This window comes from Ochotona curzoniae, unplaced genomic scaffold, assembly GCF_017591425.1.
Source record: "Ochotona curzoniae isolate NIBS_2020 unplaced genomic scaffold, NIBS_Ocur_1.0 patch175, whole genome shotgun sequence".
In the NCBI taxonomy this organism is placed as follows: domain Eukaryota; kingdom Metazoa; phylum Chordata; class Mammalia; order Lagomorpha; family Ochotonidae; genus Ochotona; species Ochotona curzoniae.
In genome coordinates, this window is record NW_024466723.1 from 31,026 (window position 1) to 98,474 (window position 67,449).

The window sequence follows — 67,449 nt, forward strand, 5'->3', positions numbered from 1 at the left end:
GCTCAAATTCTAACATCTAGAACCAGAAGGTGATAAATGTTTTGAGCACTGTGTCACGGCAGCTGTGGCACATTAACACACGGAGGGCGGGCAGGTTGTGTGATCACAGGTCCCCGGGAGGACTGAGGGTCCCCCACCTGTCATGCTTGATGGAGAAGCTAGGTTACAGTATCAGAAGTAGCCTGCAGGTGGCACAGCGAGCATCCAGTGGGAAGGGGGACCCAGCAGGGCACAGTCCACTTCTCCACGTAAGAGGCAGCTAGGCTGCTTCCACTTCTGAGCCATATCAGGGTTCTGGGGTGCAGCTCCTCACCCCAGAAGGAGATTACTGCAAGAAGGGCTTCTGGTGCCTCAGGGAGCTGCCCCCCAGTGTTCTGCACCCTCTCACCTCCTGCCTTTACAAGCCTCCCTGACATTCCCAGTAGGAAGGAGGTTCCAGGTGTAAATGTTGTGGGGGGGAGGGAGGGAGGAATGCCCAGTTACCCAGGCAGGAGCCTCAGTCAGGCATGAAGAAGTGCTGTCCCCAGCCATGCCAAGGAAAGCTGCCAGGCGTGCCAGCAAGGGGACAGGAGTATTTTGAAATCTCAGTGCCATCTCTGACAGATGGACTAGGGATGTGGCCTGAGAGAGGGGACAAAAATCTGTCAGGTGGACGATTAAACTTCCATGATATACAGCTGCTGGCCTCACGGGCCGCCTGGATGTCGAGGCTAATTGTGTCCCCTGAGCCAGGCTGCTGGGCCTGCCATGGCCTGTCCCGCCTGACCCAACCTCCCTCCCCAGCTGTCCCCTTAGGAGCTGCCTTGCTCTGGCTCAGCCAGGGCTCTTGGGCAGGGAATATGGAGGGCCAGACCCTGCCTAGAGCACACCCAGGCCTGTGGACCTCTTCGCAAACATCAGAACCAACACTCCCTTCCCAGCCCTGTGCTCTGGCTCTGGTCAGCCCTCCTCGGGCTGTGACTATCCTGGGACAGGGCCTGGCCTACACGGTCCCTTTAACAGACAATGAAACTGAGTTCCAGAACATTGGACTTGCTTCAGAGTCACTGGAAAGACAGTGTAAAGAGCTGATTATAGAAGCTTCCCTGCTCCTTGGTCTACTGTTCAGAGGCTTAAGTAAGCCGGCCTGCTCTTAAAACCACAGCTCCATTCATGGCAGGCAGATTGCGGGGTGGGGGTCGGGGGACATGCTTGAACCTGGTGGGGAAGCAGAGTGTGGTGGGGGCCACACTCCTGAAGGAAGGGCAAAGTGAAAGCCGAGAGCTGGCAGGTACCTGTTGTCTGTCTGGGACTGACACAGGAAGGGGGAGAAGCCTCCTCTGGGATCCCCCTTCCCCAAGGGATAGGAAACCGTGAACTTGAAGCAGTTTGCAGGAGTAAGCTGGAGTGAGCCGGTGGAGGCCAGGGTTCCTGTCTGCCCTGGCTGTGTGTTTGTCCCCGTGGAGCTCCTGGGGGTCCTCGGCTGCTGCAGGTGGAGAGAACTCCTGCGTACCCACCCAAGGGGGAGCAACAGGGAGGGGTCAGAGGGGTTGGTCGGGCAGGGGTGCCTAGAAAGAGCCACTTTCACCAAGGAGAGGGAGCAGTTTCCAGGCTCCTCCCCCAACCCTGAAAAACATGCTGGCATTTTCCTTCATGGCCACCCTCCTGCCACTTGCTGTCCAGGTCCTGGACCCTGCTTATGAAAAGAGCTGTGGCTGGCTAACTGGCAGAGGCCAGTCCCTGTCTTTTGGGGTTTCAGTTCCCATCCTTAACAACAGGACTGGGGCCCAGCTGACCTCTTGAGGTTCAGGGCAAGCAGAACTGCCTGCCATGACACACACAGCTTAGCTGACTGCAGGGAACAAAGTGGCAGAGGCTGAGTCACAGGGAAGCCGTGTTAGCATCAGGGAGGGGGCAGAGCACAGCTGTGAGAGCACCCAGCACCCTCTTGGCAGTGTGAAACACGGCCGCCTGCAAGCCTTGGAGGCGCCACGGACCAGGTCACTGAGCACGGGTGGGCCTGTCCCCATCAACCCCAGGTAACAAGCAGGAGTGTGGGGTGCCCTGCCCACACCGTGGCAGCCAAAGAAGCTGCCTTCTCTGTTCTTGTTCTAGCATAGAATGCAAGCCTGGATATCTCCAACCCCAGTGTGACACCTGCCCAGGGCAAGGAGAGGCAGAGAAGATCCATCGTCTCTGGTGCATGGCCACACAGAGGGGCCCCAGCTCCTGCTGGCCTGTAGGTGCAGGGAGCTCGGGTCCCCCAGGGTCACAGGTGCAACCCCTCCTCCACACCCAGGGCAGCACCGGAGCAGGACAGATGCAGCTGGCAGGGGCAGGTGCCAGTTCTACCAGGCAAACCCTAGGCCCCTGCTGTCTTCCTGCCCCAGTGCTGACAGAGGGAGCTTGTCACCTGGCCCTGGGGACTGCTGGCTGTGGGGATTTGGGGGAGGGAGCTGGCTGAGAGCTACTGAGAGTCAACACTGCTGCTCCAAGGAGCTGAAAGGAGAGGACAGTGGAGGTCTGGGTGCATGGGGTGGCCAGGAGGTGAGGTGACCACCCCAGGCTGCTCTGCTTTGTCTCCTGCTGTGGGGGTTCCCTTCTGATTCCCAAAGGCTGGGGCTGTCCCTTCAGGCCTCCCGAAGACCTCAGCACCCTCAGAAGGAAGTCTTTCCTGTGTCTCTCCTTCCAGGGTGCACAGTGGCAGGAAGAGGTGGGAGGTTGGGGGGGGAGTGTTGGTCTGTACACCCCCTTTCTTGCCTCTGCTGCCAGGTGAAGCCTAGAGAACCTCACCTGTCACCCTGCTAACTTCCAGCACACAGAGAGACCCCTGCCCAAGATCCCTGTTCCCCAGGCACAGCCCACCCATCACGGCCTGCTCTCTCAGCTTAACTCTCCATAGGTCCAAGAAGGGTTACTACCCTAAACCCTACGGTCCTGCCCAGGGGCCCCACTGCAGACGGGGTGGGGTGGGAGTACCCAGGCCAGCGAGCTAGAGCGAGAAGGGATATGGACCTCCCAAATGAGTTCAGAGTTCTCGGCATGTAACAGGATGCTGCCTCCCATGGCTGAAGATGCAGCATGGGAGTGGGGGAGCGCCTCCAAAGCCAGAGAGTAGAGGAGGGGAGAGGCGGGGGAGCGGGAGGTGTGCTCCCTGCCCCCTCATGGAGACCAGGTACCTGGCCCTGCGCTCTTGTGCTCTACCTCAACCCCAGGCTGTGTGGCGTGGACTGATCTGTGCAGTCTCCGAACTCCACAGGAAGCCAAGGAAGATTATTTAGCTTCTCCCACCCTGTCTCCAGAGGGTTCCCTTCCTTACGATGGGGAGCTTTTGCCCTCTCTACCAGGTGGTCCCAGCTTCCTTTCCCCTCAAGGGAGCTGGGGTCCTGCTATCCCCCATAGCTAGCTTTTCCCTTCCCGACTTTAGTTCCCATAAAGTTCTGGTTCTTGTCTCCAAACCTTCCCGTGCTGCATACAAGGCCAAGGCCACTTGTATCCCCAACATACTCTGAGCCCCTTGCTGCAGACTGGGCCTCTGTTATGGGTTCGTTGGTCTGGACTTGGGGGAGCCAGGAGTGAGGCCCTATGCCCAGTGCCCACACCTACCTGAAGGTTGTGGCAGGCCAGAGCTCCTGATAAGCAGGTGCGGGGCTGCATCTTACCTTGCAGGATCTGTGGTACTCAGTGAGTCCCTGGCCCCACTGTGCACCCTGGGGCAGCTGCCTTGGCTTTAGAGCCTGCCCCCTGGGGCAGTTCAGCACAAGGCAAATGCCAGGAGCCAAGCCACAGGGAACCAGTGGGGCAAGGCAACCAGCAAAGGGGCTGAGTGGTGGGACTCCCTGAGGTCTGCCCCAGAGCTGTGCCCTGCTGGCGAGTACCCTCCCCACCCAGGCTGGCCCACTGTACCTCCCCCCACCGCAGTGTCCCTGAGCTGCCGCAGGTCCCAGAGCCTCAGGAAGGGTACCCCAAGCTGGCTGCCTCCCAACAAATTGCCACACCTCTCTCCCACTCCCTGAGACCTGGGCTCTCTTTGGACACCACTTTTCAGACCAGAGTGGGAGCCTTCAGGACTTGGTCCAAAGCCCCCAAGAGAAAGAGCAAAGAATGGGATGCCCAGGAGAGGGAGCTGCTGGGCCTCTGTGGCCTGGGGGGCCAGGGTCACTGCAGCCAGGGGGTCCAGCACAGCACACAGGGGCAGAAGGCCAGCCAGGCAGTACAGGAGGCGGAGGGCCCTGCCATGTCTGATCCCGGAGGGAGGGGACAGACATGGCTTCTGCTCCCACAGACACTGTGGGAATTTGCTCAGTAGCCTGGCCACGCCTGGGGCAGGCAGAACTCAGAAAGCTGGCTATGCTCCCAGTGCCCCCACCCAGTTTCCCCAGACTCACTCATGCCTTGGGGAGGGGGGCTTTGCACCTGCTGAGCTGGCTGCTAGTCACTCGGTCCTCACTCGGGTGTCACCGCTTCAGAGCCTCTCCCCTCAGCCCCTTGGTCTGTGCCCAGTCCCATCTGTTGCCCTCTTCCCCGACATGGTCACTTACCTGTCTCCCTCATCGAGGCTGGTCCTCTACTTCCCAAGAATTCAAAACACCAACACAAGGCTTGCTGCATCCCTAACAGGTGCTTGTCAAACGCGTAAACTCATTTCCGTTTGAGATCCATGCTCAGCTGGACACCTTCCGAGGGGGGGGGGTGCTCCTTACCGCCAACAAAGCAGGTACCCCGGATTGTTCTCAAAAGTCAGTGCAAGTTGTGTGTGGGGGTGACCATCACGATACATCGTGAGGGCAAGGCCACTCCACAGCCCCCTTGGCCTCCCAGGTGACCCAGTCACGTTGCTCCCACGGCCGTCCACACCCCGTGTCTGTCAGTGGAACGGCACAGTTGCTTGGACTTGGAAGGGATCTTAGAGGTCATCTTGTTCCTTTGGTAGCAGCCCTGACAAGTCACTCTGCCACGACAGGCAGCTCACTACCTCCTAAGGTCCTTTCCCTCCTGCCTGGGCGTGGGGAGAGAGATACTGGAAAGAGACCTAAACACCATGTGCTGGTCCCAGATCTGCTCCCTGGATGTGCTGGCAGAGCACACTCCACCTCCCCCAGTCACCAGACAAGTTGGCAGCTTTTTCCCCAGATGGCTCTTCCTTCAATTCTTCATCCCCTAACACAGCCACCTCCTCCAGGAAGCCCTCCCAGCCTTCTGCTTGGTCCCAAGACACCTTGCATGGATCTCTAACCAGGTAACTGTCACGTCTCCCTCCCACCTGCCCTGGTTTCCCTACTCTCCCGAGCCTCAGCTCTCCAGATAGTTTTGGATTTCTATTTATTTCCTTCTACCCGGTACATGACGTTGATGACCAACTGACCGGAAATAGACATCTGAGTAACAATTTGCAGAACAGACCACGTCCATGTGCACTGCTGTCCCACCCACAGCTCTGCGAACCCTTTTAGGCTTCTGCTTCCTCCTTGAGGTGGAACATGGGATAGTGCTCCCTCTCTACCCCCGCTGCCATCTTTAACCCCGTCCTATAGCCTTGAGTCTGCTCAGTGCAACAAGGAGGGTCCGTGAGCCCCAGGGTCTCTTTCTAGCTGACACCTGCAAAGTGCAGCTTCACAGTCCCAGCCCCGACTTCCTGACTTACACGAGCAGCAGGGGCTTGCTGGTGTCCGGTGCTGGCTTAATGCCACCCACCTGGAAACCCAGCAATGACCAAGCCCTGCACTTTAGACCAAACCCCGCCCTTTTCCCTCCAGGCCTTTCTCAGCTCACAGCACTGTCACTATCTGCCCCCTCAACCACGCAGAGGACAGAGCCACCAGGCCAATAGAGCCTGGGCCCGGGCTTGCACGCCACCTGCGTGCCTCCATAGTCTGGGCTCCTCTATGCTTATCCCAAGTGGCCCAGTGGCTTTCATTCCTAAAACAGGGGGGTGAGGAGAAGGAAAGAAATCCAGAAACCACTTCTCTCTGGTAAGGCGAGCTGCAGGGCCTGGGGTGGCGGGGGGAGCGGCGCAGACCCACCCTGTGAGGGCTGCTCCTCACTGCCCACAACCTTGTCACTGCAGGAAACCCACCGAGCCTCCAGTGTGGCCGCCCCATTCTTCCACTGCCCCAGCTCACCCCAATACCCCAGCTCTCCGGCTCTGAGCTCCAGCATCCTTCTCTGGAAAGCAGGGCCACAAACCCCCCACACCACAGAGGGTGACATGAGTCACCCCTGCAGATGGCCCCAGCACCACCTGCATCCAGTCCACACCATGGGTCGCAGGAGTCAGATGTGACCGGTCCTCACCCGCAAGACAGAAGAAGATGCTGAAAGAACAAACGGCACCTCTGTCCGGAAGTGACCCTTGGGGAACAGAGTGGGGCCCAGCTGGCAAGCAGTGCCCTTCTTCCTGCCTCAGGTTCTTGTCCTGAGTGCTCAAAAGAAAAGCCAAGACGGTCCATGGTAGCAACAGCCACAGTCCCTGCTGCAGCAAGGCCTGCGGCAAAAGGGTTTAGGCCAGTGGCTCCTGCCCTTGAGGTCCCAGAAGTGGAGGTGGAAGCCCCCAGCAGTGGTGGGTCCACACCCACCCCAGCCAGCTCCCCTGCAAGGGCGGAGGCGCACATGGCCTACTCAAGTCCACCCTTCCCCTCCCCCACCTTTTGCCTCCTAAAATAGCCCGAGTCCCCATGTGCCCAGGGCGGCTCCCCATGGGCTGCAAATCTCCCTGAAATCAAATCCCCACCCGGCCCAAGCAGGGCGGCACCACCTCCTGCCACCCGCTGGCCAGGCTCCCCCTCCAGCCCTCCTTCCCCCACAGAAACCTGGACGATCGTCCTTCACGGTGACCTGGACATAAATCCCCAAATAACGAGACAGGCACTGGAAAGCCACAGCCAGACGCGGGGCTGATGGGCTTGTTTCTGGGGACCATGGGCCTCAGTTTCCCCATCTGTGCACTGGGGTGTGTGAGGTGGGGGAATAGGGTGACTTCCCAGGGCCTTCTACCTAGACTGGCCAGCTTTCCAGAACATTGAGCCCCAGATGGAAGAGGGAAGCCTTGGAGTCACCCATCCTGCCTCCTACTCCCTGTGGAGCTAGAAACATCTCCTTCACACCAAGGAAACAGTCCAGCAAACCAGACCTTGGGCTAAGATCCTGCACAGGGCACTTGAGGATAGAGTGAGAGCCTTGGGCACAGCCCCCCTAGTTCCCACGGGCCTGTGCTAGGTTCTCGGCCAAGCCCTGGGCCCTGGGCTGCAGTAATGAGGAAGAGATTATCACATTGAACTTTCTAAGTCTTTGTTTAAAAAGTAGCAGCAGCAGCTGATACCCCCAACTCCTCCGCCTCTTCCCTCCCCGACGTTCTCCTGGCTCAGGCCTGATGAGGCTACCAGGAGTCTGGGGGCAGTTGGTGCACAGGATGACCTGGCCTGCTGTTACCCAGCTGGGGAAGGTAGAGGAGGCAGAAAGAAGGTGAGCGGCTGTGTCTAGCGTCATTGCCTTCAGCTGAGATCTGTGGGATCTGCAATACACGGAATCAGGGAGGCCCTGCCACTTACTGACCAGGTGATGGTGAGTATACCTGCTTCCTTGCCTGTGAAACAGGTTGCCACCACCTGATAGCTCCCTTAACTGAAGGATGATGACTGAGATTAAATGAGAAAACATAGTGGAGACCATGCAAGTGGGAAAGGTCCCCACGTCGGGGAGGGGAGGAGGGACGAGGAACAGAGGGCAGAATGAGCGTGGGAAGCTGATGGGGTGGGGCCAGCATCAGGATGCAGGGGTTAATCTGCTGTCTGATTGGAGTCCCGGCTGCTCCACTTCTGATCCAACTCCCTGCTAATGCAACTGAGAAAAGCACCAGATAATGGTCCAAGTGTTTGGACCCCTGTCAGCCACATGGGGGATGGCAATGCAGTTCCCAGCTCCTGGCTTCAGCCTGGGCCAGCCCTGGCTATTGCAGACATTTAGGGAAGAAGCAAACCAGCATATAGAGGATCTCTCTCTCTCTGCCTTTATTCTGCCCTTCAAATAAATAAAAACAAGGAAACTGGGTCTGACACCATGGTGTAGTAGGTTAAACCTCCACCTGTGGCACACGCATCACATATGAGCAACTGGTTCAAGTCCTGGCTGCTTGGTTTCCAATCCAGCTCCTTGCTAATGTGCCTGGAAAAGCAGTGGAGAATGGCTTGGGCCCCCACACCCAGTGGGAAATCAGGATAAAGCTCTTGGCTCCTGGCTTTGAACTGGTCTAGTTCAAACCATTTAGGGAGTGAACCAGTGGATAGAAGATCTTTATCTCTCCGTCTCTCTTACTCTGTAACTTTGACTTTCAAATAAAAATAAATAAGTCATATATATATGTATATATATATGAAACTGTGGGGTCAAATAAGAGGGAAGACAAACAGGCCTGGGTTGGATGCCAAGATCCTCACCAAGGAGCCCCTGTCCTGACTCAAGGTGCCCAGCCTTGGGCCAGCTCAGTGCCCCACACCCTCCTTGGCCCTCACCGCCCCTCCTGCCTCCCAAGGCTGCCAGCAAGCTGTCAGTCATCCCGGCACGCAGCTGTATCCAACTTGTGATTGTTGCCAATGCAACGGAAATTATTTCAACCTCCTCACCCAGCCTGGCAGAGCTGTCGGGCCCTGGAAGGAGCGGCTGGAGCTGCAGAAAAAGAAGTGAGGTGGGGTGGGCGGTGGGGGGCAGCCGCTGGCCCCCGCCTCAGGACATTTGCTATTCCTACAGCAGTCAGGTTAGCAGGCAGCTTCCCAGGAGGACTTCTTCCCGTGTGTCCCCAAGGAAGGGGAAGGAGAAGGAGAGGCTGGGGAGGACCCTGGGTCTCCTCCTCTTCCTTAAAGGGCTACATTCAGAAGGAGCTGGCGGGTCCCTGACACACTGCCAGGATCAACCCTGCGGAAATGAAGACCTGTGAGCCTCCCTACCCCACCCCTTGAGCCTACTGGCAGAGAAGATGGTGGGGTGGCCGCAGCCCAGCGTGCTGGCCACATCAAGGTGCCACATGCAGGCGAGCCCGATGGGTGGAAGCCCGCAGCTGACCCTGGTTTGAAGGAGGCCTTTCAGACCCCGTCACCCCCACTCTGTGCCAAGGAACACCAGAGGCTGGGCTGCATTAACAGGCCCCAGGCCCTCTGGGCACCTCCGGGCGACACCTTGGGCGAGGCACTTCCGCTGGGCGAGTGGGGCTGCTGGGAGAATGCAGAAGTAATAGAGGGACAGTGTCCCCCCTTGTGCCTGGCAGAAGAGGGGATCCAACACATACTTTCAATCAATGTTTGCTGGCACCTACTGCATGCCTAGCCCTGCCTTCCATGCCCTGGCATCCAGCCGGTACTCTAGGAGGTTCAAGGAGCGTTGTTACTGTGGTGGGGAGGGAGGGAAGGGAGAGGTGGCAAACAGCAAGGCCTCCTCCGGGGGCCCGGGAGGACCAGGACAGAGGATGGGTGGTCAGGGAAGGTCTCTCTGACCTTCTGCCTGAGAAGAGGACAGACCTGCCTGAGGACCCTCGGCTCCAGTGCCTGACCGTCTGTGGCTGCGGTCTGTGATGGGCTTCGTCTGGGAGGGCCTGGGTTTCAGACTTTATAGCCTGCCCAGGTGCGCAGCCAAGGGCCGGGCCCCTGCAGGCCTCCCAGAATGCATCTGGCTACATAAGCTTCACCTGAAGACCTTGGTGGCTGGCATGGACCAGGCCTCACTCCCAGGGCCCCTGGTTCTGGGGCTGAGGTCATGAGATCTGGCATCTGCCGTCATGTGCCTGTCCAGTGGGACACTCCCCAGACACCAGCCCAAAAGCCAGGAAGGCGACCTAGATCTCCCCAGGGGACCGTAGCAATGAATGCTTGCAGCCATCAGGAGCTGGGGTCGGGGCTCGAACCCGCCACTGTAACAAGCATCCAGATGATTGTGATGAGCAGGCAGATGCAGAGCTGACTGGCCCACAGAGACCTCCCCACCCTGAGCCTAGCCACACAGCAGGGACAGCTGCCACCTATGAAGCCCCCTCCTACAAGGGAAGCCCCCTACCTGCCCCTGAACTTCCAGGTAGCTTGAAGCTTCCAGCTACCTCTATCCCCTGGCCTGAGACCCCTAGACCATTTGGGTCCTGTCCTACCTGCATGAGACAGCTGCCCCCACAGCGCAGCCTGAGGCAACAGGCTGGCAACTGTTCCCAGGAGTCCTTGTGTGGAATCGCACTTCTCACTCCTGAGCCCTCGACCCTGCTCTCAAGGCCAAGCCTCGGATGGGAGATGGCAACAAATGGAACAGAATGCCATCCTGGCACACATGGCAAGGGATGCCTGTCCCCACCAACGCAGGTGCGAGGCGCTCACCTCGTCTTCTCAGAATGGAGCCAAACTGTTGCTACCCGGCTGTATAGCCTAGGTGGCCTCTTCTTTTAGGTCAGGCTGAAGTGCCACCATCCCAACCCTACAGGTGAAGATGATGCAAAACAAGCCCTTGCCCGCATGACATTCCAACCTTGGGTCTGTGCCACCGCCGTCCTTAGCGCCTGGCTCCAAGAGGCCCCTTTGGTAGGCCTGCCCTGGACCCGCACCCAGACCTTGACAAGCACCCTGTGTGTGGATTTGCGGCAGTGGCCAGGGATGCGAGGTCATGGGACACCAGCTTGGCCAAGTCAGAGGCCCACCCCTACCTCAGCGGGGCTTCCCGGCCACTCCTGAGGAGGAAGGCGAAGGAGGAGGGGGCCCCAAAGAAAACACCCCATTCCTGGTCTCCACCCTGGGCAAACTGTGAGTGGCCAGACTCTGGGGCATGGAGGGTGCCAGGAGGTGGGAACTGCGGTTGTGGGGCACGGCTGTGACGCGACTTGGGGCCTGTGGAGAGGACTGTGGTAGGATATGGGGGGTGCCAAGGGCTCCCATGCCCTGGCCACCTGCCTCTCCCCTGGGTTTCCTCCAGGTTTTCCCAGATTTCCCTGGGTTTGCACACAGCTCGTGGCCTCCATGCACGGCTGGAAAAGTCGTGTTGGTGACCAAAAGAGCTGGGTACAAGACAATGTAATATTACCAGTGATGGACAGAGGAACCAAATCCCGACCTCCAATCTTTTTCCCCTTTAATTAAAATCTTCCCAAATTAGGTAGGGTTCCAGGGCTAGGATCCGGAACCTGCAGCACATGGTTGAATAATTCAAAGCTCCAACACAGAACTAACGCCAAGCTCCCTTACTCTGGTACAAGCCACATGCAAGGAGAAACAGGGTGTGTGTCTAATGATGGGGGGAGGTGAGAGGAACGTGGGACTAGCTTATCAAGGCGTGAAGCTGGATGAACACACACCCCCCAAATGCCCCCAGAGCCTGCTGATTTGCACTCAGAATATCCTGGGGGGTCAAAATGCCCAGAACAGAGCATCCTGTGCCCTGCCTCTCCCACCCCAGTCTATTCACCAAACTCCTCGTGGTGCCCACAGCACAGCCAGCTGTCTTCCTTGGAGCCTTCCCAAATCCTGCTCTTGCCGGGCCCCGAGTTAGGAGGAACATTTCTCCCTACCTCCCCCCACTTTCTCCTGGCTGATTCTAGAAGGTCACCTCCAAAGCAGGTCCCTTAAAGCAGGTGTAACGTAGTGTTCCACAGGTGTGAAGTGGATTGAGGGCAGGGGGAGGTGGCTGGACCTGTGGGTCAGTGGGGGACAGGGCAGGGACACCTTGCATGGCTTGTGACAGCAAGGTACAAGGAAGTGTGTCCCAGTGGGAGGAAGAAGAGGAAGCCAAGCTCGTGCTTTATCTTTGTTCCTTCCCCAGGGCCAGCTGTAGCCCCCACACCCTTACCCAGGCCACCCTTAGCTGGGCCACCGCCTGGAGCTCTGGCTCCCACACAGCCTATTTGGGAAGCTTCCGGATCCCCTCCACTGGCTGTTCTTCATCCTGAAGAAGCCAGAATAGATGTTCCGCAGGTTCAACCTAGGGCCCGCCCCCAGAGGGTCATAGCTGGCCTAAAAGGCCTCCCATGTCCCTAGCCTCTCAGAAGGCGGCTAAGTAGGATGGCAAACCTCAGAACAAGGTGACAGAATGCCACCTGCCCAGCCAGAGCCACGAGGCCAGGCATCTCCACAGTGGCTGTAGGCAGAGCGGCAGAAGCATGTGCAAGCATGAGGTTCCTCATGAGCCTGTGGGCGGTGGCAGCAGAGCCCAGCCCTGGAGAGTGAGGAGATGGGACGGGCAGAGTGATCAGGGCTTGTCCTCGGAGTTATCACCACCTGCACCAAGGCCACGTACCTGTGCAGTTTCACAGGAGCCAGCGGCCCCCTCCACACACCACACACTGAGGTCCTAGGGACATGGTTAAGAACCTGGCTCCTGCAAGGGGCTGTTCCTGGAAAAAACCCGCAGCCCGGCACCCAGCAGCATCTCACTGTGTAACTGCCTTAAGCAGGACGGCCCACATCCTGAAGACCTCCAAGGCTCCAGTTCCTAACACCTCCTGTAAGGGATAGGGCCCCTGACCTCCCCATGTCACCCAAACCAGGCCAGACCTCCGGGGGATGGGTGGGCTGGCACAAAGCAGGAATCCACACAGCTGGCATCTGGAGGATGCACATGGCCGGCACGGGGGTGGGGGGTGGAGGAGCGGGCATCATCGCGGGGAGGAGAAGAGCCTGTGGAGCCAGCTGGGCGCCACCCCACCCCACCCAAGGAAACCCAAGTCAGATAAACAAACAGGCAACACAGCAGTCCCTGTGAGGGGCCGATGGAGGCAGGGAGGCGCAGGCCAGGGCAGCAAGGCCGTTAAACAGCCTGAGGCCCCGGGGCGCGGCTGGCAAAAAGGTTTGGAACAGGGAGGGGAGTGCTGCAGTGGTTTGGCGCTGGAAGCCAGGGCCGGGGTGGGTGGGTTAAGCTTGGCTGCTTCGAGGAAAAAGAAAAGTATCCATTCAGCCTTGCTGTGGTGAATGCCACTGCTGCAGTGGCCTGCGAGTCCCCACACCCTTCCCTGGGGTCAGGGTCAGTTGGGTCAACTAACCACACAGCACTCACTCCCTTGCCACTCAGATGCCCAAGTCCCAGGCCTTGTGAGCACAGAGCGTTTCAGAGTCAGTTCTGAACCCGGGAGTCAACACTGTCCACTACAAAACCTCTATATCCTACCTCCCAGCCAGGGCAGGGCAGCTGGGCCCAGAGGTGACACTGTCCCCTGGGGTGCTTTGACACCTCCTGGTACAGCCAGAGATGCTTGGCCTTACTGCTTCCCAGAACACAGAGAGAGAGAGACCAACAGTGGGACATTTGTGGTAGGACAGGGATGGCCGCGTTCATGGGCCAAGACAGACAAAAAGCTCCCAGAACCGCCCAAGACCAGAGAAACTGAGAACCCCCCTGGGAGACTGGAGCTGAGGGACAAGCCCTGTGGGATTTGCAGGGAGTCCCAGGGGGCAGTGCTGCAAACCTCAGTCCAACCACTGCCAGCTGCTGGCCCCCAGCCACCCCTGACTAAGCCAACCCTTGGCCACTGAAGCTGGCAGGTCACCCAAGGTGAATGAAAGGTCACCACTAAGGGACAGGGAGGCTGCAGCTTTGGTGAGGGTGTGCAAGCTGAGGGTGACGGGGTGGCCTGGGTACCCCAGAGGGGCTCATAAGCAGTGTGCATGCATGTGTAGAGCCAGCACAGGTGTGTGGGTGGGCACACACGAGTGGTCCCAACAAATACACTTGGTGTTAAGGGGTCCATGTGCAGGTGGGGGGGCGGGTCACAGAACCAAGCAGAGACCATGAGCTTCAGGAGACCTGCAGCAAAGACAGGGTTTCCCCTAACCCCCCACTGAGTAGGCAGTGCCTTCAGTTTCATTCCTGCTGGTAATGTGCCCCCCCTGCCCAGCTGCCTGGCTAGCTGGCTCTCACACTCTTCCCCAACTGGAGCCCAAACTCTTGGGGGGACCCACCTGACAGACCTGCAGGCTTCCCAGGCTGTGAACGCAGCTCCCCTGAGGAGGGGGCTAGGGGAAGGGCCTGGCTCTGGCTTCCCTCTGCCTCCCGCTCCACCTGCAGTCTCATCCAGCCCCCTGCCTCCTTGCTCCATGCTCCAGGGAGGGGCCACACCCCCAGCACACTGCACACATGAACAGTCTTCCCTCATAAGCAACATAGACTTTTTTTTTAATTGTCCCAATTTTAGGGCAGAGAATGAGGTCAGGAGGCCCAAAGGGGGACCACTTACTGGTGATAATCTTCATGTCACCTTGGAACTCCTTGCTAGTTCAGCTAAGCATGTCCTCAGCCTGGGTTGACGGAGGGACAAGGAGAGCAGGGAGGGAATGAACCCGGTGACATTTGTGGTCATAGGCCCAGCCAAGGCTCATGCTGGCAAGGTCTGGGGCGAGAGGATAAATGACCCCCGACACAGGTCTAAAGATTCCAAATCAAGCTCATTAGCTGTGAAATGAATCATGCTGTCACCTCCTACCTTGACACATGCACCTTCACAACGACCAGTAAGACCAGGTTCAAGTTCAGGTTTCTCTGCTCCTAGGAGTTATAGACCAGATCATGATGCATGGAGGGTCCCAATTGCTGCTCTCCCTTCCCACTGCCGGGTCCTCCTTGTTCTGTAAGAGGCTCCTATGCAGGTGTGAGGACATCCATGCCCTCATCTGTCAACAACCACCGCTTGGCTGTCCCTCACCTTGGGGGTACACACACCAGTGGCATCACCTGTTATCAGGAGCCAGACCCAGGGGCAAGGCTGGCTCAAGCAGGGACCAAGGTTTCAAATGGGATACATAGGCTCATCTCCTCGCCATGGGGAGAGGGTGTGGACAGTGGCAGGGCCAGCCTAGAGTAGGTGCAGCCCTCCCTTGTCCTGATACAGGAGTGCCACCAGACCCTGCCTTCACCAGCAGCCCCCAGAGCTCAGGCCAGGGGCTGAAGTGGAGCCAGGGAAGGGACTCTGGGTCAGTTGGGTTTTTTATCTTCTTGGAAAACCTCAGCGTGGCTCCATCCCAATGTCTGTGTCTCTGGAGGTGGAGTAGGCAGGGAGAGGATGACACTAGGGTACTTTTCCAGGAGGCGTCCCCCTAAACCAGAGCCTGTTCCACAGAGGTCAGCAGTGGTGCAACTGCTGACACTAGTCTCCATCTGGTGGGACCCCTGCTCCCCACACTAGAGACCAGAGGCCACATACACGGGTGACTAAGCCAAGAGGTGGGAAGGAGCCCGGGGGAGGTAGCCCAGCAGTGTCTGGAGAGCCGGGGACCAGTGGGGCCGGGGTTGGATGGGAGGTGAGAGAGGTTAGGAAGGACTTGGTTCTCTGTGGCCAAGCTTTAAACCTCCCCCATCCCAGCCAGCCCAGGGTGGCTTTGCTGTCCCACACAGGAGGGGCCGTTTAAATGTGTTGAGCCCTCCACGGGCGCCAGGCCCCGTGCTAAGCGCCCTAAAGCAGGGTCCCCCTAATCCTCACAGCCACTGCTGAAGCACACTCTATAATTACCCATTCTACAGGTGAGGCGGCAAACAGCAAGGCTGAGACACCAGCCTATGGTCACACGGAGTGGTGGGGGAATGTTAATTCAAGTCCTGCTGGCCCCCAAGTCCCTGTTCTTTCCACCACAGCACACTGCCTAGTGTGAGCAAGAAGCAAGGGCTAAAGTAAACAGGCTGGGCATTGGATGCCAGAAAGAACCTCTTGCCTTGAGGGTCAGCGCGGTGGTAGGAGAGGCGGGGCACAGAGTGGGAATCCAGACAAGGTGATGGCTCTCCTCCAGGAGTCACTGGTGCCTCTCTGAAGGTTTCTGACAGTGCCTGGGGTCCTGCTTGACCAGCAGGGCAGCATCCAGGACCTCCCTCCATCACACAAGCCCGGAACCACTGGGCTGCCCCATCTCAGCCCTTAGCATCATACCCAAGCAATCAGCTCAGGTCCTCCTCTTCCAGGAAGCCTTTCTTGAGAGAGGCAGGACCTGTTTCCTAGGGCTTCAATCTCAACACCCAAGGATGCAAAGGCATCTACCCTTCCCACCCCTATTGTAGAATATAAGGCCCAGACCTGCCTCTGCAACAAGTGGACAGGCAAAATAACAGCTGTCTCCAGGTTCTCAGTTGCCTGGGCCATGGGGGTACACATCTGTCCATCCTCTTCCTGCACCCCATAAATGATGCAGGTGGTGCTCCGCTCACTGAGAAGCCCAAGACCCAGCTCAGCCTTGCGGGGGTGGGGGGTGTTCTTACCTCATTTGCCCCAGGCCAGAGGCCACAGGGGCCACAGCATTCACCAGCCACTGGCCGAGGACCGGGCATTCTGGGGCAAAGGCAGTCCCTTCTCTGGGGGCCTGAGGAGGCCATGTGCAAAGGCTGTCCCTCCAGCAAGCCCGACTCCCTCCTCTGCCCCAGCTCTGAGCCCACCTCGGTTCCAAGGAGAAGCCGCTGGGACACCAGACCCCCTCAACCCCTACCGTCCTGAGTTCAGTCGCACTTAGTGGATGTCCCACGAGGTGGTGGCATAGCCCAGACACGGATGCCCTCATAGTCCCTGGAGGTTCCTCAGTTTGAGGACGAGGGCATAGGACAGGCGAAAGGGGTCGCTTTGAGCCTGCGCGCTGCCCTCGAGATCCGTGATGCGGACCAGCCCGCGCTGCCCTCTTACCTGCGGGGCAGAGCCGGAGCCGCCGCGGCCACCTGCTCTCGCCTCTCTGCACGCCCGGCGGCTGCCGGCTGGCCGGCGAGGGGTGGGGCCGGCGAGGGGCGGGTCCAGGAGCTGCGGCCCCGCCCCAGCCCAGTCCTGGCCGGGTGGGCAGGGCCGGCTGATGCAGGTGGGGCGGTGTGCATCCCGGCCGCTCCGCACAGCTGGCAAGTTGGGACCCCTGGGAGTCCCGAGGACCTCGTGGCAGGCTCATTCTTGCCCAGGTGCCCAGGTGTATGCAGCCAGCGACTGCACGTGAAGCTCCAGCTCAGGAAGAGGCAAGTCCAGAAGTGTCCCCCCACCCCCGCCAACGTGGCAGGATGGGCAGGTGGGTGAGGGGAACCTCCTCTGAGCCTGCCTGCTGGCGGGGGTAGGTCCTGCCAGGCAGCTCCCCTCCAGGGCCCCAGTCCCTGCTCAGGTCCCTCAGCTGTCCCTCCAGATTCCATTGAGTTCAGCCATGTTCAAGGCCACTGAGCTTTCCTCCCTGAGGTCCTACCCCGCCTTCCTCTGTACCCCCGCCCCCCCAATTTTATTGACCTGTGAGAGGCGCATGGCTAGTCAGAGGATCAGAACTCCAGGCCAAATGAGGAGCAGGTGGACAGGAAGGGCCCCAGGGTGGGGACGCAGATAGGGGACTCTGGAGCAACATCCATGTGGACCTGAGAGGAGGCAGAGAGGGGGCTCTGGGAGGGAGGGGTGCAGCCATGGATACTGGAGCTAGGATTTCAGCTGCAACAGAAGGGAGCGTGGAGGACTGCTGTGGCCTGTCCACCCACCCTGGGACAGACAGGAGGTCAGACAGCTGGAAGAATGGCCACCACCACTCCCCCCTCCTCACTTCTTGGAGGTGACCCTTGCCTCCTGGGCCTCTCACCACCGAAATAGCCCTTCCCTGAAGAGTCAACCTAGATCTTGCCTTTTTTTTTTTTTTTTTTTGCTTATTAAAATGAGAACAGGAAATGTAGGACTTCATAATTCCCTCACACCCTAGCTCACCTGAACCCACCCCTCAAGTCCTGGGGTGATGTGCGGGCATGGAGCGAGGACGGGAAGTGGGCATTGGGCTGAAACCCATGAAGGGGTACAAAACCTCCCCCCACCTTTTTTTTTTTTTTAAGATTTCTTATTATTTAAAGACAGAGTGTAGAAGAAACATCTTCCATCCCCTGGTTCATTCTGCATCCACGTGGGAGACCCAGAAGAAGCTCCTGGCTCTTGGCTTTGGACCCTCTCAGCACTGGCCATTGCGGCCACCTGGGGAGTGAACCAGTGAATGCAAGATCTTGTCTCTCCTTCTCTCTGTGTTTATCTGCCTTTCCAATAATAATGTTTTAAAAAATCTTTAAAAAAGTGGAACGACTTGGACTCAAACCGATGCTCATATGGGATGCTATAGCAGGTAGCTTTACCCACTCTGCCACAGTGCCAGCCCCCTCACCTTCTGATGAGTCTCAAATTTAGACTGATGTTCCTGCTGAGTAAGGCCCCATGACACCCATGAAAAGAGAAGTGTTTTATCATTGTCATTATGCAGCAGGCCACAGGGAGGGTGGGAAGAGGACAGGATGCGGTAGGGGTGGGGAGGCTGTGTTCTTGATCTTGATGTGGGCGAATGTCTGTGTGAGACCTCACAGAACCACACACTATCAATACATGAGTTTATTTCATCAGAGTTCCTGAAACCTTCCATGCATTTCTGCTCCATTTTCTCATCTATCGGACGCTGGTGAGGGGCTTCCAACAGTGGTCTAGCTCACAATGGGGGAAACAGAGGTTGACCTGTGGGCTCCATCCCTCCATCCAGTGTGCCTCACTCTGTGTGTGTGTGTGGCTGGCTGAGCTGGAGCTCTCCAGGTGCTTCCTCATTTGGGGAATCTTCCCCCATCAGGGCACCAGGTGATGCTCTGGTCAGTGTAGGAGGGGACAGGATCCAGGGTTTGGAGTGGTGGAGGCGGAGGTGGTGACTGCTGCTGCAGGCTCTCCTGCCCACTGCAGGCTGATCTGGGTACTACAGCACCAAGGCGGTCAGTCCAGCAGGAGATCCTCCAAACTCAGGCCACAATGCTGTACTAAGTCAAAGTCTGGCACCGGGAAGGGAACGCGGGACCATTTCTTAGCCTGGATCCGCCCTCGGGGGGTCTCGAGCAGCATGCTCCGGACTTTGAGCACCGGCAGGTTCAGGGACTTGTAGATTATCTGCAGGCCCCAGCGCTGTGGGCCAGGGAAGGAGAGACACAGTAGCTCAGGGTGCTTGCCTCTGCCTTCAGGAACAACTTCCGTACACCCCGCAGGCCTGCCTCTCTCAGACTGAGGGCTCTAGCTTGGGACTCAGACCCAGCACTTACCTCCCCACAGTTCCTGCAGCTAATGACACCCCCAGGCTTCCAGTCCCGGAACTCTCTGTCCATGGCCACGGGGTCCCGGGAGACAGTGTAATAGATCCTGGGGAGGAGTGAGATGGCCACAGCCCTCAGGGACTCCTGGCTGTGGCTGCACCTGAGCTTCCCCCTGCGAGGGCCTTCCCAACTTCCCAGGGCCAGGAAAGGGAAACCTGCAGGACACCCTGCCTGATTCCACCATCCTTTGGCCAGGTTCAGGAGGAATCCAACAACCTCCTAAGGGACTGCCTGCCTCAGTCTTCACGCCTGATCCCAAGCCATGCTCTGCTACCTGCTCGAGCATGGGGAAGCTGCCAGTCTCTTGTTTGAAAAACTACAGAGATTCCTCATTCCCTCATTCCCTCGTGGGTAAAGGCTGACCCCTTGGGCTTATCTCTGTGTCCCGGGTCTTTGGTCACCTTCACATCCATCCATCTTATCTCATGCACATCCAACTTGTCCTCCAAGGCCTAGGTGGAAGGTTGTGTTCACAAATGAGAGCACTTCCGTGAGCACCTGGCACATAGCAGGTGCCTACTCAACACCTGAGAATGGTGCCAGGGATGGCGGAACTGACCCTCCAGGAGTCAGAGGCTGGGGGATGGCTCGGGGACAGCCTCTCTTGATATCGTCTGAGGAGCCAGGACCACACATCGGCCACTTGGAACCCTGAATTCCAGCTCTTAAGTCACAAGACACGTGGCTTCTCTGAGCCTCTCTGACCAAGGAGATGTGAATAAAACTTGCCTACCTAGGGTAGAAATGCCAGCTCTGTGCTGGATAAAATGCCCCCTAGGAACTATCTGGATGAGAGAGGAAGTTCTTTGCCCCTAGCCCCATGCCCATGCTCCTGCCAGGACTCACGAGAAGTTGGGGTTCACGTTGACGTGGTGGGCACCCTCCACCTTCCGCAGGTCACTCCCGTGGCCCACAGTCTCCGTGCAGTTGATGCACCGTAGCTGCACCTGCTCCGCAGCAAACTGGTTCCGTGCTTGCTTCTTCTGGTCAGCCCGGGCTGCCCGGTGAATTAGGGATGCGAGCTGCAGATCTTGGATCTGGGGGGTCAGGAAGAGGCATGGATTTGGCACTCATCACAGAGCAGCTCCAGTGACGGTGCTGGGGCCACAGGGGTAGACGGCACCACCCCGCACAAGGCCCAGCTGCAGGGACTCAAGGCCTAGCAGGAACCAGCCTGTCCTCCCTGACAGATGCATGCCTGCCTCTCCTTCTCACCCTCTCTCCCTCCACCTCTCACCGCCTCCACCAAGGTAACCCATGAGGAAGGAGGCATGGAGTGGCATGTGTGCGTGATTATGCATGTGCATGTGTGAGCCCCACCACATAGAGCTCCATGGCCTGCCCATCCCTGCAGGACTGACCTTGGCCTCATACACTGCTGGGTCCATCTTCTGCACAGCAGCCACTGCCTGCTCCATCAGTGCCTCCAACATCTCGTTGGTCAGCTCCCTCCGTAGCTCCCGGCTGTCCTTGGTCGCCACAAACGAGTACACACTCTGACCCGCACGGGCCCGGCCCCTGGCCTGGGGAGGGACGAGAAGCAGGGCCTGAGAAGGGCTGGAGTCCCAGCCTGGAGCCTCCAAGGGGCTGGGGCAGAGGGGCGGGTGCGTACCTGTACCATGGAGATCTCATTGGTCAGCAGCCCATAGCGCACCACCATGCTGCACTGCAGGATGTCCAGCCCCTCCTCGGCCACGCTTGTGGCCACCAGCAGGTTCAGCGTGCCAGCCCGGAACCTCCGGATCACATCTTCCTGGTCCCTCTGGGTCAGGGCAGAGCGGGCAGAAACAGGTGGTCGGGATCAGGCCCCCGCTTGGCCTCTCTGTTCCACCAGCCTGTGCCCAGAATTTTGTCCCCAGACCCCTTTCTCTGCCAGAAATTCCCAGGCTCTTTGCTGCTCCTGAACGGGACTAAAGACCACCCTCTCCTCCCCACAGTCCCCTCCTGCCTCTGGGAGTTCTTAGGTCTACTCCTCTGCCCAGCAAGGGGGACATCAGCATGGCTCTCTCCCTGGGGCTCCCCGGCCCCATGCCTCTGCACCCCGGGGAACTCCCCCAGCCCCCACCTGGGTCATATGTGAGCTCTGACTGCCGCTGCCCGCCCCGATCAGCTGCTGGGCCCTGATGTCAACCATCTGCAGGTCAGGCTGCTGCTGGAGCCAGAGCAGCAGGGAGCGGGCACTCTGGCGGGTACGGGTGAAGATGATGCCCCGGGGGTTCTTAGGGCCTCTGAATTGCTCCTGCAGGATGCTTTTTAGCTTCTCCAGCTTGGGGTTCTCAGGGCCTTGTGTCGCCAGGCAGTCCAGCTCGTCCTTATATTCTGCCATGAAGAGCCACACGAGATACAGGTTTCAGGTCAAGGGCTGGGTTGGGCAGGGGCACTTTGTAGGGACAGGGTGGCAGAAGTGCAGAGAGGCCCAGGGTAGGATGCTTGCTCCCACTTCATTCCCAGGTGCAGCTAAGGGCACCTGTGCACTCACTCCCAAGCCACTGCACCTCCTATGCTCTTCACCCTAGCTCTCAGGGCAACCCTGAAGCTGTTCATGTGGAACTCAGCACCCAGGACAGACTGGGCCTCCACCCTACCTGATCTGGGCTTCCAGCACCCAACTCCACCCCTTCATCCTCCCTCTCTATCCAGAGGGACCACCCACCCCAGGCTTGAAGGACCCTACCATCTAGATAGCTTCTCAAAGGCCCAGCACTGTGGCATAGCTGGTAAAGCCACCACCTGTCTTGCTGACATCCCCTATGGGCATGGATTCGTGTGCCAGCTGCTCCACCTCCCATCCAGGTCTTTGCTAATGGCCTGGGGAAGCAGTGGAGGACAGTTTGGACCCCTACACCCATGTGGGTGAAATATTTCCTGGCCATAACCTTGCATTCTGATTGAAAAATTCAGGTTCCTGGATGCTTGCTGGCACCTTCCCAGCAGGCAGTACACCTGTGCCCTGGCCAGCCTCTGACACCACCGGGGCTAGCCCTGAACCCCACACCTGCACTTACCATTGAACAGTGCCAGCAGCCAGCGCTCGGCGTGCAGGATCTGAGCCTTAGTGGCACGCTCCCTGTTGTAGAAATCTCGCAGGGTTTCCAGGGCATCCACGGCGCGCACCGTGTCGTGGATGAGCAATGCATCGTTGTAGCGCCTCAGGTGAAGTGCATATACCCGCTTCTCCTGCTGCCCAGCCGCAGCCGCTGCAGGCCACCAGCAAGGGGTCAGAGTGGGCCCAGGCTCCACCCCATGGGCTAGGACCCACCCAGCAACCTGGCCCTTTGCAGGAGAAGTATGCCTCACCAGTCTGACTCAGCTCCACCACCTGCTGCTCGTAGGTCTGTGTGCCAAAGTCCCGGCTCAGCTCGGGCATATCCATCTGGTCATGCACTTGGTCCATGAGCTTCTTCAGCAAGTCCCCAAATGGGTCCTAAGTAAGAGAATGATGTGGTGTGAGGAATCCCAGAAGCAACAGACACCCATGTAGCCTTTAGCAGAAAGCTTTGATAGAGTTAGTGAGAGGCAGACACACACAAAATTCCCACCCACTGGCTCACTCCCCACATGGCTGAGGCAGGGCCAAGCCAGGAATTTCTTCCTGGTCTCCACAGGTGTGCAGAGGCCCAAGCTCTAGGGCCATTCTCTGCTGCTTCTCCAGGTGCATTAGCAGGAAGTTGGATGTGAAGCAGAGCAGCCAATGTTTGAAACATGGCTCTCTGTTTTATCTGAGAGTTCCAGAGGCCAGCAGGAGAGTGAAGGAGGCGCCCATTCTGTCTCAGTCGCTGTGCACCCTGGCCCCCTGACCCCGCCTTGTCATAACCATCAGACAGTGGCCTCAGCATCCCAGGTGCAGAGCTTGCCAGTGTGGGACAGAGGCCAGGCTCCTGCAAGGGGACATCGAAACCACAGACCATGGATGTGGGCTGGCTGCATCCCACACTTCACCGAAGGGAGACAGGAGACTCTAAAACCCCACCAGAGGCTGTAAGGGTAGACTCAAGAGCCAAATCTCAGTGTGTGAACCTCGCAGTGGACTGCTCAGTCAACCCATGTCCTGCCCCGCATGCACCTGGCTGCGACGGTGGCAGAGGTCATATCGTTTGCAGGGCTGCTGGATGTGCTGCTGCAGCTGGGACTGGTAGCGCTCTGGTGACATGATGCGCCAGGTGTCCAAGTTGGCACAGAGCTGGGGACGAGACAGAGGCTTCAGTGGTGGGGGAAGGGAGGCGGGTGGCAGCTGGGGACAGGCAGCTCAAGGTTTCTGGAGGGAAGGGATTCACTTTGGTGACAGATGGTTCCCTCTGCTGCTCCCTGCCCTGGTGAGGTCCTGGGCACTGGAAGCATGGGGCACCTGTGTGGCTGTGAGAGAGGCAGAAGATAACCCAGAAGGAGATATTTGGTGAAGCAATTCTGGAGACTCAAGTTGGATAATGGACACATTGCCGTGAGGGGTGATTGTGGGGGACAGCAAAGAGGTAACATTCAGGCTGAGGAATGCCAACAGAGCCTTACAGCACAAGCCAGACGAAGGCAGGGCTAGATTGTGCGTGGGACTTCATTAAGCAGAGACAGCAGAAGTTGATGGAAAGTGCAAGAAGCCATTGGAGGCTAGACCTTGTTTGAAAAAGGGGCCTGGATTCTGCCAGAAGGGCCAGAAGAGCAGGGCTGGTAGGTGGTGACAGAGGGGAAGGAAGCAAGGCAGGCAGGGCCATGGGCCTGAACTGACCTTTAGGATGTGGTCAATGGCTCCTTGGAGCTTGGAGGCCCCACCAGTGCCAGGGGAGGCTGTGAGTCCCAGCACCTGTGGCAGAGGTTGCACCTTCTGCAGCTTAAGCTCCAGGTAGCGACTCAGGATGACGTTATAGATGGTGTCCTTGTGAGTGTGGTGACACTCGTCCACCACGAGCAGTGTGAAGGCTGGGGGCACATGGGGAGGGCTGTGAATGATGCTTCACCAGCCCTACTCCCAGCCTCCCTCGCCCCCACAGCTTCCTCCCTTCACAGGACTAGCAGCTAGGTTCCAGGAAGGTGCCAGGTGTAGGGGGAGGCTTCAGTACCATCTTACCCATCAGTGGAATGAGCCTTGGCTGGCAGAGGGAGGCACTGCTGCCAGGTCTGTTCCTACCAGAGGGGGAGCCTGGCTGGGCGAGTGGCACTCCCGCCCAGCTCCAACTCCCTGGAGCTGAGGTGCACACCTGCCCCACCCCACCCCTCACCTGTGAGTTCCACATGCTCCTCCTCCTCCTTGCTTGCCAACGCCAGCTGCAGCAACTCAGCTGTGCAGATGATGAGGTCGTGGCACCGGGCCAGGTGCCCGAAGCCGGCCCGTGGTCCCATGTCCCCCCTCAGGGTGGTCATGGCCCAGCGTCCATCTAGCATGCGGCTGAACTCCTCGCTGTGCTGGGTCACCAGGTGCACCTGTAGGTGGAGAATGAGACCAGGAGTGGCTGTGGGATGAAACAGGGGCAAGGCCGACATGGCAGAGATGTGACCCGGTGCCAGATGGTGGTCAGGGTGCCAGGCAGCTGGAGAACATGGGGGCAACAGAGAGCCTGCTGATGGGGCAGTGAACACTCACCCTGTTGACCAGGACCACCACCTTGGCTCCAGTCACCGTCTCCAGGTGCCTCTTGGCCACATAGGCAGCCGCCCGGGTCTTTCCGGTGCCCGTGGGAAGCCACACAATGATATTCTTGCCTTCCAAGGCAGGCATGATCACTTCCCATTGATAAGGACGGAGCTCCATTCTGCACCAGCAGGGAACAAGGACCCGTAGCCCTACCAGCTCTCCCTGTTGAAGGCTTGGCTAGCCCCGTCCTGAGGTGCAGGTCTCCACTCGTGCTCCCCCTGGGGAGGTGGTGCTGAGCACCCCGGGAATCCACTTGCAGCCTGCCCCAGCCGGAGCTCACCCAGTTCTCTGGCTGGCAAGCAGAGGGCGGTCCCAACTCTAAAGCTGGGAGAGCAGAAATGGAAACTGAAAGTGGGAGGAGGAGCCAGCTCAGCTGACAGCTAACCTCAGGGATTTCCCAGCCCTGTCCTCTGCCCTAGGACAGGTCCTCCACCCTCTGCTCACAGGTCCTCCACCCTCTGCTCACCTGGCACTTGGCTGTAGCTGGGGCCAGCCAGATGACAGCCAGTGAGGGTTAAGGCAGTGGTTCTGAAGGCTGAGCTGGGGGTGGGGGGTGGGGGGTATGCAGCAAGCCTGAGGCTCAGCAGGTTCCAGCCTAGGGTGGCGAGCTGAGCTGCTGCTGGGAATTCCTGGGTCCCACATCAGGGCCAAGGCTTCCTATCGGGGGTCCTCCCGTCCCGCGGAAGAAATCACCCGACACTTGAGAGAGTCTCCAAGGCGCTTTATTCTGATCTTCCGTTGTGACCGTTATGACCATTACGCTCCAGCCCCTCCCCTGCCAAGCCCCCCCAGATAAGTTATCTGCCAAACCTGACCAATCAACTTAAAGAAAACCAAGGCACACCAATCAGGGCAAAGAGCCAATCACAGGGCAGGAAATGGTCAGTGCCCCCAACAGCGTCCAACTCAGCTTCCTGTTAGTGTGTCCCAGGAGCAGCAGAGGATGGCTCCTGCCAAATTCCTGGCTCAGCCCTGGTTCTCGTCGGCATTTGGGGAGCAAACCAGTAGACAAGAGGTCCCTCTTTGTCATTGCCTTTCAAGTACATACATACAACTTCCAGAAAAAAATATAGGTTCTGGTGTTTAAGAGGGTGTTGGAGGGGACCAAGGCTTTGGGAATATACCAAAGAGGCAATCACACAGAGACAAGAAAAAGAAAAAGAACAAAAACAACTTTATTGTTCCCTCCAAGGGATTAATATCAGGAAATAATGGTCCCCATACTCCACTTTCTGGGGGAACACAAACTGACAGAACAGGGCAAGGCAAGGCCAGGCCCCTCAGGCCCCTCCAAATGAGCCTGCTGCTCATCTCAGGGAGGACTAGGCCCAGGACTCCTGCCCCTGTCGCTCCGTGGGGCACAGGGCAGGCCAGGCAGCTCCTCCTCGGGTCACCTGCACCCCGCCCCCATGCCCCAGTCGGTGTCCTCTCCGCGAGGTCAGGCGCAGTGGTCACGGGCACCTGGACGCTCGAGGCCCCAGCAAGGCAGCAGGACCCAGGCTGGGCAGCAGGGGTGAGAATCGATGGAATCCGAGCTGGAGCTGCCGGGGCTGGGGAGGCGGCCCCAGGCCGGGGCTACTTGTCGATGAGGCCTCCCTCCTTGAGCTTGAAGTAGAAGAACTTCTCCAGCGCGCTGGCACAGCGGCAGTACTCGCTGTCCGGGGGGTTGTACTCCCGACAGTTGGCGATGACCCGCTGCAAGTCAGCCACAAACAGCTTCCGGGTCACGTAGTAGCGGCTGCGCAGCCGCTCTGTCATGGTCTTCAGGTCTAGGGTCAGGAGACAGTCTCACCTTGCAGCTGCGCAGATGTCTGCTGGGGGTGGGGGCGGGGTGGGGGTGGGGAGGGGATGGGAGGGCAGCTCCTCACCAATGGGGAAGCGGATGACCTCGTAGTAGTCCGGGGCCTCCGACTTCTTCACGGGCTCCATGAAGGGCCAGGCACTGGGGTGGGACTGGAGGGAGAGCTGAGCTGGGGACAGGCACCTCCCGGACCCTGCCCAGCCCACGACTGCCCCTAATCCCGACAGCATGGGAATTCCCCAGAAGAGGGGGGGGCCTGGTTTCCCACCTTGATCTGGGCCAGCAGGTTCTTGAGGGTTGTGTAGAGCTGATCTGGGTCCTTCAGCTCCTTCCTGGGATGACATGCCAAAGCCTGGGGCTTCAGCCCTGGGTCGGCCCCGACCCCCACCCTGCCCCCGGAGGAACACTCACCCCTTCTCCTTCCCCAGTGGCTTCCAGCCAGTCTCTCCTGCAAGAAGCGCAGAGGGGGAAGGACCCCTTAGGATGCGGGGCCACACAGCAGGTGCCCATCCACACCGCAGGCAGGTTGCCCTCCCACCCGCCAGGAGTTCTGCTCACGGATGCCAGGTACGCTCTCCACCGGGATCTGTCGAACGCCCTCCTTGAAGCAGCTGAGCCCAGGGTACACCTTGCGGATCTGGGCCTGCTTGCGCTCAATCAGCTTCTTGATGATCTGAGGGGAGGCAGGGTCTGAGGCGCTGCTTGTGGCCACTGCCTGGCCTGGGCTGGCTGGCAGGGTGCGAGAGCCTGGCCTCTGTGGGCCCTCACCCAGCACCAGCCCTGCTAACCACCCCGCACTCCAAGGAGACAGGCATGGACCCAGATGCCGGCCATGTTACACGTGCTTTGGCACACGTGGGGCTCCCTGCCCCCATCACCTCTTTCTGCTTCTTGATGATGTGCGACAGCTCCGTGTAGGGGATCCGGGGGTTCAGCTCGCACTCCATCAGCGTGGCGCCCTCGTAGTCCTTGATGTAGCCCAGATAGCGGCTCTTGGGCACCTTGATGTCCTTGGAGAAGCCCTGGGGCGGCAGGATGGGCTGCTGCGGCTCAGGAATACCCCAGGAATACCTGTGCCAGCCAGGGCCCTGCTCCCACACTTCCTTCCTGCCTACCACCCCGCACCCACTCACCTGTGAGCCTCCCAACTGTCCTGGCCGGCCCCGTCCTTCCCTGGGGCAGTGGCCGGAGGAAGAGAGGCGGCCAGCAGAGGGGACACCAAGGGGCACCTCCTGCAACCACTACAGGGCAGGGCCAAGCAGGGGACCGGGCAGGTGTGGGGCGAGGCCCACCTGCTTTTTGAAGTAGCCGATGGCGTACTCATCAGCGTAGGTGAGGAAGTACAGGATGTTGTGTTTGATGTGATACTCCTTCAGGTGGTTCATGAGATGCGTCCCATAGCCCTGTAGGGAGAAGGAGGTGGGAGGGCTGAGGTGAGGCGGGCCAGGAGCAGGGGGAGGAGGTGGAGTCTGTGGCAGGCACAGGGCCTGCTCGTCAGGCTCCCCTCCAGTGAGCCCAGGAGGCAGGGGGCATGTCTCCTTCAGGCCACAGAAGCGAAGGTGGAAGGCAGCTACCCCGGGAGCTGTGTGCCCAGCCAGGACCCCGTTCCTCTCAGTCTGCCAGTTGCTGATGCCCACACCTCAGAGCTGGGAGTGAGGGGGAGTTACAGGAGGCTCGGCCATGGTGCTGGTGCTGCCACACTGAGCCAGGGACATACCCAGCAGAGCTGCCTGGCACTGGGGCTCAGCAGGGTCATCTGCCACTGGAGGTCCACAGCCCCTGTTGCAGCAATGGGATCCCATCCACTTCCACTCCAGCTCCCTGCTTCACCCTGCAGGCACCAGGCACTGGCCAAGCACCTGGTCCCTGGCTTCGGTCTAGCCCAGCTGTGTGGACATTTGGGGAGTGAGCCAGTGGATGGGGGAACTCTCTCCTCTCTCTCAAATAAGTAGAAATAAACTAAAAACCAAAAACTGAAAAGTAGAACAAGGGATCCAGGGAGTGTACCCACTAGGTCAATTAGAGGGGAGAGCCAGCCCAGGGCGGCTGTGTCACGCACAGTGGCACCACAAGACAGTGCAGTCCTCCCGAGCTGCAGAGCACGCCACTGCCAATGGGGCTTCCCTTTTTTATTTTTAAAGATTTATTTATCTTTACTGGAAAGTCAGATTTACAGAGAGTAGACAGAAAGATATGTCCAATGATTCATTCCCCAAATGGCTGCAACAGCTAGAGCTGAGCCAATCCAAAGCCAGGAGCCAGGGGTCTCTTCTGGGTCTCCCATGAGGGTGCAGGGTCCCAAAGCTTTGGGCCGTCCTCTACTGCTTTCCCAGGCCACAAGCAGGGAGCTAGATGGGAAGTGGGTCCGCCAGTATTAGAACTGGCGCCCATATGGGATCCCGGCACATTCAAGGCGAGGACTTTAGCTGCTAGGACATCGCGCAGGGTCCCAAAAATACTTTTAAAAATAAAAGTTTTCATCCACTGGATCTTTCCGAAAATTACCTTTAACAGCCCAAACCGGTCAAGGCCAAAGGTAAGAGCCTGAAACAGCCTGATATCCCAGGTGGGGAGCCAGCCCTGCTGGGCTCAGGGTGTGCCTCCCGGAGGCAGGAAGCAGGAGCCCCGGGGGGCCTGGGTCTCTAACCTGCCGGGCCAACCCCGCCCCCACAGGTGTTTCTCAATCCCGTTGTCAGCGCATGAGCGCCCCCTTGTGGCGATTTTTGGAACTGGCCCCTATAGGCAAGCCTTTAGAGTCCACCTACCACCTGGTCTGCAGCCGCCAGCGGTGGGCTGGGGCTAGGGCTGGGGTCAGGGGCACGGAGCTCACCTTGACCTGCTCATTGGAGGTGACGGCACAGAAGACAATCTCCGTGAAGCCCTGGGTGGGGAACATGCGGAAGCAGATGCCACCAATGACCCGCCCATCCTTGATCAAGGCCAGGGTCTTGTGCTTCCTGGGAGAAAGAGAGCCTGGTCACCGCCTGGGGTAGGGTGGGGCGTGGATCCAGCCCCCAAGGGCTCCCTGGCTCCACCACTTTGCCAGGTCGGGGGACGCACGGGTCAAAGACCAGGCGGGCAATGTACTCCTTGGGCATGCGTGGCAGCTGGTGGGAGAAGACGTTCTGCAGGCCCACCAGCCACAGCAGCACCCGCCGGTTGGCTTTGGGTGTCAGCGAGTTGCCGATGACATGGAACTCAATGATCCCGCGGCGTTCCTCCAGGCGGGCCGTCTCATCCCGGGCAGCGTTGGCCGACAGTAGGCTCGTCTGGGAACACACGGGGGTGGTGAGCTAGGGTCTCCGGCTGCCCTCCCTCACTTGCTGGTGGGCAGATGGGCTGGTTGCCCACCTCGGGCCCCAGCATGGCAGCAGGGTCAGTGATGGTCAGCATGACCTCGTTGACCAGTTCCATGGGGATGTCGCCCATCACGCGGAGCCGCTTGGCGTCCTCCAGGGTCAGGTTCTCTGGGAGTTTCCTCTTCTCCCCTGCTGGTTAGGTTGGCAAGGTTGCCCAGGGACAAGCTGGCACAAGGATGCACAGAGGCAGCAGAGGTCAGGGGTGAGGCACGCACCTGGCATTGGCTCGGCTCCTGCAGAATCCAAACTCAGGGAACTGTTGCTGCCCCCACCCGTGGCAGGGCTGAAGATGGGGGCGCTGGGCACTGCGGTGGCACTGACTGTGGCTGAGTGAGAAACCAGGGCCGGGTTCGGGGAGGGAAGGCCAGGTGTTGGTAGGTCCCTCAAGGCAACCCAGGACTCCCACCCTGCTGAGCCCCATCTTCTGTGTTCTCCCATGCCTGCCAGCCCCAGGCTCAGCACAGCCAGAGAAGGCTGCTGTTCTACCTACCGGGCCGGGGCACCAGCTGTGTGCCCTCTGAGGGTGGCATGGTGAAGCCTGACTCCCAGATGGGAGAGTTTGCCCCGTATATCTCTTCTTCCAGCATGGACAGGAATCTGCAGGGAGGGTGTGATGGTCCATGACTCCACCTGCCCCGCCCCCCAGGCCAGGGGAGCCTGAGCCAGGCCCCTGGGAGTGTGGGGGGAGGCCGGAGGCATGCCGTGGTCACAGACCCCCCTCTGGCTTCTGGGAGGCTCTCATGGACACATGGAGACCACCAGTTTTGCCAGTGTGGGCACCACAGGGAGCCAGGGCCTGAGCGGACAGTCAGCCCAGGGCCCCTTGCTCCCTGCAGCAGCAAAGTGTGCTGGGGACCTACCCCGCCCTCCACCTCTGGATCCCACCTGGCGGAGAGGAGTGGGGGCACCCGGGGCTCTGTGCAGAGGTGATGAGCCGGTGTGTGTGTGTGTGTGTGTGTGTGTAGAGGACTGGAACAGGGGTAGAGATGTGTCACCTCGGGTGTCAGCTCTGGTTCCTTGGAGTGCTGTGCTGGGAAGGAACTTCTCTGGGGTTGGGTCCAGGCCCCCCGGAGGAAACAATTAGCATCGTGTACCAGGGTGCGGAAGGGGCAGCATTAGCCGAGGCCATGTACCTGCCATCCCCAGACTAGGCAAATACTAGCAAGCTGCTTCTGGACCATGGGCGAGTCTGCCAGGTAGATGCCCATATCCCAGAAGGCCCCTGGAGGGAGAAGAGGGACCGATCCAGGAAGGTTTCCTGGAAGAAAGGGGACAACAGCGAGGACAATGAACCTGGAATGCGGTCCCCAGGGGCAGGAAGGAGCCTTACTTGGGGAAGTGTGTGAGGATGAGGGTCCTTTTCTCTGGCACCAGCTTGTCCTTCTCCACCCGGAACTTCTCCAGCAGCTGCCGCCGGGTCACCGTGAAAATGGAACGGAGCAGGCTCCGCCCAAAGACGTGTGTGGTCTCGTAGCGAGGGAGGCTGTCGCAGCTCTGGGGCACGTGGCAGTAACACAGCCATCTGGGGTTCAGGGGACGACGGTGGGAACCACTGAATCCTCATGGGGTTTCCAAACTCGACCCCCCCACACCTTCACCCCCACTAGGCCTACCTGGTGTAGTTGACCTTGTATGTCGCCACATCCTCTGACTGGGACCTTTGCCGGAACTGAGCGGGCGTCTCCAGCTTCCAGTAGTTAAGGCAAAGCAGGAACATCTTGGAGAGTTCGAACATGGTCTGCCGCTCCCGGGGCGCCAGGTGACTAAACTTGTACTGCACGAAGTTCAGCACCCCCTGGGAAGGGGCAGGTGGGGGCGAGCCGGCAGTGAGGGGTATGCAGTCAGCTTTTTCAGCTGGGAGACCACGGGGTGCCCCTCTCTCTGTGCAGCGCCCCCTGCCCTGTCCCACCCACTACTCTCAGCCAGAGTAGGAGGGAGGACACAGCACCGTCCCTTCCCTGCAGTGACCCCCAGTTCTGCTCTGCTCACCATCCTCCCCCCATCACACACCTGCTCAATATTAGGCTTCTCAAACGGGGGGCTGCCCAGGGACCCCTCCACCACGGGCCGGGTCATCTGCAGGATACACTTGCGCAGTAGCTGGCGGAAGAAAGCGGGGGAAGAACTTCAGGACTCAGCGCAGGGACCCTCCCCACTACACCTCAGCCGCTCATCCCCGCTGGCCGGCGCGGACCCTCACCTTGAAGAGGTAGAAATAGACCTGCTTGGTGTCCGTGTCTTCCTCCTTGTGAACGGACATGAACAGGTTCTCCACGTCCACCACCATGCCCAGCAGCCGGTTCACCTCATCTTCGGACACGTTCTCCAGGTGCGACACGTGGTCGGCTGCAGGGGGGCAGCCAGCAGGGTTGGGAAGAAGGGACAGGGGAAATTGACACGACTTCCTTTCCTCATCAGGGTGCACCTGACCCCCTACCGCATGCCTCCCTAGGAGTTGCCCTGATTTCCCAGAGCTGACTTCCTGGGGCAACCTGCCTTACCCAAGGGGTGCTCACAGCTGCGGCACAGTTCGCCCAGGTTAGCTGCCGGCTGCTGGAGGTCCATGCGGGGAGCAGTGGGGGGCTTGGGGTTTTTCCAGCCATTACATTTGCAGGTTTCATTGGCCTGGAGGCAAGAGACCAAGTCAACCGGCGCTGCACCCCAGGGACAGGAGTTGCTCAGCCTCCAATGTATCGCTCCCCCACTCCCACCCAAGCCCAGGGATGCCCCCGGGCCCCGCCCCTTTCACCGTAGGCCCCGCCCCCACCTTGCAAGCAGAGAAGACCCCTAGCTTCTCAAGCTTCTTGGCGCGCGGGAGTCCCCGGACCTGCGCCTTCCTCTGGCTGGCACGCTGCTGCTGGCTCAGGCCAGGTCGCGCCGGATCCCCCCCACTCCCGGTTCCCCCACTTCCTACTCCGGGCCCTCCAGTCCCTGTGCTCCCGGCCGGCGCTGCAACTGGGGCAGCGGCTGGTGCCGGCGTGGGAGCCGGGGTCGGGGCTGAAGCGGGGCTGGGCGCAGGAGTCGGAGCTGGAGTAGGGGCTGCGGACTGAAGGGGCCGGGGCTGCGCGGTCGGAACCGGGGCCGGGGCCTGGGAGGGTTCCGCCATGGCCTTCCCCGCAGCGGAGCGGCGCCGCGCTCCCAGCCCTAGGGCCGCATGGGCAACCGGCGCGCAGTGCGCAGACGCCGCCTGCCGATGCACGATGGGAGTTGTAGTCGTCCTCCGCCGCGCCCCAAGACTGCGGCTTCCAGACTTTTCCGTCCTGTGTCTTGCTGCTGGACAGCTGAGGGCGCAGGGGGATGCTAGACCGCGCTTCGTCCCTTCCAATTTCTCTGGAAAGCATCCGAGAACGTTAACGGTTGTTGCGTTCTTGGGGACGAGGAGCATCCTAGGAAATAGGCGCCCGTTTGGGGGGGGCTGTGCGCAGCCCCTGCCACCCCACCCCCACGGGCGCCGAGGCCCCGGTCCACGCGGCCCAGAAGTGGGGCTGCAGCCACGCAGGGGAAGCCTTGTGGAAGCTGGGACTGCCCCGGGACATGGTGGATGCCTGGGATGTTCACTCCGGGTAATGCACCTGTTCCATTTTGTGTACCTCGTGTCGACTGGGAGAAGAGTGTGAAAGGCAGGGCCAGGTGCTGGGAATAGAAGAGGGTGCGCCAGGGCCGCCCGAAAGTGACGGAAGTCAAAGGGGACCAGTGCATGGGGCGGGGTGAGCTGCGCTCAGGAGGACACCCCCCCTCCCCCCCGAGAACCCACACGCGTGCCCCAGCTTGGAGCCTCGAGCCCCCGGTCAGCAGTTGCTCTCTTGGATGCAGCGGGTCAGCAGCAGTTTGTCCAACGGGAGCCGGGCGACATCCAGGAGCCCCAGCGTAGCCCTCGCTGGACGGAGCCAGGTGGCCACACTGCCGGTGCAGCTGCTGAGGGACAACCCGGCTGCTGTGCAGGACCATGGCCGGGCTGAAGACAATTTTCAAATGAAGATGGACGCGCAGGGCTTCGCCCCTGAGGAGCTGGTGGTGCAGGTGACCGGCCAGAACCTGATGGTGACGGGCCAGCGGCAGCGGGAGTATGGCAACCCAGCCATGGGCGGTTACCGCATGGAGCAGAAGGTGCAGCGGCAAATGCAGCTACCGCGGGACCTGGATCCCGCAGCCATGACCTGCTGCCTGACCCCCTCCGGCCAGCTGTGGGTCCGAGGCCAGTGCGGGTCACTGCCTCCCCTTGACACCCAAGCAGGTCCGTCCCCGCCAAGACTCCGGGGCCACAGCCCTAAGAAGGGTCCCAACTTAGCCTGATCTAGTAAACCACCACCAAGTGCAGCAGCCTTCCTTGTCACTGTTGTCATCTCTGGGAATGGGGACAGAGGTAGAGAGGACAGGAAAGGAACCCGGAGGGCCACGGAGAAGCTGGCCACTGTGGCCGGGCCGCAGAGCAGCTCCAGCAGCTCCAGCAGGGGGCAGCAGAGGGCTGGGCATGCTGGGGGCCAGGAGGGACAGTTGGGAGGCTGTGGAGCGAAGGCCCTGAGGACAGGTGCTAAGTGGAGGCAGGCGCTGTAGACAGACACAGCAATAGAGACCACTGATACAGCCCACAATCTGGGGAGGGCAGGGAGTCAGGGGTGGTGGACAAGCCAGTAAGGAACCTCAACTGTAGCGTCTTGGGCAGCCTCCCCCACCCCACACCCTGGAGCTGCCAATAGCACCACCTTTCTCTTGGTGATCATGACCCAGCTCCCTGGCATAGTGGGGGCAACTGTTGTTAACAAAACTTGGGCTCAGCTGAAAGGAACATCATGTCAGGAATATCTGATAAACTCCAGAGAGAAAAGACAAGCGTGAGGTCCACTGATCGGCTGACTATATTGACAAGATACTGATTGGTTACATGTTGAAGAAAACATACAATACAAAATACAGAAAAAGTTGGTTCCATCCCCTCCCGCTCCCCCCCTCTCCCACCCACCCCCAAATACTCATCATCGTGATTTGGTCGGAACCGGGCTCAGAGCCAGAGGTTGGGGTGACCGAGGGTGGAGGGGTCATGGGCAATGGGCTCGTGGCTGTCACGGTAATGCTGTGGTAATGCTGCGGGGTCTCCCCGAGTGGGGCGCCAGGGGCCTGAGGCCAGCCACTACGCAGGGAGGAGCTGCCATTCCGTCCCCTGTCCCGAGGCTTGCCCCACTGCCCCCAGCCAAGGGAGACGGCTCCACATGAGGGGAGGGCGTGGATGCTCCTGTGGAGTCGGCTGCTGGACGGGAGGGAAAGGAAGGGAAACCACTCCAACCCCTCGTCCCTGTGCCCTTGGACAAGGGCGGGGTCCGGGAGCACATGGCTACTCCCAGCAAAGGACAAGTGGGAGACCAGCAGAGAGGGGAGGAAGTGGGAAGAGCAGATCATATATATTAAAAAAGTGACTTAAGACTTAAAATTGAATTAGTATTTGTACAGAAAGGTGCGGGTGGAATAGCTCACTCCGGCCTATGATCAAAGTTACATAGAGAAATCATGGTGGAGCCTCTCCCTGCCCCCAGCGGCCCGAAGCGTTAAGTGCGATTGGTTAGAGTGGATTCCAGTCGGGTCATCCAGGCGGAGGAGGCGGGAGCAGTGGGCAGGCAGAGGGCTCAGTTGCTGCAGCACTGGCTCCGGCTGGCTGGGTTGTTCTCCTGGAGGTCCACACCCCGGTTCCGGCCTGGAGCACCAGCTGCATTCTGGGGCTCGTTCTTGGGAAGCTTCTTGGCTGTTCGCGAAAGGAAGGGGAGATGCCTGTGTGGAGTCTTGCAGTCCCCGCCCCCAGTCCTGCTGTAGCCCAATGCAGCCTTCACCACCCATCTGAGGTGAGACCCTGAGGGCTTCGGTGTGCAAGGTACAGTCTTGGAATTCTGGGAAATAGGTGAAATAATCCAGAAGTAGGGGGTCTGGACTAGTATTGGTTTAATCAGTGCCTAGAATGCCTGAGCCCAGTTCTGGACAATTTCAGTTCAAGTCCCAGCTCCACCCCTGACCTCAGCTTCCTAAAAGCATGTATCTTGGGACGCAACAGGTGTGCTGGATACAGCACTTGGGTCCCGGCTGTTGCACTCACTTTGGGAGTGAATCACTGGACGGAAGATCTTTCTCTCTACCTCTCCTCCTCTCTGTATATCTGACTTTGTAATAAAAATAAAATAAATCTTAAAAAAAAATAAATAAAGTCCTCGCCTTGAACGCCTCAGGATCCCATGTGGGTGCCAGTTCTAATCATGGCAGCCCTGCTTCCCATTCAGCTCCCTGCTTGTGGCCTGGGAAAGCAGTCCAGGATAGCCCAAAGCCTTGAGACCCTGCACCCGCGTGGGAGACCTGGAAGAGCTCCTGGCTCCTGGCTTCAGACCGGCATGACACTGGCCATTGCAGTCGTTTGGGGAGTGAATCATCGGATGGAAGATATTTCTCTGTCTCTCCTCCTCTCTCTATAATTGATTTGCAATAAAAAGAAGTCTTTAAAAAAAAATGCCATGGGAGCCCCAGCCTACCCCAACCCACAACTATGTGCCTGCGGTGGTGGAGTGGTGCGCGGAGGCAGGAGGGCCACTCACCTATTGCCATGAAAATTTCATTCACGTTAATTGCAGTCTTTGCTGAGGTCTCCATGAACAGCAAACTGTTGTCGTCTGCATAGGCTTGTGCGTCCTGATTTGGATGGAGATGAGGAAGGGAGTGAGAGGGAAATGTCTGCAGCTGGCAGGGGCTGGGCTTTGGATAACAATCTCCTTGGTGCCCAGTGCGTTAGGCCCACTAGAGACTGGTAGAACTGAGGCTGCCAGGCCTATGACACCCTGTCCAGGATCCCAAGACACCTATGCCACCTCTGGGCACCTCTCTGCTCACACACACTGGCATGTCTTACTAGGGCTTCCCTAGGTTCACTCTGCTCTTTCGCGCTTCAACATCACCAGGTTGGGGCTGGCACTGCTGGCACTGCAGAGCAGTGTTCCAGAAATGCCTCTGCCTGTGAGGCACCATCCGGTGTCCTAGCTGCTCCATTTCTGATCCAGTTCTCTGCCCAGCCCTGGCCTGAGAAAACCAGAGCAAGATGGACAGAGTGCACTCCTCCCACTTTCCTCCCCCAGGGAAACCCAGATAGAGCCCCTAGCTCCTGGCTTTGGCCTACAGCCAGCTGGGGATTGAACCAGTGGATGGAAGCTTTCTCTCTGTTCCTTGCCACTTTGCCACAAATAAACCTTTTTTTTTTTTTTTAATCACTAGGTTAAGAACTACTCCTAGAAAGTGATCCTGAAAACACAGCAGCCCATCTGAACACAGGCACAGGAGGACACATGAGTGACTACGGCACCATCTCTGCTCTTCTGCTGCTACAAATCACCCAGAAGCCCTTCAATTATGGATGGGCAAAAAAACAAATGACAACACAGAGTGCATAGCACACACCCGTCAGTGTGGAGAGGAGTCACATAGAACATAGGCTATCGCCAAGACAGGAAACTGTGTCACAGTAAGGGAGACGGCGACTGACTGAGCTTCTGGGACTGGAGCAAACTTGAGTGTCATCTTCTTTGCACCGCTGAGATTTTACTATGTGCATATATTATATGAAAAATGTACCCCTGGGGCTGACGCAATAGCTCAACTGGCCAATCCTCTGACTTGCAGCACCGGCATCCCATATGGGTGCTGGTTCGTGTCCCAGAGGCTCCACTTCTCATCCAGCCTCCTGCTTATGGCCTGGGAAAGCAGCAGAGAATGGCCTAATGCCTTGGGATCTTGTACCTATGTGGAAGACCTGGAAGAAGCTCCTGGCTTTAGATTGGCTCAGCGCCAGCCACTTGGGGAACAGAAGATCTTTCTGTTTTTCCTTCTTTCTGGAAATTTGCCTTACTGACGGGAATAAGTATTAAAAAGAAAAGGAAAGTGTATTCCAGTGGGTGTCATAGTGTGCTGGGTTAAACTGCTGTGTGTGAGGCTGGCATCCTGTGCTGGAGGGCTACTTAAATCCCAGTTATTGGATTCCTGCCAGTCCCTGCAAGTGTACCCGGAAGGCTGAAGATGGTGGCCCAAGGAGTTGGTCCCCAGCATCCATGAGGGAGACCCTAACAGAGTTCCAGACCCCGGGCTTTCACCTTGCCTGGCCCCGGCTGTTACAGGCATTTGGGGAGACAGCCAGTTAATTTAGTATTACACTCTCTCTGTCACTCTTTCAAGTAAACAAACCATCCTTTAAAAAAATACTCCTTTTTCAATAAGTCTCTAATTAAAAATCAAATAAATGCACCTAACAATGCTTGTACTCACTGTCTCAAAAATACACACACTCACATGCCAAAGCTCCTGAAGGGAGACATGGGCGACAGACAGTCCTTCTTAGGCCCATGCTGGTGCCATGTTCAGTGCAGGAAAGCTCCCTGCTGCCTCCTCCCATGGCCTCCCAGAGGCCCCTCGTGGGAGCCACAGCCGGAGGTGGGGATGGGGGGCTCCCTACCTGGAACTCCACGGCTCTCTTGCTGGCCAGGTCTGCCTTGTTGCCTGCGAGTGCAATGACGATATTGGGGCTGGCCTGCCTCTGTAACTCTTTCACCCAGTTCTTGGCCCGTGCAAATGTGTCCTGAGGAGACATGACCAGAAAGTCAGGGGGAGAGCCCAGTGGGCCCCACCCAGTATTCAAGATGGGGCTATATAAAAATAGCATGCTGCGGAAATGGCCCCAAACATCAGAGAATGCATGCCCACATCCCATATCCCACCTAGGGATGGTCCAAGATGCCTGAAACGGGGACTCTGGTGTCCTCCTTTTCAGGGCTCTGAGACGAGAAAGAGGAAGGGTGAGGGGAGAAGGTGCTTACTGTGTTGGTGATGTCATATACCACAATGGCAGCCTGGGCCCCCCGGTAGTACATTGGGGCGAGGCTGTGATACCGCTCCTGGCCGGCTGTGTCCCAGATCTCGAACTTCACCGTCGTGTCGTCCAAGCAGACGGTCTGTGTGAGAAAGGCCGCTGGAGGGAAGAAGGCGTGTCACCAGGCGAGGACAGGTTGGAAACCACCCTGGGTCTGTACTGCTGCTCTGGGCTCCGCCTGGGCACTGGACACTGGGCACCAAGCAGGAGAAAGCCCTACCCGTAGGCTCAAGGGGTAGAGCCGAGGGCACAGCAGGCAGTTCCCGGAGGGGCTGGCCTCTGGCCTCAGCGCAGAGACCACTCGGGATGCCAACATCCCTCCCACACAGGGGCACCTGGCTTGGCATCCAGCCTCCCTCTCAGCTCTTGATCCCAGCCCTCTGCTGATGTGTACCCTGGGAGGCAGGAAGAGACAGCTCAAGCAGTTGGGTCCCTGTCACCACATGGTAGGCTAGGGTTGGGTTTTTAGCACTTCGCTTCTGCCCGGTCCATGCCCTGCTGTTGTGGGTACTCAGGGTGTAAATCAGAACAGGAGATTTTTGTGTCTCTACTTTTCAAACCAAAAAGCTCATGGAAAAAATGGATTAAAAGTGTGAGAGTAGGGCTGACGCATAGTTCAGTGGCATAGCACGCTACGCTTCCACCTGTGGAGGCTGGCAACCCACACTGGCACAAATTTAAGTACTGGCCATTCCACTTTCTTTGTTTTGTTTTTTTTTCCCAATACTTATTTATTTTTATTGGGAAGCTAGATCAGATTTATGGAGAGAAAGCGAGAGAGAAAGATCTTTCATCCACTGGTTCATTCCCCAAATGGCCACAATGGTTGGAGCTGAGCTGATTTAAAGTCAAGAGCTTCTTCCAGCTTTCCCACGCGGATCGAGAGCCTCAAGGCTTTGGACCATCCTCTACCGCTTTCCCACAAGACTACAAGCAATGAGCTAGATCAGAAGTGGAGTAGCCAGGACATGAACTAGTACCCATACTGTTCGCTGGCACATGTAAAAGTAGGATTTAGCATGGGCCCGGCACGGTGGCGCAGTGGTTAAGGTCCTCACCTTGCACGCCCAGGATCCTATATGGGCGCCGGTTCTATCCCAGCGGCCCCACTTCCCTTCCAGCTCCCTGCCTGAGGCCCGGGAAAGCAGTCGAGGACGGCCCAAAGCTTTGGGACCCTGCACCCGCGTGGGAGACCCGGAAGAGGCCCCTGGCTTCAGATCAGCATAGCATCGGCCGCTGCGCTCACTTGGGGAGTTAATCATTGGATGGAAGATCTTCCCCTCTGTCTCTCCTCTCTGTATATCTGCCTTTCCAATAAAAAAAATAATAAAGATAAATCTTTAAAAAAAAAAGTAGGATTTAGCCACTGAGCCTTTGTGCCAGGTCTTGCTCCACTTCCCATCCAGCTCCTTGCTTGTGGCCTGGGAAAGCAGTGGAGGGTGGCCAAAGGCCTTGGGACCCCACACCTTTGTGGGAGACCTGGAAGAGGTCCCTGCCTCCTGACTTTGGATCAGCTCAGCTCCAGCTGTTCCAGCTATTTGGGGAGTGACTCAATGGACAGGAAGATCTTTCTGCGTCTCTCTTTCTGTGACTCTGCTTTCCACAAAAATAAGTAAATTTTTAGAGAGAGAAAAAAAAAGGGTGAGTTTATTTTTGTCCAAAAAATACTGAAACTTACACATGCTTTTTCATAATATACAATTTCTACCTATCATGAAAAAAACTGCACAAGATAAACTCACATTTAATTCCACTGTCATTGAACTTCTGGCAGTTCCCGCGTGTCTGTGAGTAGTCCCCTCACAGCCTTCACAGGCCCCCCTGAGGCAGGGCAGGTGCACGCAGCAGACATGGAGGGCCCAGGGAAAGCTGCCTCTTAGCCTTGTTCTCTACTCAGAGAGGGCAGCCCAGCTGGACAGCCACCCTAGCCCAGGGGCCTCACTGTCCTTTGGTTTCCTGAGGACACTCAGGCGCTCAGCTCTGCCGCCTGGGAGGCACTCGCCGTAAGCCAGGTAGAGGCAGGCTGGTGGCTGCCTTCGCAAGCAGCGCTGTCCTCCCACCTGCCACCTCTGCACAGACCCATTCCTGTGTGGCCACCTGTGGTTCACTGCCCATGCATGTGGATGCTTTACACCCAGGGTCCCCCGCTGGGACAGAGGGGCCCAGCAGGGAGAGAGCCACTTTCCGGGGCTGCCCTCCCCCAGCGACAAAGGCCTGGGTGTCACTCACTTCCCCTCTCCAGTAGGGAGAGTGCTGACATGGCCCATTTCATTTCCAGCTGCCTGCACAGCTCCTGCCAACCAAGAGGGTCGAGAAAGGATGACTCAATGGCAACGTGGGTCTTGGCCTGGCGAGGTCTGTGCTGGCAGCTGAGGAAGGAGGCAACTGAGATCTTTACTCACATCCTAAATGCTGACCATGGCGGGGTCAAGGACATACTTGGAACTCCAGAACGGGTGAAAGTCAGCTTCAGACACACAAGCCACAGTCCAGCTGTGGTTCCCCACACCCCTCCCCAGCCAAGCACGCGGTGTGCCCAAGAAAGCAAGACGCGCCCCGGGGGAAGTAGAGCCCGTCTCTCCCGATGCCCGGCAGGTAATGTGGGCAGAGGCAGCACAGGCAGCCTGTGTCTGATTCTGGCTTAACACCCTGTCCAGGGAAAAGAGTTGCCATGATGCCCTCTGGGAAAGAGTCCCCTTCCCCCTCACCATCCCTGGCTTCTCAGGACCCAGATTTTGCCCTGAGGGCCCCTAGTTCCCATGTGCCCACTCACCTCCAATTGTGCTCTCTTGGTACTCGTGAAATTGCCCCTTGACGAAGCGGAGGACAAGGCTGGACTTGCCCACTGCAGACTCCCCCAGCAGGACCAACTTAAACTGACAGATCTTGTTTCCGGCGGCTGGTCCATTGGGTCGCGCTGCGCCTCCCCGACCCGCCATGGTCTGTTGCGTGTGGTGGGACCAGTGAGCGCGGGGTGGAGGCCGGTGTGGTACAAAGAGGCACTTGTGGGGAGGGGGGCCTCCAACTGTGAAGGAGACAGGAATCCTAGGTCAATTCCAACACTTGCATTGGGTCCCCCTGGGGCGCCAGGCCTTTCCCTAGAGTCCTGGCTCACTACCCTCCCGCCCTACGCCTCACTACCCTGCCTTCCACAGCCATGGAGCAGCACATAGCAAAGGGGTTTCCCCCTCTGGCTCTTAGCTTGTGCATTCACCTACACAGAACACACACAGTCTGCAGGGGTGGCAGTGGGTGGGGTAAGGCAACAGGTTCTTTGGACTACCTAAAAGTAAGCAAACAAATAAACAAAAAAATGCCCAGGAAGACAGCAGGATTTAGGTCACAATGACCTTGTAGTCTGGTAGCCAGGAACGAGCCTGCCTCCGTGCCAACACAGGGGCCAGGGAGTGCCATCAGAGCTGATCAGATAAGGTTGCGGCCCTCAGAACCAAGGCCTGGCCAGGGGTGGCCAGCAGCAGGGGTGGTGTTTTCCACCTGCCACATCAGGATGGCCGCTCCACCGTGTTTCTGTGAAGTGGGGCCATGTGCATGGGAATCAAAGCCCTGTCTCACTCTCACCCTGAGCCACTCTTCTCGTGAAGGTCTATCACACACATTAACAAAGCACGTACACACACCCCCATATCACAGCCAGAGCTTGGCCAGCAGCTGTTAACGACTGCCAGCTTTCCTTTTCACTCACACACACTTCGCTTCTAGCCTACACTGACATAGGAAGGTGGTGACGCCAAGACAGAACCAGGGGAAGGGGCGAATGGTTAGCCCAAGCTGGGATGCCCCTGTGTCCTGGGTCAGAGTGCCTGGGAAGTTTCCACTCCCTGGCCCTTGCAGGTATCTGAGAAGTTAACCAGTGGATGAGACATCTTGCTGTCTCTCTCGGCCTCTCAGATAAGTCAAAAACAATTTAGGAAAGACCAACATTAAAGCATAGTGTGTTAAGCTGCTGCCTGCATGGCTGGCACTTCATAAAATGGGTGCTGGCTGAGTTGCAGTTTATATACTTTCTTTCTTTTAAAGATTTTTTTTTTTTTTTGGAAAGTCAGATACACAAAGAGGAGGAGAGACAGACAGAAAGATCCTCCGTCCGATGATTTAGTCTCCAAGTAGTCGCAATGGCCAGAGCTGAGCCAATCTGAAAGCCAGAAATCCAGAAGCCAGGAGCTTCTTCCAGGTCTCCCATGCGGGTACAGGGTCCCAAGGCTTTGGGCCACCCTCGACTACTTTGCCAGGCCACAAGCAGGGAGCTGAATGGGAAGCAGGGCTGCTAGGATTAGAACTGGCACCCACATGGGATCCTGGGGCGTTCAAGGCAGGGACTTTAACCGCCACATTATCATGCAGGGCCCACAGCTGGTATACATTCAATCCAGATCCTGGTTAATGTGCCTGAGAAATCAGTGGAAGAAGGCCCAAAAGCTTGGGCTCCTGTAGCCACATCAGAAACCTAGAAGGAGCTCTTGGTTCCCAGCTTTCGTCTGGTCCAGCCCTTGCATTGTGGTCATCTGGGGAGGAAATGGAAGATCTCACTATGATTTGCAAATAAATAAATAAATCTTATAAAACATTTTAGTTACAAGAGAAAAAGGGGGGGGGGCGGCACAGTAGCCTAGCTGTTAAAGACCTCACCTTGCACGCATTGGGATCCCATATGGGCGCCGGTTCTAATCCCAGCTGCCCCACTTCCCATCCAGCTCCCTGCTTATGGCCTTGGAAAGCAGTCAAGGACGGCCCAAATGCCTTGGGACCCTGCACCCGTGTTGGAGACCTGGAGGAGGCTCCTGGCCACTTGGGGAGTGAATCGACAGACAGAACATTTTCCTCTCGGTCTTTCCTCCTCTCTATATATCTGACTTTTCAATAAAAATAAATAAATCTTCAAAAAAAAAAAAAAAAAGAGAATTCCAGGGCAGTGAGTGGGGGAAAGTGGAGACAAACTCCAACCTGGCCATTCGCACCCACCCCGAGAGCGCGGGTGTCTCTGCCCGACTTGGCCTATGCAGGACAGGTCCTCGGAGAAGAACCCGCCAGCCCGGAGCTGGCCCTGCGCAGAGGCCAAGGGGCAGGGCTGTGAATGGACAGAAGCTGTCTGTGGAAAGCCAGCAGCCTACGTACATAAAGATGCTGACGGCAAAGGGCTTGATAATTCAACCTCAAATCACTTGCCACATCCAAATTCTCAGAGCAGCTTGTTTAAAAAGTGAGCTTCAGGAAGACTGATTCACTAACCAGGGACAGCCATTTCCTTTCTGGATAGCACCAAAGGAAAGGGGGTTTGCCGTGAGGGCGCCCTCTTCCCCAAAAGCTCAAGGAAGGAAGCAGGGGAGGGAGAGCTCTCGGTGACCAGAAATGGCATTTAATCGCTGTTCGATCTAAGATGCTCTCTCCCTTCCCCGCCCGCGGGAGGCAAGTGTGCCCGTTCTCCTCGCCTGGATGGCTTCCTCACATAGCAGCTCAACTCTGCTGCAATAAGGCAACCTTGAAGACAGCTAGCATTTACCGTGCTGCTGCGCAACTGTCACCTCCCTTAACTTTAAAACCTCCCGCTTTTCAGGTCAACTTGACACTCAGGCATTCAATGCCTTGCTCAAGGCCCCCCAGCATTTGGTGACAGTCTGGCTGCAGACCTGAGCTGCCCACCTGTTCAGGCCCACTGGTGATCATGCCATCCTCTGGCCCTGGTAACAGTCACAGTGATACTACAGTCCCCAGGACTCCCAGCAGTGGGAGGAGCCCGGCTCCCTGTTCTCCCACTCCTGGGGCCAGGCAGGGCGACAGCAGCAGAGGGAAGAAAATCACAACGGACCCTCAAATGGGCTAGCACCACGAGTCCACATAACACAGACTCTTGGCTGGGACACTGAAGGATGAGGTGCGAAGGAGCAGAGAGAGGGGAACAGAAACCCAAGTCCCTGATTTCGGAAAGCCAGAGCAGCTGCAGAGCAGCCAGCACAGACAAGTGGGGGAATACAGACAGCCCACCTAAAGCCCCTCCCTACCAACCAGCGACTCTCCAAACCTGCAGGGGGACAAACACATCCTACACAGCTGCTCTCAACCTTGTCTGCACATCAGTCCCCCACACAGCCGGCTCCTGGAGGGCCACGTTGCTCCGGAGCAGGACCCAGTGTCTGCAGGGCAACAGCAGCTGGCAAAGAGCCTAGCACAGGCACCGGCTTTAGGCGCCAAGGAACCCTCTCCTGTCACTTCCAGGAAACTTCAGAGAATCCACATTAGTGGTCTCAGCACTTGGGTGGGGCATGCTAGGTGCAAGACAGTGCCCGCACGTGCCTGGCACAGGTAACTGCTGAATAAACAGCACGCCATGGTACTGATGTCATTATTTATTATTATATCTTTCCTAAGACTGCTGGTGAACACTGGCCTCCCCTGGTGAACTGAGACAGGCTCTACCCAGCCTAGACTGGCTGGTGACGTGTCCTGCCTGCTGAGCGGCCCTGCCCTCCACAGACACCTGAGCAGGCACACACAGCACTTTTTACAGTCAGGTGCCTCATGGTTGTCCTGGCCCATTTAAAGATCATGTGATCCTAAAGTGCAGAAAAAGCCAATTTTGTCCTCAAAGTTTGCTGAGGCACATAGCGCTGTCTAGGGCAGGTGAAGGCCAGACTCAGGGGCCCCAGAAGCTGCCGTCCCCTCCTTCTGAGACTGGGAAATAAAGTGCATCCCCTGGCAGGAAGCACAGGTGGATTTTCGCACTGAGCTGTCCAACCATCCGGGACAGAAATCTTTCTTCGTGAGCCAGTAGTCAAAATTACCCACCATGCAGCCCAGGATGGGGGTTTACAAACCACCAGTGTTAAGGTAAAAGTCTGTTTTGAGTCAACAATCAAATCCTGTTTTAAGAGCCAAAGTTAAAAAATAGCCTGTGAGATACCAGAATAATGGCAGGGGTAGGACTTCAGACCCAGCCAAGAGATGCCTTATCATCACCCACTCCCCACCCCGCAAACCAGAACCCTGGCTTGTCCAGAGGACACGGAGACAGGCTGCCACCCCACACCGCCCACAGCATGGAGGAGGGAACACAAAGTCCTCCAAATTCGCTGCACCTTTTCCCACAGTGTACACCAAGGGCAGAAGGCACCCAAGGTTCCAAACACCCCAGCCCTGAGCACAGGCCGTTCTAGAGCTGTCGGGGGTAGGGAAGGAAAGAGAAAGAAAAAGTAGGGCTGACTCCTCCTCACTCTGGGGCTTCCTGTGCACTGGACGCCACAGCAGGTCGGTGGCTCGCAAACTGTTTTCCTTGGGGTATTTGGAAAAAATAACCCTGGGAATCTCCACGGGGGAATCTCAGACTCTATTTTAAAAACAAGTTCTTTGAGTGACTACAAGCAGCCCATCAAAGTAGGAACGTGATGGTTGGTACAGGAAGGAAGGGGGAAAGGGAAGGAGCTGAGACAGAAAGGCACCGGGCTGGTGCGGTGGACAGGGTGGGGGTAGGGGAAGCCTGCAGGTGGTGGGCAGCACCTGCTACAGAAGACTTTTCCGGACTCCAGAGGCCGCTGAGCATCTCCTTCTCCTTCAAGCTCCCTGAGCAGCGTTCACCTGGCTCTCCTTGAGTCCATGAAGTCACCCCTACACACTTTTTGTCCTTCCTGGTAAAGGGTGAACCATTCCAGCTGATGAGTGTCTCTCGGGTTTCCTGTTTGCTTTAGCGACTTCCTCTAGGTCAGAATCCTGGCACTGCCTGGACAGTGTGCTGATTAGGAAAACCAGTCTGTGGACTGAAGGTTGGGTGGGGACTCCCTCCCTTGGGGAGCCAAGGGACCCCGCCCTGGCTCCCTGGAGGGGGTTCTGGCCAGTGACTCTACAGCCACACTCCACTCTGGTAAAAAGCATTCCTGAAGGCTTACCACACAAGAGGCAGCTAGTGAAGGCAACAGGAAAAGGGACTTGTGGCTTAAAGAGAAACACAGGAGGAGACGTAATGAGGTTCAAAGGCTGCCTGGAGCCAAGGTTCTGGAAACCTCACATTAGCTCAGAAGACGACTGACCCACAGCTCTTTCTCAAAGGGGAAAACCAGTAACACCTACACCCAGAGCAGAGGTGAGCCTCACAGCAGGACTGTCCAGGCTCCGAGCTGGGGACAGACCAGAAAAAGAATCTGGGGCAACCAACTGGAGCCACAAGGTACCTGCACAACTTTCCCCGGGGTGTCTAGTGCACTGGCCCTGGAGGCTGGCTAAAGCCTAGCTCCACTGTTTGCTGGTCGTGTGACCTTGGCTGAGTCACATGGGTGATTATTATCAGCTTCAGTCCCCTATCTATAGTCGTATTATCTAATACTAATTGCACAGGGCCACAGGGAAGGTTACATGAAACTAGGCAGAGCGGAGGGCCCAGTGTCAGGCTGAGGGTCTGGCAGGTAGTAGTCAGCCTTGACTGGTTGGCCTGTCAGAGCTTAAAGGGGTCTTTAGCCAAAATCTTGATCTCACGTGGCTCAACTGGCTAATTCTCCCCTTGCAAAGCACCAAGATCTCATATGGATGGCTGGTTCATGTCCTGGCTGCTCCACTTCCCTTCCAGCTCACTGCTTGCGGCCTGGGAAAGCAGTGGAGGACAGCCCAAAGCCTTGGGGCGCTGCACCTGCATGGGAGACTCGGAAGAGGCTCCTGGCTTCGGATCAGCACAGCTCCAGTTGATGTGGCCACTTGGGGAGTGAATCATCGGATGGAAGATCTTCCTCTGTCTCTCCTCCTCTCGGTCTCATATCTGACTTTACAATATAAATAAATAAATCTCTAAAAATAGTAAATTCATAAAAAGAGTAAATCTTATGTATTAAAAAAAATCCTGTTCTCACCACAGAGAAGGTGAAGAAGCTAAGGTAAGGAGACCTGCTTGGGGTCACATGGCCACTGGGAGTGGGTGGCAGAGCCCAAGCCCAGGACCCCAAACTCAGACAAGGCTTTCCTGTCTCAGACTGAAAGGAAAACCCAAGAATACTGAAAGCATCATTCTAGCTACTTGTATAACAGGGACTGCAACCTTTCACCTGTATTTTCACAAAATCCAGCTTTTAGCCAGGGGCTAACTAGTTGCTACTGACTGAAAGATACATTGCTGGATAAATTCTATGCCTTAATTTGGGTGGTAGATGCATGGATTTCATAAAAATCTATCAGGGTGAACACCTGCGATTTGTAAATATTATATAAATTATGTATCAGTAAGAAGGCAAAAACCACTGCTGTGATAGATGTTTGCAAACAACAACAAAAATTAAAGCCTAGAAACACTATGAAACCAATCCAGCTCCCCTGTATATATGTCCTGCCTCATTAGTACAAAAATTCTGAATATCAATTCAGAATAATACTAAAGACAATCAAAAAGATGACGCCAGGGCCCCGGCATAGTAGCCTGGCAGCTGAAGTCTTTGCCTTGAGCATGTCCCAGGATGCCATATGGACGCCGGTTCTGATCCTAGTGGCCCCGTTTCCCATCCAGCTCCCTGCTTATGGCCTGGGAGAGCAGTCAAGGATGGCCCAAAGCCTTGGGACCCTGCACCCACGTGGCAGACCTGAAGGAGGCTCTGGGCTGCTGGCTTCGGATTGCCTCAGCTCCAGCTGTTGTGGCCGCTTGCGGAGTGAATCTACAGACGTAAGACCTTCCTCTTTGTCTCTCCTCCTCTCTGTAATCTGACTTTGCAATAAAAATAAATAAATACTTAAAAAAAATGATGATGCCTGCAGCAGAAGACCGAAAGAGAACAAAGAGAACAAAGGTTAAACACAAAAAAGGAGCAAGACAGCGGCATCCACATAAAAATGGTGGCTGCTGCATATTCAAGATGGACTTCCGGGACTGCTGCAAGCAGAACTTCAACAATGTGTAAAGTCTCACCATCCTAAACAGAGAAGTCTTTCCAATGGAAGAAAGAGGTGACAGTGGTGTCATGGCTTGTCCTCCCCACCAGCCCACAGAACAGCTGCAATCAAGCAGGGCTGGGGAAAGAGGAACATCCTCCCACCTGGCCAGGCCCATGTCCTACCGGAGACCCTACAAGAGGAGCCTGGACCCCGGGAGCCAGCAGCCTGACAGCCCAAGTGGAGTTGTGGACATTTGGGCCCTTCACCCACCACAGTAGATGGGAGGCTTAGGGGAGGCAGCATTAGGGGAAGGGGAAGGAAATGATGCCAACAGGCACTCAGGGTGAGCGGGGCGGGGCGGGGGGGTCCCTTCTCCCCAGGACAGGCCCTGCAGGCTCTTCCAGTTCACCCAACTCCCTTAAGGAAGATGACTGCCGATGGACTTCCCTTTGAATGACAGTTCCTGAGGTTGAGCTGAGTGCCTAGATTTCTGCACCACCCAGAGGCCCCCGACAGGATCCAAACTTCACCAATGTCTGAAGCAGAGGCTGATGAGAGAGGGCACCCAACACAGACCTTGGATAACCCTCCCAGATGGTCCTGTCCCACACAGCACCTAGGCTGCACCTGTATCCTTGCCAGCACCAGCTGGATTCCCCAGGGGTCCTCTGCCTTGTGTGGAAGACATGCTGGGTCATTCCGGACAGACAACCAGCTTCTGAGGGCATTGTCCCAGAAGAACCTCCAGAACTCCTTCCCTGTTCTCTAAGCTGCTTTCTCAGCTTTTGCCAACAGGCGGGTTCCCTGAAGAGGCCGGGACAGAAGCAGAGTCAGCACTGTCAGGAGAAGATGGGAACCTCCGGGCTGGCTCCACCCCTTCCTGCACCCACAGGAAGGATGGCCCCATGAGTCTGCTAGTACAGCTGGGCCAGGGGAGTCCACCTGCTCAGTCCACGGAAGGGCCCCATTTGCCCATGGGCAGTTACAGAGTTTGCCGTCACCAGGCCTGTTGGCTCACACAGAAACCCGAAGATGGGGTGGTGGGGAGGTGACACAGGCCCACACACAGGACTGTCTATAGCTGTCTTAGGCCAGGTGTGTCCCGCCTCCAGATTCTCACAGGCAGTCAGGGGCGAGGCCCTAACACTACCATCCCTGGGAGACTGGTTCCCTCTGAAGTAGCCTGAGACAGAGGCTCTGTCCCAAGTGGAAGCTCAACTTGAAATCCAGCATAGTCCATGGCCCAAATATGCACATGTGTCCAGGCACAGAGAACAGGAGGATTTGCGCCAGCCCTTGATGTTGCGGGTGACACTGAGAAGACCATGAGCCAGGAAGGCAAGACAAAGGGACTTCCCTGACCTGCCCAGTACCTGTTGCCTTCCTGGGACAGTAGGTGTCATGTGGATGCCAGCCAGGATGGACTAGGAGCCGCTCCACAAACCTCATGCCTACGCTATAGGTGTTCTACTCATGCAGCGACCTTTTACTCAGGATATTACTAACTGGAACCTTATCCAACCCACAGCTCATCTTCCCCTTGGTCTAGGGCAAGGACCCCTCTGTGGGGAGCAGGGGTACCAGGCCAGGACAACTGCCATGTGTGCTGCTGCCCCAGGCCTAGGACTCCTTGCACCTCTGGTGGAAGGCACAGCCATCAGCTATTCATTCCACCAACTAACACTGCTTACACCCCTTTGCATTCGGACAAAAGTAAAAACCCAAACAACAAAAGGAAGCTGGTTTCCATCCCTGCCCTCTTTGCTTTTCCAACGGTTCCTGAACAGAGAGCAGCGACCCCATCACAGAGGTGCATGGGGTTTGAAAAGAGATTCAGGTACTGGACACCAGCAAACCAAATACCTCTTGCTGAGACACCACACATTGCTCAGTGCCTGCCCAACAAGAACAGGGTCAAAGTTCCCCGTGTGAGATGCACAGGACGGAGGCTGCCATCAAGCCTGACCACGAAATGCCCCCTTTTTAGTGATTATTTTAAAGATTTATTTATTTATTGGAAAGGCAGATGTAGAGAGAGAAGAGATGGAGAAAGATCTTCCTTTCACTGGTTCACAAGTGGCCACAACGGACAGAACTAAGTCCATCCGAAGCCAGGAGTCAGGAACTTCCTCCAGGTCTTCCATGTAGGTACAGGGTCCCAAGGTTTTGGGCCATCCTCGACTGCTTTCCCAGGCCACAAGCAGGGAGCTGGATGGGAAGTGGGGCACCTGGACACTAACCAGCTCCCATATGGGATGCCAACACACTCAAGGTGAGGATTTGGACACTAGACTATTGCGCTGAGCCCACTGAGGCACTTTTTGAACAGATTTGTCCTTCTTCATTATTGCTGGACAAAATATAGAACAGTGCCAAGGGAAGACACCAAGAGATGAGCAGGTCACAACAAACAAGCCCAAGGAATGAGCACACTGCTGCCTCCAAGGTCTCACATTTTCATTAGACTATTGTAGGTAGCAAAGGCTGAGCATGAGCAAGCCAGAGGAAGTCAGTCCTGGTGCAGATGAAAAAGGTCACATGACAAAGTTCCTAAAGCCTAGAATATCAGCCTCCTCTGCTTTAACACCCCAGAATATAAAACCGGACACACAAAAAGTGCTTACATACTACAGCGAGCTGAGTATGTGACACAGGGATAGCCTGGACTGGTATAGGAAAAGAATGAGGGCAGCTGAAGGCTAAAATATACACTCATGGACCAGACAGAATGGCTGCCTACCAGAACCATACCCTGCTGCTCAACAGCCCAGTGCTCCACACAGACTTCAGTTCAAATGTGGAGCCATCAATGACCAGGACAGCCTCACACTGTTATCACTGAACCCACGACCTTACGTGCAAAATGAGGACTGTTACCACCCATCTCCTGGGACTGCTGGGAAGACATCACACACCATAGTCTGAGCCAAGAGCTTGGCTCACAGAGTACAGAGCAAATGTTCAGGGGGGACCTAGAATTCTCTGTGAAGAAAGCAAACCCCTCAATACCTATGTGCAGACACCATTCACATATTCCTTTATCTCCCACACCAACCTCTGGCTGCCTAGCCCCTCTAGGGTATCTCTCACCAGTTTCACAGGAGGGCAGATGTCCTCTCAGCCACCCCACACTTGACTCCCCTGGAGACTGGCTCCCAAAGCCTTAAGGACAGAGAAGGGGCACCCACCACTCAAGAGGTCAGCATCAAGTGAAAGCTCTCATCTAGGTAAAGCATAGCCCCTTAAAAAAAAAAAAAAACGCACACACAGAGTATCTTAAAGCTCCTTCCATCTCTCAAAGCCTCTTTCAGGAAAAGGAAGAAGTTGTTCAGTAGCAGGCAGGGGGAGGAGACAGCAATTGGGCAGTTGACAAAGAAACCAGAGTTCCTTTTAAAAGCCAGGCTTAAAATGCTAGAGGTTTGGAAAGTGGCGTCATTAATCACCACAGCCATGTGAGCAGCTCAGAGAGCAACCTGATGACCAGGAGAGTGGCCAGGGTGAGGGAAGCCTCCCACGCCTTCACCCAATCTGACAGGGCCACCTGAAAAGTGACACACACGGAGCTATGAACAGAAGGCAGGAGGCTTGTGAAGACCCAGAGCTAATGCTTCCAGCAGCGCTCACGTTTCCCATCTGCACAAGGGATGCTGGTGCCACAGGGTTTCCAGTTGATCAGTGAATCAGGATCCAAGCCCGGGTGACAGCCTCCCAGGGCCTGCTGTGTACAGCCACAAACTGCCCAAGCCCTCCTACCATGCAGCATCAGTTTTGAAAGGCACCAAAAACTGATGGCCTGACTATGCGGGATTTCATACCTAGAATCTAGGAAAGTTTGGCTGGAGAACTTAGCACCGATCACATCTTCCACCTGGTTAGTAAACACCCAAGAAAATCCCAAAGCTGACCACTTGTTGTGTCTCCTGCAGTTTCAGCAGGGCTACAAAGTACGAATGGATGAACTGAGAAGCACAGTCAGCTGTGGGGATCAACTCCCTGCCCAGAGCTGATCCCTACAGGGTGCATCTCCACCATAGCCACCTCGGGAGGCCTCAGTGACCCTGACAAACCCCATCCACATAACCCCACAGCAACCTACTGACAAGGAGACAGCTGATGCTAAAGGGAGGTGGGTCTGCAGCATCTCACAGCACCAGCCAGTAAGGAAGTGTGCAAAACACAAAACCAGCAAAGCCTCCCAAGGAGCGGCTCAGAGGGAGTGGGAAGGGGGGCCAAGGACTGGAGCGGAACCGTGCACCAGACTGTAAACCACAGCCCTAAATAAACACTCATGAGTCCACACTGGAATCAATAACTGAATAAACAAATGGGGGAGGACAAATGCCTTGTATAGAACTGAACAGGTCATGTGGAGATTCTGCCCTCAGGAAGGGCACATTACTCCCCACTGGTCCCATGTGGGCTGCACAGAGACATCCTTCCAGACAGTGAAAATGGGCAGAACAACTTCCCACAAAGCGAGCTGATGGCCATCACTCAGTTCTAGGCCTCGGGGTTGACACGAAGCGTGCTAACTCACATGGACAGTAACGAAAATGCACATCCCTTCTGCTGTCTGTCCGAACCCTCCCAACCCCAGTCCTCTCAGGAGTAAAACAGCAAACAAAGCCCAGTTGAGGCACATTCTATCTGGGCTCTGCTGACACTGAGGCCTCGTGTGCGAGACATTGTTAGTCAAGAGGAAGCCTGAAGATGTGTGACAACTCAATCCAAAGGGGGTCCCTAAGACAGAAAGGTCACTGGGGCAAAACCCCAGAGAGAATCCAGACACAGCACAGGGGCTTCCTGCAGCTGCCAGCCAGTCACTGAGGAGCAGGGGTGGGATTCAAGCTCTCTGTGCTGCCTGCAGCTTGCCCCTACAGCTGTCACGAAAGCACAAGTGTATCAGAAATAAAATAAATTAGAGAGCTACAAATTAAGCTGGTGCCTCAGGTGCTTACATCTCATACTAGAAACAAAAATTTTTTTGAAGACAGTTGATTTTTCAAAAAATGCCCAAAATCTTTTCATTTTTAAAAAGATATCTGGTCTATTTGAAAGGCAGAGATAGAGAAGCAGACACAGAGTGAGAAATTTTTCACCTAGTACTGTGCCAGGCCAAGGCCAGGAAGTCTGGAGCTTCTTCCAGAGCTCCCAAGCAGGTGCAGGAATCCAATCATTGGGGCACCTTTCACCGACTTCCCAGGTCATTAGCAGAGTTGGATCAGAGGTGGAACAGCCAAGATATAAACTATTACCCATAAAGGATGCTGGGATCACAAGTGGTGGGTTAACTGGTGACGCCCCGACACCGACTCCCTGCTAAAATGTTGAGCACAGTCCCAGCTACTCCAAGCTCTGCTTCAGCTTCCTGCTGATGTGCATGGGAGGCAGAGGAGGAAGACTTCAGTACTTGAGTTCCTGCCACTGCCGTGGCAGACCTGGATGGAATAACTGGTACCCTAGTGGCCAAAGTCCTCACCTTACATGTGCCAGGATCTCATAAGGGCACTGGTTCTAATCCCAACGGCCCTGCTTCCCATCCAGCTCCCTGCTTGTGGCCTGGGAGGGAAGTAAAGGACGGCCCAAAGCCTTGGAACCCTGCACCCTCGTGAGAGACCAGGAAGAGGTTCCTGGCTCCTGGCTTTGGATCGGCGCAGCTCTGGCCATTGCAGCCACTTGGAGTGAATCAGTACATGAAAGATCTTCCTCTCTGTCTCTGCTCCTCTCTGTATATCTGACTTTCCAATAAAAATAAAGTAAATCTTAAAAAAAGAAAGAAAAAAAAAAGGAAGTGGGCAGGTGTCTGCTCCTCAGGGAGGCCCACAATGCTGAGAAGCATGAGTACCAGGCCTAGGTCCTGAACACAGAACACAGAGAAAACAGGACACGATGGGCCCCTACAGGGCTCACAATGTCAGAACACTGGGAAGTCTTGCCAAAAGGGGCCCTTAACCTTTTCGGGACAAGGAGAAGCATTGGAGGAAGTAACACTCGGGCTGGGCTTGGAGAGAGCAGCAGGGAGTTACAGTGGCCAGGGGAACAGGTGGACAAGAGCCTTCCCGCAAAGGGAACACTCAGGTCTAGTCCTGAAACGCAGCAAGGGTAGGCTGGACACCTGCCCAGTCAAGTCCTTGCTTTTTTTCTTTTTGTAAGATTTATTTATTTGAAAGGGAGAGTTAGAGAGAGAGAGAAAGGGGTATTCTATCCACTGATTCACTCTTCAAATGGCCACAACAGCCAGAATGGGGAAAACCAAAGCCAGGAGCTCAGGACTTCATTCGGTTCTCCCATATGGGTGCCAGGGGCCCAAGAATTTGAGCCACCTCCTACTGCTTTCCCAGGCACATTAGCAGGGAGCTGCAAGAGAAGTGGAGCATCTGGGACATAAACCAGTGCTTGTATGGGAGGTCAGCAGCAGTTTCACCCATTATACCTCAACACTAGCCCCCATACTTTCAATTCTAATCTCTATCCTGCCACTTTTCCCACAGTCTCCCACTATAACATGGGAAAGAGATACAAAACCAACCTCCCTGAGTTGTCAGGATGACTGAAAGACTATGCCAAGGGCTCAGGAGAGGGCCTGGTGCATGATAAGTAAGCTAGCCTGGGACACGTGTGTGGTTAAGGCGTTGGGCAGTCTCCATTGCACACTGCAGCACTTGGGTTTGGTACTCAGTTCTAGTTCCTGCCTCCAATTTCCTGCTACTGCAAACCCTGGGAGGCAGTAGTGTCGGCTCATGTAGCTGTGTTCCCGCAATCCAAGTGGGAAACCCAAAGCGAGTTCCTAGCTCCTAGCTCTGGCCTGGCTTGGCCCAACCTGGGCCATTACAGGTATTTTGGGGAGCAAACCAGTAAATGAGACCTCACTCTCATTGCCTGTGGTCTCTCTGCCTCGCAAATCATCAAAAATTAAATAAAGGGCCAGGTATGGTGAATACCGGGACACAGTATCCCTTGCCAGAGTGGCCGTCGGGGTTCAGCTTCTGCCGACCCACCGGGGAAGGATGAGATGCTCCTACCTGTGTGAGAGCTGGGTGCAGGTCCTGCCTCCCGCCCTCGCCTCGCCTGCCCTGGCTGTGCAGACATGTGGGGACTGGACTCTCTCTCTCCCTGTCACTCTGTCTTGTGAATAAATACACAAATCTCCAAGTACATAAAGTGAGAGTGGCTTAAGGAAAAAGAGGAAGTAAGAAGATGTGGAAGCAACTTGTAGGGGTGGTTCACTTGCACTTGTGAGGCAGACACCCTGTAACAGAGTGCTGGCTGAAGTTCTAGCTCAGCTCCCTGCTACTGTGCCTGGGAAAGCAGTGGAGGATAGCATAAGAGCCTGGGCCACTGCTACCCATGTGGGAGCCTCAGATGGAGTTTCCGGTTGCTGGTTTTAGCCTGGCCAAAAAGTTTTGTTGAGTACCTGCACAGTGAACCAGAGGAATAGAAGATCTCTCTGGCTCTTCCTATCACTCTGCCTTTCAAGTAAAAAGCACATAAATAAATAATAAACCTTTAATAATAAGAATAATGAAACTAGGGGCCAGCAGTCGGTTAAGTCACTGTCTGCAGCATTGCCATATTACATGGGCTCTAGCTATTCCAATTCCCATCCAGCTCCCTGCAATGGCCTAGGAAAAGCAGTGGAGGACAGCCCAAGTGTTAAGGTCTCTGACCTCAGGCGGGAGACCTGGGTAAAGCGCCTGGGTTCCTGGATCTTGTCTGGCCCAGCGCTGGCTGTTGTGGCCATCAGGGAAGTGAACAGGTGAATGAAAGACCTTTCTCTCTCTCTCTCTCACTTTCTCTCTCTCTCTCTTCCCCCCTCCCTCCTCCCTCCCTTCCCATCCTTTTGCCTCTCTGTAACTCTTTCAAATAAATAAATAAGTAAACCTTTAAGTAACAATGATAATAAAAACTAAACCAAGCTTTACTAATATTTGTATTACTGTACCTCTGATGCAACAAAGGAGATGGGGCTATTTCCTTTGAAAACTTTTATTATGCCAGATTATTAATGCTGAGGGCTGTGTAAAAATATTCTAACTCGTGGGGAGCTAAGCAGGTCCAAGGCCCAGCACAGTAGCCTAGTGGCTCAAGTCCTCACCTAGCAGGCACTGGGATCCCACATGGGCACCAGTTTGTATCTGGGCTGCTCTACTTCCCTTCCAGCTCCCTGGTTGTGGCCTGGGAAAGTAGTCAAGGACAGCCGAAAACCTTGGGGCCCTGCAACCCATGTTGGCAACACAGAGGAAGCTCCTGGGGCTCCCGGCTTTGGATTAGCTCGGCTCTAACTGCTTCAGCCACTTGGGGAGTGAATCAGTGGATGAAGATCTTTCTGTCTCTCCTTCTCTCTGTAAATCTGATTTTCCAATATAAATAAATAAATCTTAAAAAAAAAAATACTCCAACTCTCCTCTGCCAAGGTTCACACAAGCACTCAGCAGACATGGGGATGTCCTCTCTGCCAAGTTCTACCTGAAGCAGTGCCTGTCAAATAAGCCCAGGAGAAGCAGCCCTGACTCAGGTCCGTGAAAGCAAACATAAAACTCCAGGAATCTGGGAACCCAAACCAAAGCTGCCAGTCACAACCAAAACATTATCTTCAAGTTTCCCGTTTTAGCTTAAATTCACCCAAACTGTGCATTCTAATCCACACTAGGGCCAGGACTGCTAGCCTCTGGAAATGATGCTGACTGAGTGTCAGAGGGCCTGGAAGAAGCAAAGATGCCTTTGTTCTTCAGTGTGTGGCTCTGGGTATCCTCAGCACACGGCCCCACGGAGTCCGGAGAGTCCCTGCAGGGGAAGCAGCCTTGGCCTTGGCGTGCCTTTCTGCGAAACAGGAATGCCACACCAATTTTGTCCAGGATCTGTGATGCAAGACAGTATGGGAAACGTCCAGCAGAGTATCGGACACTACACCCACCTGAGGCCACTGCTAGTCAGTAACAATCTATCCTGAGCCTGGCCAGGGGCAGGTCCTTGACCCTTTGTTTCCTTACACAAGATACTAAGTATTCCTCATTCGCTGAAAGCAGCAGCTTGAGGAGCTAAGCAGGCCTAAGGTCACACAAACTGGAAAATGGGGGGAGTCCAGCTGACAACTCAGGTCCTGCAAGGCTCCAGTGACGTGCCCCCAAACACAGACACACATACACTGATACACAGACACACATACACTGATACACAGACACACACGACAGACTGACACAGACACACAGTGACACATTGCCACACACAGACACACTAACACACAGTGACACACTGGTACACATAGACATACACTGCCACACTAACACACAGACACACACTGCCACACTAACAGACACACACTGACACACACACACACTGACACACTGAGCGCTGGGTAAGGTTATGGGAAGAAGCCTCTTTCTAACAAGTGCATGCTTGGTAGGGCTGAATTTAAAGTCATGATCTTGTTCTTGCTTCCATGTAAGTGCCAGTGAGAGGGGCCCCAGCAGACAGCTCCTCTTCCCACCTGTAAGTGTAGGTGGCACCTAAGGGGCATCAGAGATACCCCCGTCTGCTGGGTCCCTTCTCCCTCATCCCCATCCCGCAACACCACTGAGCCCACTCACTTTCCCTTTCATTTTCTAACCATCACCACTTCCAGGTTCCCAAGACACCACTGGCAGCCAGACGTTAGCCATAGCCAACATTTGGATCCTGAACACCACTGACTCCTGTCAAGATCCCCACAGGCCAAGAAGGAGGACAGGAGGCCGAGGTAAAGATGGGGAAGCAATTGAAGCCAAGCAGAGCCAGCGATGCCAAAGGCAAGAAGGTTCAGCGCTTGCACTTGCGTCCTTCATGGCTTACCCCACCTGTTCATTCATCTAAGGGCCCATTATTAGGAAAGATGACATCACATATGAGCCCAGAACCCATGTCTCGGCTCTACCACTTGCTAATCTCCCCGACATCTTTCAGTACCTCTCCAAACAGGGAACACAGATCTCACTATATTCCTGATACTGGGGAGCCCTGTGTGCGGAATCAAGTTTGCAACTTTACCCTAACCTCTAGGAATTAGTAGTTACTGCACCTCTCTAGTATCTAACAGAAAGAGGCCAGCCAGCTTGCTGGGACAGCCAACAAGGGGAGGAAAGAAAAGTGCCACAGATGAGGGGCTTCTACACCACACAGAGTCCCCCTCCTCCTCCCAGGGCCAGGCAGGCTCCCACTTCTGCCTGGAGTGACACAGCCATCTGGGACTCTGAAGCCTTCCTCGCCCTCCTGCGATGGGAGCTTCACAGCCCGGTTCCAGGTTGGAGCTGGCAGAGCCGGCCTAGATGCTGGGGAGGAGTCATCCTGAGGAGGACTCCTGAGGAACTCCCCCCAGGTCCTGGGAAGCCGAGTCATGGAGACCAGGCTGGTAGTCAGAGTCTCCGCCACGCCCACAGACAGAGCACTTGCCATCCAGCTGGTGAGCCCAATAAGAGTTTTCCTTTGCTGTCCAATGAACAAGTGAAACAAGCACATCCAAGCTGGAGCTCAGCAGACTGAAGGAATCAGATGCCGGAAGAGATCTCAAAGCCAAAAGAATCTCAAACACCTGTGGGCAGGAGCAACCAAGGTCAGCCAAGACGGGCAGGGTGGCACAGGAGTGCAGGGAGTGCCAAGCACAGCTCGGCTCCACCACAGACAGCAAGGGCCAGCCGTGGCCGCGGTCAAGCTACTCCTCATGAAGACACAGCCTCTGGCCTGTACTTTGGCCACATCACACAGAAACAACAGGGTAGGAAGGTCCAGCAGGACAGCTGACGGAGGGAGGGACCAGCCCCTTCTGGCAGGCCTGGGAGTTTCTCAGGCTCCAGAAACCAGCACACTAAGAATCCAGGGCTATCACCGGGATCATTCATCAGTTCAAGCCCAGAAGACCAACCAGAGCCCATGGTGTGGCATGGACCTGTTGCACACACATGCGGATGTGCGTGTATCCATGGGCCATGGATCCCACCCAAACCGCTCCACTCATGCCTGGCTGTGGTCTCGCCTCTGGGGCAGCTGGGAGAACACTCACTCCCATGCTTTGGAAGGACAGGGCTGGGCCTGGAGCAAAGGAGGAGGAGCAGGGGAAAGAGAAGATAATGAAGGGGCAGGTCCACCCTGATCTGTGATCTGCAGCTGGGATTGAGCAAAGCTCAGCTAAATTCTTCAGAGGCAGGAAGGGGGACTCACTTGAGAGCACAGCCTCCCGAGAAGGCCAGGGCTGGGAGGGCTGGGTTCCCAGAAGTGAGCCACACTCCCCAACTCCGCGGACAGCCCGAAGTGGTCAGGAGTGGTGGGAGCAAACCTACTTTCCACGCGTGTGGAATCGCCTTCCTGGGCATTCCCTCCCTCCCTCCCCCACAAAAAGGCAATCGGGACAATTTTTTCTCCAGGGCTGCAGGAGACAACTGCTTCGGCGGGACGGGGAGGAGAGGACAGGGGCGACAGCCTGCCCTCCCCGCCGCCTCCACAAGAACGGGGTCGGGGGGGGAAGTCTCCCTTCCCACCTGCCAACGACCGTCCGATCCTGGGAGCAGGAGGAGCGGAACTTGGGGTTCCCTCTCTCCCACACCCGGGCTGGACAGGCCAGAGGAGAGCCTCGGGGGTTTCTCCGAGGTTCACAGAGGGCAGGTAAGTCCAGCACAGCAGGGATCTCCCCTGGCCCGACACCCTAAGAAGGGGCTACGGGTCGGGGGAGGGGTCAGGATCCCCCTAAGCTAGGGTTAGGCGGGACGAAGGGTTACCCCACAAAAGCAACTGGGCAGGCGAGACACGGGGTCCCGAGACCGGCATACTCACGGTGGCTCCGGGGACGGCGGCGTTACTCGGGGCCGCGGCTCGGACAGGCTTCGCTCCTCTCCCCCCCCCCAGCGGTGTCCCAGGCTCCGGCCTCCACTTCCGCCTTTCAGCCGCTCCGGATCCGGATCTCTACCTCGGCCCCGCCCCTCTCACGCCCAGGTGATTGACAGGGCGGAAAAACCAATGGGAGGCACTCTTGGCCGACTCACACGCTGCGTCCATAGGGGGAGTGGGAGAGGAGGGCGAGAGCGCGCGAGGCACGACGGGATTTGTAGTTTGCAGCGCCGGGAGGCGCCAGCTCCTGCTTGGGACTGGCGCCTTAAGGGTGGAGCCGGCTCGGGCGAGGCGGGGCTGGCCTGGGCCGGGGTTCCAAGGAGTCTCGGGGGAAGGTGGTGATGGACGGTTGGCAGAAGGCAGAGGGCGTTGTGTGTAGCACTGGGAAGGGGGACAAACGTGGTGTGAATGAATATGTACGGAAGGCCGCGTGGGTCAGCCCCGTGTCCTGGGAGAAGCCCGTGGTTATTCTGCGATGGGACACTAGGTAACCCCCCTGCCTTGGTGTGGCCCCCTAAACACCCAAGACCACCTCAGCCTCGGCCTCCGCCCACTCCCAACTGGAAATAAACGCAGAGCTGGATCGCTCCATCCCTAACTGTAGGCTGGAATCCCCCACGCTCAGGTACATGGAGACATTTGTTTCTCCTCCCTCAGGTTCAGAGCCACTGCTTCTCCTCCTCCCTTCCCCCTCCCACCCCCATTCCCTATCTCACTCTCCAGGGACACTGCTCAAAGCTCCTGTGGGCTCAAAGCTTACCCGGGTGGCAGCTGTGGCCATGGTGCCTGTGACACGGGCCCTCACCAGTCCTACCTGGAGGCTAAGCTGGAGATTCTGCCTATCTGGGACAGCCTGTCACAAAAATGTGCCTCCGTCCCATTCTACCTGGGAGTCAGGATGCCTCCTTTACTTTTCTTTTTTAAAATATTCATTTATTTAAAAATCAGAATTTTATATATAAAGGGAGAGAGAGAGAGAAAGAGAGATCTTCCATCTGCTGCTTCCCAAATGGCCACAATGGCCAAGGCTGGACCAGATAGGAGCCAGGAGCTTCATCCAGGTCTCCTGTGTGGATGCAGGGGATCTAAGCTCTTGGCCCATCTTCCACTGCTTTCCTAGGCACATTAACAGGGAGCTGGATGGGAGCTGGAACAGCCAGGACTCAAACCAGTACTCACATGGGATGCCAGTGCTGCCGGTGGCAGCTTAGCATGCTCCATCACAATGCTGGCCCCTGGTTCCTCTTTCTTGTGATACCCATAGTGCCCCCTCCTCCTGGCAGCAGTCAGCAGAGAAGCGAAAGCCAGGTAGCCAGGACTCGGTCCCTCTCACATACCCGTGTGTTTCTGTGGCTATGACTGTGAGCTTGGAGGAGGGCACCTAACAGGCCTGTAGAGACTCATTAAGATTGCTTCCTCCTCCCTGAGGCCCCTGGTGGCGTGAATGTGGTGCCAGGTGGATTGCTTGGCGCCTCTGCCCTTCCTAGAGACAGCAGCCGAGCCCCTGGGGGCCGGTGAGGGAACGGCTGCAGGGCTGCCTCCTCCTCTAAGGCCTTGACTCCCAGATAGATTCCCAGGCACAGCCCGAGCCAGTAACTATGAAAATAAAGTTTATTTACTATCCAAAAGTTAGTCCCAGGTATGTCGAGAAGGGGAGGAAAGCTGGAGACCAAGGCAGGTTTCTGAGATGTCCAGGCCCTGAGTGAGACCATGTTGGAGGGGCTGGAGGCTTGAGTCGAGGCTGGGGGCAGGGGTATGGGGCAGGGAGTGCTGCTGGGGGTATCCTGAGTTGCTGGTAGCAGAAGGGACCACCTTGCACGACAGCCTGCAGGGAGACACATGGAGATGCTGAGAGACCCAGGCTCAGAGGTAGAAATGGGTACAGGGGTATGGGGGTGTACTCTAAGGCAGGGAGTGCAGATACCACAGAGTGCAAAATGAGGGCAGAAAGCTGCATGGCAGGTGGTGATCGGAAACAGTGGGGCGGGGGGGACTGCAGGTCACCTCGGAAGAGGCCAGCACCTGCCTGCTACTGCCAGATGGAACACTGGCCCAGGCAGGGTCCTCCAAATTATTTAGAGAGACTGCAATACATGGACTTCTGTGTCACTACTTCAGAAGTTTAACACTGACAACCAATTCATACATGGGGGCAGGGAAGAGGCCATAAAAAGAGCCAAAAAAAATACATATATCTGGGACAGTGAGTTTGTTTCCTGGGGGTAGGCTGCAGGAGGAGGCAGCCCCCTCTGCTCTGCTTGGAGGATGGGAGGCTTAAGAACTTTGACTTCTTAGGTTGGTCATAGGCCAAGAGGGATCTCAAGCAAGCCCTCCAGAGGTGACACTGCCCGCCCACTAAGGCTAAGGCTACAGTAGAGACCGAGGGGCTGAGCCACAAGGTCTCAGAATTGCTAAAAGAGATAGAGAATGGGATCCCTGGAGTCTTGGCTAGAAATGGCAACATTCTGCCTGGTCTTGCCTCAGCCTCTGGTTCCCAGGCTGGATCTGAGGCCCTTACCCCTCCCCTTTGTTCCCCAATTTCTACCTGCCTCCAGGTCCTGGGGTAGGAAGTAGGACATCTCATCTGCATGCCTGGGCCCTGTGGGCACCACAGTGCATCCCAAGCCGGCTGGATCCCAGGGCCTCAGTCCTCCTCACAGAGGAGGAGATGGAGGGAGGTTTGGTGAAGCGGATGACGGGATCTGGGATCAGAGGCAGCCAGGCCTCGTTACAAAGTCCAGAGAATCTGGAGCCATCCAGGCCAGCTGGAGGCTGCTGACCTCCAGGCAGGAGGCCGAGGGGCCCAGCTCCTCCTCAGACGGCAGGCAGCAATGCCCACCCCAGACAGGCCTGGGCCCCGGGGCCAGGGTCAGTGGAAGGTGTCAGATCTGGATCGGAAGCTGGGCCTCAAGAAGCCGGGGCATTGGGCAGAGGCCTCTGGCATTAGGGAGACTCCCAGAGGGTCAGGTTCTGAGGTGCTGGGGGGCAGCATGGAAGGTCTCGGGGGCGTGGCCAGCATGCCTGCTGCTCCCACACCAGCTGAGCAGTGGACTTCAGCCAGCGTAGTATCTTGGAGGCCAGGTGGTGGGAGCGAGCTACATGGAGACACACAGGCTGGCCTCTGCTGGTGGCAAGGAAACTGGGGGGGCCAAGCTGAGCCTGCCATGTGTCGTGGGACCCCCAGTCTGGCCTGCAGCAGCCCCATCATGTGGCGTAGCTCCCGGCTCAGCTGAGCCACTTCCTGGTTGAGGCGGCAGATCTGTGGAGAACAGAGCAAGCTGTTTCATCAGCAACCCTGTGAACGCCCCTCTACAGTTTGCAGAGCTCTTTCACCTCTCTTCCCACTGCTGCCCTGGGAAGAAGGCAGGGCATTGAGCCTAAGTAGAAGTACTCCAGGCTCTTTCCAAAAGGAATGTGGGACAGTAGATATTGCTCAGTTGCAGATATACCCGCAATTCTTGCAAGATATTGAAACAGGTGCTTGAAGAGGCCACCAGCTTGGGGCAAGGGGTGTGGCCCCAACTCTCAGGGACTCCATCACCCAGGCCACAGCATCCACGTCAGCGGCTGTCCACACTTTGGTGAGCACAGAGTCCACCAAGATGCTTGTCAAAATGCAGATTTCCGGGTCCCATCCCCAGACATTCCCAATCAGGGGGCACCCTGGAATGTGTATTTTTGTAAGAAGGGTTCTCAGGTGGGTTTAGGCCAACAGCCAAGATAGTGACCCACTGGCCTAGAAGGACTGCAGCGAGGACAAGCTGGACATGCTCTTCAACCTGGCCCCTATGGGCCATCCGCTGTATATCAGAGTACAGGAAAAGCCACTGAGTGACTCCCTGGGGCTCTACTCTGTGGCGACAGCTCTGAGGTCCCTTGAGATCAAGCAGGCAAAGGCAGCAGCTCAGAATACAGGACCCAGCCTCCTCCCAGCCAGGATGAGCAGCCTACCTCTAGGTCCTCACCTCCTCCCTGTCTCCTGTCCCAGCCCCATTGGGGTGAGCACCCTGGCTTGGTGGCAAGAGAAACCTGTGCCACCACAGGGGTGGAGACAGTTGGGTCTGCTTTCCTGGTTGGCACCCTGGAGCCAATTGAGAGGAAGGGAACCAACTAGTCCTGGGCACTGGTGATATGCCAGGGGCTGCAGTCGGCACTATCAGGTTCTCCTTGCTTCTGACCACGTTGGGGAGAATATATGGGTTTTTTGCTCATCTTCCATTTAGTTCAGGGCTTTGCCCAAAGCATCAGCAAGCAGAAATGTCTGCCCCATGAACTCTGGCTGCAGAACCTGACCCACTTCCTGCTGGGACACAAGTCCCAGACCAGTGGCTGCACCCACCTCCTGGTTCAGCCTGCAGACTTTCTCCTGGACTTCTTCAGCTTCCATGGCCAACTCCCGACTGGGCTTGGTCCCTGTAGGGGAGGGGATGCTGGGTCACCCCTGCACTGGGCAGGCAGACAACAAGGGGAGAGGGAGCTCTGGAGACAAAGAGGTAGGAAACTCTGTAACCCAGCATCCATCTCCCCCAGGAGGCACGGCTGGGGCACCCTCCCAGAGTCCTGTTCTCGTCTGGTCGTGGCCAGCTGACACCATTTACCTGTGCCCACAGGTGTCTCACCCACCACCAGGCCCAGGGCTCACCAAGAGCAGGGGCCAAGTCTGGCTTCTACTTGCGTTCTAAGCATGGCACCTACTATGTGATAGGCTCTGACTATGAGTAGCTAGCTGTGCGCTCAAGTTTACTATGAGGCTCTTACCTGCAGGAGGGACCTGGGAGCGAGCCTTTGGAAGCTCAGGCCGTCTGCTGAACCGGAAGGTGGGGGCCTCGGCTGTGCTGCCAGAGTCCTCAATGCCATCCACTATCCTGGGGACCAGGCAGTACACATCAGCACCATGGGGTGAAGATGGGGTGGGAGGGAAGGGGCCAGAGCACAGCTGGCAAAGGGCGAGTGGGGGCAGCATTGCCAGGGAGCTGGGGAAATGTAGCAGGCGAAACAGGATGGAGCTGCAAAGCGTGGCTGGAAGTAGGGGGCCCAGAAGGAGTACTGAATGGAAGACTGGGGAGGGAGCCCAGAGAAGGTTCTGGAAACCAGTGGGGGTGCACGGGAGGTAAAGGAGGCTGGCGTCTCACCGGGGACTGAGGTCCGGAGGTCCAAAGGTTCCCAGTGGGGGAATGAGAAGCTGGGGAGGCTTCCAGGCAGCAGAGCACCTGACAGGGCCTTGAGAGGAGGGGCTGTGGCCCCGGCCAGCCAGGGCAGGGGAGGGGGATGGGGACAGGGAAGGAGAGGAGATTAGGGCTGAGAACGGGGGCAGCTCCTCGCCCAAAAGGCTGACCAGGGAGCCCCGAGGCTGTGCAGGGCTGAGGTTGGGCAGCAGGAGGGGCCGGCGTGGCCTAGAACCAGCTCCGGGCTCATCACCCGTCACGGCTTCTGTGACGGATGGCAGGGTCTTCTCTGAGGAGGAGCCAAGGCTTTCCAAGTGGGGCTGTGGGCAGAGCAGGTGGCAGGTGTCACTGTATGGGGTGGCTTTCCCAGCAGGAGCTGAGGAACCAGGAACGTTGCCTCCCGCCTCCACCCCCACCCCGACCCAGGCAGGCAGTGATACCTGGGAGAGGCGAGGGGATCGGGAGAGGCGCCCAAGACCCTGTGGGGACAGATGAAGGTTCAAATCCATTCCCACCACCCCCTGCCCTGGGGCAATCCCTCACAGTGCCCTCAACAGCAGGAGGGAAGTGGGGAGGAAAGAATGAGAAGGTGGGCCCTCTTCTGGAGGTGACCCCACCCACTGCGAAAAGGTGTAACCCCACCAGATCTGAAAAAGTCACAAGGGACCAAGGCCTAGAGTGCGAAGGACAGACTCGGTCATGAGCCTAAAACAGAGTGGGCTCCGGAAAGGGCTGGGGGAGGGGAGGAGAGGACTCCCAGGCAGGGACTGTGTGCAAAGGGAGAGGTCTGGAGGGAGGCTGTGAGGTGCCCTTTGTGGATGGGCGGGTTGTCCAGGGGGCTGAACAGGGTGGGGCTGGGAGCTGCTGAGCAGGGAAGGGGCGATGGAAGAACATGCCCAGGGCTGAGGAATGAAGCTTCCTGGGGCTGGCGTGGGGTTGCGAGAGGTCTGTTTGGAAGGAAGGGCCCTTGGAATGGGAAACCCTGCGTACATTGGTGTCGCAGCCCTGGCGCAGGTTGAAGGTGAGATCCCGGAGCAAGCCGGCCCGGAAGGCGGTCCTGTACTCGGGGTAGAGCCGCAGGACCTCGGCCAGCCCCCGGCTGCTCAGCTGCTGCAGGCCACAGTAGGTCAGCGCCTTCACGTCAGCGCTGGTCTTGAGCACACAGCGGGCCCCAGCCCGAGGCTCAGGCCCGGCCTCGGGCATGTCTGCTCCAATCAGGTCCCCCTTCCCTGCAGGGTGTAAGGGGTGGAGCCTGTCAGCCAGCCAGGGCAAGAGGGAAGAGGCAGGCAGTGGTTGGCATGCACAAGGGCTCAGTCAACGGGGACTGTGGAAGCAGTGGATGGAGCTGGGGTGGGGGATGATGGATGGGACAAAATGAAGCAGGGAGGGGAGACCAAAGGAATCAGCCAGAGGGTTAAGAACAATGGAGGGGAGGGGAGTTGGAGGAAGACAACAAAGTTAGGAGAAGGCACAACTGAGCATGCTCCAAGCTGGGATCCAGCCACAGGCCAGGATGGAGGCATGGCCAGGGAGGCTGGGGATTGCTAACAGGGGATGGACAGAGGGCAAAGGGACCAAGACACTGGCACCCCAAGCACCCCCCAAAAGGCACCCCATTCCTGGCTGCAGAGGGGAGGGCTCCAGGGTGGGGGTCCTCACCCAGGATGGCCAGCACCATATTGTCCCGGAGCACCTCGAGAGAGCCGGAGCACACATAGTAGTGGGCCTGCAGAGCATCCCCATGGCGCAGCAGGTACTCGCCCGGAGCACAAAACGAAGCCTTGATGTGCAGGGAGAGAGCCCGCAGGCAGCCCCTGCTCGCTGCTCCAAACAGCGGCAACTGCAGGATCTCCCGATTCAAGTGCATGGCAATGTCTGCTCTCAGCTCGTCC

At 56.9% G+C, this 67,449-nt stretch overlaps 5 protein-coding genes across 6 annotated transcripts in view; 1 reads left to right on the forward strand and 4 right to left on the reverse strand.

Moving 5' to 3' along the window:
* Window positions 1-18,267: 18,267 nt before the first annotated feature.
* On the reverse strand, window positions 18,268-24,953 carry LOC121166567 (probable ATP-dependent RNA helicase DHX58). The gene is made up of 12 exons (XM_040995764.1): window positions 24,590-24,953; window positions 24,228-24,429; window positions 23,738-23,928; window positions 23,081-23,197; window positions 22,315-22,441; window positions 22,023-22,214; window positions 21,083-21,336; window positions 20,630-20,779; window positions 20,379-20,540; window positions 19,864-20,054; window positions 18,967-19,063; window positions 18,268-18,832 (listed from the first exon to the last, which is right to left on the reverse strand). The coding sequence occupies exons 1-12, from the start codon at window positions 24,755-24,757 to the stop codon at window positions 18,647-18,649; spliced, it is 2,037 nt and encodes a 678-aa protein (XP_040851698.1). The 5' UTR covers window positions 24,758-24,953; the 3' UTR covers window positions 18,268-18,646.
* Window positions 24,954-25,819: 866 nt separating this feature from the next.
* On the reverse strand, window positions 25,820-32,906 carry LOC121166568 (histone acetyltransferase KAT2A). 2 transcript variants are annotated; one of them, XM_040995766.1, is made up of 18 exons: window positions 32,568-32,906; window positions 32,302-32,425; window positions 32,001-32,146; window positions 31,811-31,900; window positions 31,414-31,595; window positions 31,131-31,322; window positions 30,291-30,397; window positions 30,016-30,126; window positions 29,793-29,929; window positions 29,502-29,710; window positions 29,272-29,398; window positions 27,734-27,844; window positions 27,320-27,463; window positions 27,000-27,114; window positions 26,853-26,889; window positions 26,710-26,773; window positions 26,509-26,593; window positions 25,820-26,409 (listed from the first exon to the last, which is right to left on the reverse strand). In XM_040995766.1, exons 1-18 carry the CDS (start codon window positions 32,904-32,906, stop codon window positions 26,216-26,218), a joined length of 2,514 nt encoding a protein of 837 aa, XP_040851700.1. In that variant the 3' UTR covers window positions 25,820-26,215. The 2 variants fall into 2 exon arrangements, with proteins under 2 accessions (XP_040851700.1, XP_040851699.1); XM_040995765.1 differs by having other exon boundaries at window positions 29,793-29,932.
* Window positions 32,907-33,576: 670 nt separating this feature from the next.
* On the forward strand, window positions 33,577-34,110 carry LOC121166565 (heat shock protein beta-9-like). The gene has a single exon (XM_040995757.1). The coding sequence runs from the start codon at window positions 33,608-33,610 to the stop codon at window positions 34,091-34,093; it is 486 nt and encodes a 161-aa protein (XP_040851691.1). The 5' UTR covers window positions 33,577-33,607; the 3' UTR covers window positions 34,094-34,110.
* Window positions 34,111-34,633: 523 nt separating this feature from the next.
* On the reverse strand, window positions 34,634-60,435 carry LOC121166569 (ras-related protein Rab-5C). Its single transcript, XM_040995767.1, has 6 exons — window positions 60,339-60,435; window positions 41,458-41,709; window positions 38,632-38,783; window positions 38,271-38,393; window positions 36,370-36,463; window positions 34,634-35,534 (listed from the first exon to the last, which is right to left on the reverse strand). The coding sequence occupies exons 2-6, from the start codon at window positions 41,621-41,623 to the stop codon at window positions 35,419-35,421; spliced, it is 651 nt and encodes a 216-aa protein (XP_040851701.1). The 5' UTR covers window positions 41,624-41,709; window positions 60,339-60,435; the 3' UTR covers window positions 34,634-35,418.
* Window positions 60,436-63,261: 2,826 nt separating this feature from the next.
* The window catches only part of LOC121166553 (potassium voltage-gated channel subfamily H member 4), a 14,335-nt gene continuing 10,147 nt past the window's right edge, over window positions 63,262-67,449 (reverse strand). The window contains exons 10-16 of the mRNA XM_040995747.1: window positions 67,217-67,449; window positions 66,548-66,786; window positions 65,998-66,036; window positions 65,525-65,877; window positions 65,151-65,257; window positions 64,732-64,805; window positions 63,262-63,651 (exon numbers count right to left, since the gene is read on the reverse strand). The exon at window positions 67,217-67,449 is cut by the window's right edge and continues 17 nt beyond it. Of these exons, the coding sequence (XP_040851681.1) occupies window positions 63,262-63,651; window positions 64,732-64,805; window positions 65,151-65,257; window positions 65,525-65,877; window positions 65,998-66,036; window positions 66,548-66,786; window positions 67,217-67,449 (1,435 nt within the window). The remainder of the gene's footprint in view (window positions 63,652-64,731; window positions 64,806-65,150; window positions 65,258-65,524; window positions 65,878-65,997; window positions 66,037-66,547; window positions 66,787-67,216) is intronic.

Bases quoted from the DNA above. Each gene is read 5' to 3' on its own strand.
- LOC121166569 (XM_040995767.1), bottom strand. From the start codon at position 41,623: ATGGCGGGTCGGGGAGGCGCAGCGCGACCCAATGGACCAGCCGCCGGA. The intron at 36,464-38,270 runs GTAGGGAGCCCC...CATCCAAATCAG, and splicing joins AGAGAGCCGTGGAGTTCCAG to GACGCACAAGCCTATGCAGA. The intron at 35,535-36,369 runs GTGAGTGGCCCT...TTTCGCGAACAG, and splicing joins TGAAATTTTCATGGCAATAG to CCAAGAAGCTTCCCAAGAAC.
- LOC121166567 (XM_040995764.1), bottom strand. From the start codon at position 24,757: ATGGAGCTCCGTCCTTATCAATGGGAAGTGATCATGCCTGCCTTGGAA. The intron at 22,442-23,080 runs GTGCATGCGGGG...TCTCTTACTTAG, and splicing joins TCTGCCACCGTCGCAGCCAG to GACCCATTTGGGGACTTGCT. The intron at 19,064-19,863 runs GTGAGTCCTGGC...ACTCCTCCCCAG, and splicing joins AACGTGAACCCCAACTTCTC to GATCTATTACACTGTCTCCC.
- LOC121166565 (XM_040995757.1), top strand. From the start codon at position 33,608: ATGCAGCGGGTCAGCAGCAGTTTGTCCAACGGGAGCCGGGCGACATCC.
- LOC121166568 (XM_040995765.1), bottom strand. From the start codon at position 32,906: ATGGCGGAACCCTCCCAGGCCCCGGCCCCGGTTCCGACCGCGCAGCCC. The intron at 31,901-32,000 runs GTGAGGGTCCGC...TTCTTCCGCCAG, and splicing joins TCTATTTCTACCTCTTCAAG to CTACTGCGCAAGTGTATCCT. The intron at 26,890-26,999 runs GTGAGCAGAACT...CGCTTCTTGCAG, and splicing joins GGAGAGCGTACCTGGCATCC to GAGAGACTGGCTGGAAGCCA.